A 72,089-nucleotide genomic window follows, 5' to 3' on the forward strand; every position below is an offset into this window, starting at 1 on the left:
GGCGGCTCTACCTACAACTGTAGTCCCTATCAACTTGTAGATATTTTTTGCTATCTTTTGTCCTTTCATTACCGTCAGAGCTCCCTTGCTGACCTTCATCACCCCGCTCACTGATTTATAATTGCAACCAATACCATCCAGTGTGCCTAGTGAGATTAAGTTCTTTCTTAGCTCTGATATATATTTGACATTACATAGAATTCTGATCACACCATCAAACATCTTGATTCTGACGTTCCCTATGCCGATAACTATGCATGACGCATCATTTTTCATCAACACCGAACCAGAATCCACTGTCCTATAGGTATCAAACCATTCCTTGTAATACCCCAGTTCTGAGATTCTGGTTAAGTATGGTTTAAAAAGGTTAGATGGTACTATCCATATCACCAATGTGCACCTTTCTTTTCGGAAGTCCAAACTTAAGAACTCCAAAGTTAAGTGTGCTTGGCTTGGAGAAATCTAAGGATGGGTGACCTCCTAGGAAGTTTTTCATGGTGCGTGCGAGTGAGGATAAAGCACGCTGAAAGGACCTCCATGGTCTATGGAGCTAGTCGTCAACCCGATGGGCAATTCTGGTGGCGTTCTCGGTTCGGTCCGGGTGGGGCCCACCCGGGTCGGGGTGTTACACTCCTTGTTTGAAGTCATGTGATATGAACATGCATAGTCTAAGATCCATGTATCCATTTGCTTCTTTGAACTCGACATAACTGATAGCATATTTCCATCATTGCTCTCTGAATTTTCCTCTTTAACTATGTTTGTCAAATTTGCCAAACTACTTTTATTTTCTGTAACATGTTTCTTTATCTCTGGACAATATCTCTTGATATGACTTTTGTCTCTACACTTGTAGTACGCGATCACCTTTTTTCCTTCTCGACTTAGAACGAGCCTTGTTGTTATTGTCAGATCCATGTCAAGATTTGCTCCTATCACGCTCTTGGTTGTTATTTACCATAAGTCCTTCTTCCTAAGAAACTTCATCGTTTGTTTTGTTCCTTTGGTGAAAACTTAGCAATGAACCTGTGATCTCCTCTAATTTAAGAGTTTCCTTACCCCACATCAAAGTAGTAACCGAATTCTTGTACGTAGGAGATGAATGTAGAGAATTTAACAACATCAGCGCCTTGTCTTCGTCTTCGATCTTCACATCAACCGGCTTCAGATCACTCACAATCTGATTGAATACGTTGATGTGCTAACTCAGATCGGTTCCCTCTGTCATCTTCAGCTCGAATAATTTATGCTTAAGATATATATAGTTTGTTTGTTAATGACTTTGACATGCACCGACTTTCTAGCTTTTCTCAAACTGCCACCGGTGACTCCTCGTCCATGACATGGTACATCATATCATCCGTAAGACAAAGCCTAATTCTTGTCACTGCCTTCGCCTGAAGTTCTTCCTAATTTGATCTCTCTATGCTTTCCGATTTTCTTTCTCCTAGCGCCTTCGCCATGCCTTGTTGTATCAACAAGTACTTGACCCTTCTCTGCCATAATCTGAAGTTCCCGGTTCCGTCAAACTTCACCATATCAAAATTTGTAGAAGTCATCCCTGACATGTTGAAGAAATCTGTCAAAATCTGTAGCTCTGATACCAATTGTTGCACAAAGAAGGAGACAACACCTCTCAACCTCATGGTTCAGAGGTAAGCCTACTCCTAAAAAATAACCGATACTTTATTTGAATTCTCTCTACAAAAGGGAATCATATTCAAGGATTATTGTGATTGTTGTTCTACAATAGGTTTACAATGATCCCTATAAATAGTGCATAAACCCCGAACCCGGTAAAATCATAACAGAATTTTGTTATGAAAAATCACAATACAATTTTGTTATGAAAAATCATAATAGAATTATGTTATATAAAATCGTAATAGAATTTTATTACAAAAAATCTTAACAGATTTTTCTTCCATGACATCTTCACATTGGCCTTTATCCAAATATGAGTCACCCGTCAACACCTGCAAATTCTTAGATATGGCTGGATGGGGCACGACCATACCTAGGGACACGACCTGCTCGTGTTAGGCACTGGAAGCCTTGTTTTTGCTCTGTTCTTCATTTATCTTCGGCCGAAGGGACATGCCTGTGTCATGAGACATGACTAGAACGTGTTCCTTGTATCTCATTTGCGCTCCAAGGCTTTTGTGCTCCAATTTCGGGTCTTATCAAAGAAAAAAAAAAAATACAAAGAGCAGATCTCTGAATGAAAAATGTAAAAACAATAAAAAGCAGACGCAAGTATGCGAAATATGCTAATGAGATGTCACATAAGAAATGTATACTAAACAATACTAAAAATCACGTAAGACATGTACGTACTAGTTTTCTACCTGTCCATAAGGATAAATTCCAGAAGCGCAACACCAAGACATTGGCAACCGACTCTCATAGTCTTCATCGTCCCTGTAAGGCTATTCCAATGGCAAATCGGTACTCTGCTTGTGAAAACAAACTTGTGGGTTTTTTTTGCCCATGCTTGTTTCATTCCACGACCACCCAATCTAAAATTTTTTACTAAATTCAACGTCACCACATATTCCAATAGAGGATCGAATAACGACGCTCTAAAAATCCTCATTACACTTTAACCACTTCACCAACCCCGGGGGTAAGTTGAGAGTATAATCTTGGTCCCACGTCACGTGTACTTAGGGGTGAGCAATAGATTAAAAATTGAACCGACCAAATTGAAATAAAATTAAATAATTAATTCAATCAATTATTATTTAATTAATCTAATTTTTTTTTTATGATATTATAGTTGACGTGAAGATAATTGAGTCCGTTCCATTTATTAGTCGATTGGCTCACAATATATCAATATATTTTGATATTAATTTAGTTTAATCAAATTTAAAATTTTAAAGTCTACGCCGAATCTAGTAAATCAAAATAATCCAGATTTTTTTAAAAATAACTGAATTTCTAATTAATTAAACTCAATTTACTAATTGGATTATTAATTGAGTCGTTATTTCAATTTAATCGATATTTTATTCTATTCTACACGTACTGATATCAAACTTATACTAACTTTGTCAATTAACTGCATGTTTTAACTGATTCATGGCGGCACTGTTGTCAGCAGTATATATTAACTATGAATCAGTCCAAAAGGAATCCAAAGGTTCTTATCAGAGGGGGTGAGTCATTAAATAATTATATACATGCACAGATGCAATCCGAGCAGGATGCTAGCAGCAATGTAAATGTCCCACATGGATTCACCTCAGATGGTAATTGGATGGTGATTTGGACACTTGAGGTCGAGGGGCGAACTGTGGGACTGACAAACATAATTATAATTCACCCCATCCGTCTATCTCATCAGTTATCATGATTTACATTTTTGTGTTGGTTCAAGACGGACTGACGGGAACGCTCGAATTCATCTTTTGCCACTAGCAATGTAAATCGTTTTGCAGTAATTATATCCGGAGAAACTGGAACTTGAATATTTTTCAGAAAGATAAAACAAGAACAAGGCAATCGTACAGAGAGCGTGTAGCACAGAAGCTAAGATTCTGCTCCGGCACATGCCCTAATTAACTCATTTCCATTATCTTCCTCTGTACCTCCTGACCTGAAGCATCATTCATGCATGCTGTCAGATGTAATTTCCCCCCTGTTCATTACCTTTTGTTGCTGCCATTCCTTCCATTATTGAGATCTCTGCATTGAATATCAGGTAAATTTCTCCAAATAATAATAATAATAATAATAATAATCATAAAATCTATGAGCGACAACGTCGATATATTGGCCGCAGGCATTTTAATCACCAGCAGCTCGTTTTCAGAAATGGGTTGTACTGCTCGTCCATTTCTTTGCAGCTGTCAAATTCGTAGAGCCTTCCTTCTCTCACTGTTGGTGCCGCTCCTGTCTATTCCCCTGCAAATTCAAGGGGGTAGGCTGATGAAAGATGACGAAAAGGTGATTAATCTGGTGAATGAAATGTTACTCTTCCTGCATGAATTCTTAGTCTTTCTTCTCATCTAATTACTCAGAAAAGCGAGGAGATGGTGTTGTTGGGAGGAGCATTGATGGGATCGAGGCCACCGAGCTGTGAGATGAGAAGCAACAGATGCAGAAGCCATTGTGAGGCAGTTCAGGTGCCTGCGACTACAGTAGATGATCAGTCGAGCGTGGATAAGAGATCCAATTACAAGCCCATGAAGTGGAAATGCAAGTGCGGGAACAGGATGTTTAATCCATGAAAATGAGGATCTTAATTGTGTGTGTGTTTTTTTCCTTCCAATTTGGATTTCACATAAAATGAATCCTGGCCGGAAGCCTTTTCTATTGTTTATAAATTTTGAGAGGATGAGAAAACTCCTCTCATCCTCCTCTAACCATAAATTGATTCTATGATTTATCTCTTTTCGTATAATTTACGGATGGATACTAAGTGACTCGAGAGGATACTGAGTGACTCGAGTACACGAAATCATGGATCAATGATCAGAATGCTAAGCGATAGGTTGACATGTCACATACTTTAATTTATTTACTCTAGAATTTATAGAGTTTAGCTATTACAATCCATTTACTACCAGTGGCAAAAACAAATTATAGTGAGATAAATTACAGAAGCTCAGTCAGCCTTAACCCAAAATAGTAATTGTATCTGTCGAAAATTAAACCATACCTCAATGATGAATTGATGATAAATTTTGCCAAAGTACTAACTTAACTACATCCATGGAGTACAATCTATTTTAATGGCTAGTAGCCATCCGTGATTTACTTCCTCCGTGTTGACCTAGGGACGGATTGACGGGGGGCGCTGGGACGAGCGAATCGCCTTTTACCACATGGAGTACAATCCATTTACTAGGAATACAGGGAAAGCGGACAAATTTTTAACCGCATCACATGCTAATGGATCCAATTCCGCAACTTCCACCAGCTCCAGCGTAATAATCATTTCAAGGATCATCTGAGCAATCTGATCCCCGGCTTCACCTTAAAGTCCACCTCAAATCCCACTACTCAATCTAAGAATGAATAATTTATTGGATATATATGGTGGTAAAAGATGAATACGCTCATTTCTAGCATCCCCGCCAACCCATCTCAGGGCTAACACGGAGGAGATAAATCACGTTATCACGGACGGCTACTAGTATTTGGAATAGTAATTAGTACATAAGGGAGACATTTACCTCGGCTTTACCAAGATTTGAACCACAGACCTCATGGTGAATAATTTATTGGATATATGTGAATAGAGAGGAGGTGGAAGAGGGAAAAAGCTCCATTGTGAATGAGATTTTAGTTCCACATTAGAAATTTTAAGGTATTTTAGTTGGTTTATATCGATTTACATGTTTTGATGATGTGAACAAATGCAAGGGGAGAGGCTCTCTCTCATGTGTGGGTACATAGGGGGTGTAAATCCAAGGACCGGATTGCATTGAACCAAGTTGACTCGTGTGCGAGTACGACCTGCACGCACTGAATGCTGGATCGGTTGGGGTAAAATTTGCCCAAGTGGAATAACTAATATTTTGCCACGTAAAAAAAGATTAATGCAGCCGAGTGAAACGCTTGAAAAGTTGACGCTCTCCACCTACGTTCCCCTTCTCCTTTGTCGTGCATCTCTTGCTCGGCAGAGTGCTTGTGATAGCAGTTGGGTACCTCTCAGTTCGCTGTGATCATTAGTACTTAGTGGGAATCACGATTTACCGTTGTATCCTAGGAAACAGACGACCTGAGAAAGCCTCGAAGCATGGCCGGAGGTGGGGCGAATCTTCTTCAAGTAAACTGCATATCGCAGGCCTCGGTTCACACATTAGGTCGCTCGCATCGCTTGCCCGACCTCATAGCCTGTTCGGCCACTCTCATCGCTCGCTTGATTTCAGCGCCCGCCCGCCCTCATAGCCCGTTCGGCCGCTCACTCGATTGTAACGCTCGACCGACCTCTCGCTCGGCCTGTCTGCTCGCCCGACCGATCTTTCGCTCGGCTTGTTTACTCGCCTGACTGACCACTAGCTTGGCTTGTCTACTTGCCCGATCGGCCACTCACTCAGTCACTCGGCCTTTTTGCTCGCCCGACCGGCCACTCGCTCAGCACGCTCGCTCGATCAAGCATCTTCACTGTCCGGTCAGCTGCTTTGTCCGGTTAAACTTGTACTACCTTACTACCCAGTCAGCCTCTCTGCTGTGCAACTCGGACATGGGGTTGATCGCTCACCTGCTTGGTCTAACTGCTCGCTGCCCAGTCGGCCAATCTACTGCTTGTCCGCCCGGCCCTTCAGTCCGCTTGGACTTTGCTGCTCGGACTTAGAGCTCGGTCTGCACTCAACAATTAACAAAAACCAGCCTCTGTTGACAGCCTGAGATTATCTGCTCATGTCATCTCTACAGATAAGTTAAATTTAATTTTATGTAATTTAAATTCGACAAAGTCCCAAATATCTTCACCAGATTGTTGTTTTCTTATCCAACAATTTTGAAACAGATTCGATTATGTTGAGATGACCACAGAATAAAATGTTGAGGTACAACAAACTCAACACATGAAGGTCTCCTCCACCTCGATTAGAACTGTAGTGGACTGAAATTCAAGAGGTGGTAGTAGAAGATGCTCTTCTACTTGACCACGTTCAATTTGGCTCGGTTCTTGACCAAGGACTCTCTCAAGCGTGCTGAGAATGCTGATGAGCAGACTATCAGTGCAGTGGAGGCATAGACTCATTCTAAGTTTCTTTGCTGAAATTACATGCTCAACTGCCTTGCCGACTCGTTGTACGCTGTGTATAGCATGAAGAGAACGACTAAGGAGCTGTGGGAGTCACTGGACAAGAAGTACAAGATTGAAGATGCAGGGGCCAAGAAGTTCATCGTGGGTCGATTCCTGGACTACAAGATGGTTGACTCCAAGACAGTGATTAGCCATGTCCAGGAGCTTTAGGTGATCTTACACGAGATTCACTCAGAAGGGATGGTTCTGAGTAAAACTTTCCAGGTGGCTACTATCATTGAAAAGCTGCCTCTAACTGGAAGGACTTCAAGAACTACTTGAAGCATAAGCAGAAGCAGATGAATGTAAAGGAACTCATTGTTAGACTTTGCATCGAGAAGACAACAAGAGTTCAGAGAGAAAGTTGTTCTCTCAGGCTACTATGAAAGCCAACGTGGTCGAGCATGGTCAAAACTCAAAATGGAAGAACCCCAAGTCTTCCAAGATGGGACCCAGAGGAGGTATCAACAAGAAGAAGTTCTTTGGGAAGTGCTTCAACTATGATTGAGTGGGTCACAAATCTACGGAGTGCAGAAAGAAGAAGAAGAAGTAGGAGCCCAACCTGAACGAGAGACCAGAAATGGACGACCTCTGTGCTATGGTCTCCGAGTTGAACTTAGTGGGTTCAAACTCGTGGCAATGGTGGATCGATACTGGAGCCACCAGACATGTGTGCTACAACAAGGAGTTGCTCTACAACTTCAAAGAAGTCATTGGAGATAAGCTGTTCATGGGGAACTTAGCAACCTTGGACATCATGGGCCAACGAAAAGTGGTGCTGAAGATGACCTCGAGCAAGAACCTTACTCTGAACAATATGTTGTATATTCTAGAGATTCGAAAGAATCCAGTGTCTAGATCATTATTAAGTAAGCATGACTTTCATATTATTTTTGAGTCAGACAGAGTTGTACTGTCTAAGAATAGAATATTTGTTGGAAGAGCTATATATCTGATGGGCTGTTTAAGCTCAATGTAATGACCATTAGGCCTAAGATAAATAAAAATGAAAGCTCTTCTACTTATATGCATGAGTCTTCATGTTTGTGGCATGGTAGACTAGAACTGTTAGGTTTTTTGGGCCGCGAAAATCGGTTTTTCGCGTCGCGAAAACCCCGAAACTCCCTAGCCAACGGATCCGTGCAAAGAAAAAACTTTTGAAAAACTATAAGTACGAGTTTACCTAGATCTACACTTAGATCTACAAAGGAAAAAGGTTATACCTTTGAAGCGAAGCCCTTCGCAATCCCGCAAGTCCAAGGTACGTCGGATCACAAGTTTGTCAACGTAGACAATCCTCTAGAAGTATCCACACGAACAAGATGTGTTCTCTAACACACAAGGATGGAGAAGAGAACACCACAAGTGTGCTAGCACTTCTTGGTGCTCTCGGATGAGATTGGGAAAAGAAGATAGAAAAGAGAAAAAGAATGAATCTCAAGAACACTCTTCTTCTTCTTCTTTGTGACAATCACTCTACCTTTCTTCTTTAAACTCAAAACCACTCGCCTTGTTTCTTCCTTGAAACTGACGGCCAAGAGAAGAGGAGAGGGAGAAGAGAATGGCTAGAGGAAAAGAGATCACATGAATGCAATTGAATGAATAATCAAATTTTCATTCACATCACAATTTGAGTGGCCGGCCACTACAAGAGGTGTAATCCCCTTCACATTAATCACAATTAATGTGGAGGCCACTAAAGAGAATAGTTGTAACCTCCATGAGGTGACACATGTGATGATGTGGCACATCATCATTAGTTCTCCTAATGCCAAGTCACAAATGATGTGGCATAAAGTCAAGTCAAACTTGACTCTTCCTCTTCCTCTCAAGTCAAGTCAAACTTGACTTAATCTCTTTCATGGTTGATCTAATCCAACCATTTAATTCAAGCCAATTTAATATAATGAATCTAATTCATTTAATTAAATTGATTTAATGAGTCATAATCTAAATTAGACTCATTGAACACATGAATCAATTTGAGTCCAACTCAATTAGCTCAATTAAGATTACTCTTAATCCAATTTGATTCATCACATGAATCTAATCCTCTTGGTTCATCATATGAACCTAATCTCCATCCAATTGTTCTTTGTGTGTGACCCAATAGGTTCTTGTAACGTTGGCAATGTTCCTAAACTCATTCAGAAGCATAAGTAATGAGCGGTATCTAGCAATACATCATTACTACCCAAGTTACAAGAACGTTGAGATCCAACATCACCTTGTGACTACTAATTGTAACTCCTCACAATATATGACAAGTGTCCTTCTATCCTAGACATCTAGATTGATCAATGTGAGGCATAGACCATGTCATCCTCTGACCAATCTAAATCTTGAACTCCAAGTAGACTCACTCAATCAAATGAGCTCAATATCTCATATTGACTCATTTGGGCATGGCCATGCACTTTGTGGTCTCACTATATCAAGAATATCGATGTCACTCCGTCATATAGGAGGGATAGATCCCATTTACATCACTCACATCCCTCCGCATAATTTGTTACATACCCAGTAATCGCCTTTATAGTCCACCCAGTTACGGGTGACGTTTGATGAAATTAAAGTACATAACTCCTTATGTAGGGATCCATGGTGACTTCAGGTCTAAGGACTAGTAGTCATACTAATAGCCACATGAGAAAGTATATGACACTCATATAACGATCCATGATACTTTCTCATGGCGGGTCATTCAGTATACATTATCCAATGCATACCCATGTGTCAACTTGATATCTTTATATCCATGACTTGTGAGATCAAGTCATCGAGTTGACCTACATGCTAGTCTTATTGCATTAACATTGTCCCTAAATGTTAATACTCGACTAGGAATGATTAAGAGTAGTGTTCCCTATATCATCTCACTATCGATTCAACCAATCGATTGATATAGGTAAGAACCTTCTACTCAAGGACGTTATTATACTTAGTTTATTTGGCACCAATACAAGTAAGTATAATAACCAAAAACCAAATGCCTTTATTTATATAGAATATGATACAACAAGTCCAAAATATAATCATCAAATGATTAGCTCTAGGGCTCTAGATAACAATCTCCCACTAGCACTAGTGCCAATCAGTGTAGGTTCTAAGCCCCAATGACCTAGTGTGACCATCATGCTTCCTCTATGCCAAAGCCTTGGTCAAGGGATCTGCGATGTTAGCCTCTGTAGGTAATCTGCAAATCTTCAAATCTCCTCTCTTGATGATCTCTCGAATGAGATGGAAGCGCCGTAGTATGTGTTTGGTCCGCTGGTGTGAGCGAGGTTCCTTCGCCTGTGCTATAGCTCCATTGTTGTCACAATAGAGCTCAATAGGGTCAGCAATGCTAGGAACCACCCCAAGTTCAGTGATGAACTTGCGAATCCAAACTGCCTCCTTTGCTGCCTCTGATACAACAATATACTTGGCCTCTATCATAGAATCAACTACTGTGTCCTACTTCGAACTCTTCCAGCTCACAACACCACTATTTATGCAAAACACGAACCCTGACTACGATCAATAATCATCCTGGTCAGTCTGGAAGCTAGCATCACTGTAACCCTTTACAGCTAGCTCATCATCGCCTCTATATATCAAGAAATATTCTTTAATCCTTCTTAAGTACTTAAGAATATTCTTGACCGCTATCCAGTGACTTTCACCTGGATCTGACTGGTATCTGCTCATCATGCTCAAAGCATACGAGACATCAGGTCGAGTACATAGCATGGCATACATGATAGATCCTATGGCTGAAGCATAAGGGATCTGATCCATGCGATCTCTCTCCTCTCTAGAAGAGGGACCTTGAGTCTTCGAAAGACTCACACCATGTGACATCGGCAGAAACCCCTTCTTGGAGTTCTGCATGGCAAACCGAAGGAGTACCTTGTCAATATATGTACTCTGACTTAGGCCAAGCAATCTCTTAGATCTATCTCTATAGATCTGTATCCCTAGAATGCGGGATGCCTCACCTAAGTCCTTCATTGAGAAGCAACTCCCTAGCCAGGTCTTGACAGACTGAAGCATAGGGATGTCCTTCCCAATGAGTAGTATGTCATCCACATACAATATGAGGAAGACAACTATGTCCCCTACAACCTTCTTGTAGACACAAGGTTCATTTTCGTTCTTGATGAAACCAAACTATTTGATTGCATCATCGAATCGAAGATTCCAGCTCCGAGAAGCTTGCTTTAGTCCATAAATGGACCTATGCAGCTTATATACTCTGCTAGTATACTTTGGATCTACAAAACCCTCAGGTTGTGTCATGTACACATCCTCGAGTAGGTTTCCATTCAGAAACACGGTTTTGACATCCATCTGCCAGATCTCGTAATCGTGGTAAGCTGCAATAGCAAGTATGATCCGAATGGACTTAAACATCGCTACTGGAGAAAAGGTTTCATCATAGTCAATACCATGAATCTGCTTGAAACCTTTAGCTACCAAGCGACCCTTATAGATAATTCCATCCATGTCAGTCTTTCTCTTAAAGACCCACTTACACCCAATGGGTTTTACCCCTTCAGGTGGATCAACCAAAGTCCATACTTGATTGGTGTACATGGATTCCTTCTCGGATCTCATGGCCTCTAGCCATTTCTCAGAATCTGGTCTCATCACAGCTTCCTGATAGGTGGTAGGCTCATCATCTATGAGCACAACGTCATCATGGTCAGACAAGAGAAATGAGTATCTCTCAGGCTAACGACGTACCCTATCAAACCTGCGAAGAGGTATGTCTACTTGAACTGGTTGTTGTTTCTCAACTCTTTGTGGAACAACATCATCCACAATACTTTGTGGTTTTAGTTCAACTTCCATCGAGGCTTCAGTGCTAGGATCCGCATCTTGAACTTCTTCAAGATCGAATGTACTCCCACTAATCTTTCTAGAAACAAAGTCCCTTTCTAGAAAGACTCCAGTCTTTGCCACAACTATCTTGTGATGACTGGGAATGTAGAAGTATTATCCCTTAGTTTCCTTGGGATATCCTATAAAGTAGCACTTGTCGAATTTGGGTCTTAATTTATCTGAGACTTGACGTCTAACGTAGGCCTCACATCCCCAAATCCTCATGAAAGACATTTGAGCATTTCTCCCAGTTCATATCCTATATGGTGTCTTTATCACGGCCTTGGATGGAACTCGGTTGAGTATAAAAGCTGCCGTGTCTAGAGCATAGCCCCAAAGGAATGTCGGAAGATCTGTGTGACTCATCATAGACCGTACCATATCTAATAAGGTACAATTCCTCCTTTCAGATATACCATTCCACTGTGGTGTTCCAGGAGGAGTGAGTTGGGATAGAATCTCACACTCAGCTAGATAGTCACGAAACTCATGGCTAAGGTATTCTCCACCTCGATCTGATCAAAGTATCTTAATACTCTTGCCAAGCTGGTTCTGTACTTCATTCTTGAATTCTTTGAACTTTTCAAAGGATTCAGACTTATGTGTCATCAAGTACACATAACCATATCTACTGAAGTCATCAGTAAATGTGATGAAGTACCTATAATCGCCTCTAGCAGTGACATTGAAAGGGCCACATACATCACTATGTATGAGTCCTAACAAATCAGTCGCTCTCTCGCTGTGCCCACTAAAGGGAGTCTTGGTCATCTTGCCTCGTAGGCATGACTCGCATATCTCATATGATTCAAAATCAAATGAGTCCAGCAAACCATCCTTATGGAGCTGGGATAAGCGCTTGTCATTTATATGACCTAAGCGACAGTGCCAAAGGTAGGTTTGGTTCATGTCATTTGACTTGAACCTCTTGGTATTTATGTTATAGATAGGGCTCTCAAGGTCTAGAATATAGAGTCCGTTCATCAGAGGTGCACTACAATAGAACATATCGTTTAAATAGACAGAACAACATTTGTTCTTTATTGTAAACGAAAATCCTTTCTTGTCTAAACAAGAAACTGAAATTATGTTCTTAGTCAAGGCAGACATATAACAACAATCATCTAATTCTAGTACAAGCCCAGAGGGTAAAGATAGATAGTAAGTTCCTACAGCAATAGCAGCAACCCGTGCTCCATTGCCTACTCGTAGGTCTACCTCACCCTTCGTCAATGCCCTGCTATTTCTCAGCGCTTATACATTAGTACAAATGTGCGAAGCACATCCGGTATCTAATACCCACGATGAAGAAATAGAGAGGTTGACTTCTATAACATGTATACCTGAAGTAGAAATCTTATTTCTCTTCTTCTTAAGATCTTCCAGGTATTCTTTGGAGTTCCTCTTCCAGTGCCTTACTTGTCCTTGATATAGGTGACAAAGATGTTCAACCATATCGTAAGCGTCCATCAACTCATGTTGCTTCTGAATCTCAGAGTTCATGGTCGCGAGCATAAGACAGGACACATCTAATGCGTCATCTTGATGCTTCTTGTAAGCATCTCGGTCTGCTCGCGTGGCAGTGGCAGGAGGAGCCTCCGGAATGGGTTGCTCCAGAACGTACAGTTTACGTTCTTGGGTGAGAACTATTCTCAGGTTCCTGTACCAGTCCAGGAAATTTGCTCCGTTGAGCTTGTCCTTCTTAAGGACAGAACGCAGAGAGAAGTTGTTCGTGTTTGAAGTCATGGATATTCTACAACAGAAATAAATACAGAAATAAATATCATATTCTTTTAAATCATTTAATTAGGCCTTTAACTAAATGATGCTCCCACTAAATTCTATAATTCATGTGGGACAAGATCCACGTCATACTAACCCTTGAGTTAGCTTTTGGCTAATACGCCCAAGATTTAGTATGATCGGTAGGTAACGATTACCAATTACATCTCTATGCAACTCTTGATTATAGGATCATTATCCGTAGTTATATTAAAACTTAAGTTAGCTTTGGCTAATACGCCCAAGAATTAATATAAATGTGATTTATGTCCTATCTTTCCAACCGTTGGAAGAATGCCTATAGTTGTACTCGATCCAACCGAATTAACTAGTTACTCAATCTAATTGAGTTGTACTCACCCATGTGTTGATAGGCGGGACCAAGATTGTCCCTCCGTACCCTACCAAGATAATATGTGTTGCTCTGCTTTGGCAGATTCAACAACACATGTGATCGAGGTAGTGATAGGTATCACGACACGGTAGGCATTAGAGTTGACGTGATTTAGATCTAATCTAAACGTCGATGTTGTATCATATACTCGATATAAATCTAATCTAATCGATAGGGTGCATCTTGTACACGATGTAGATCTAATCTAATCGTAAGAGTGCATCTTGTGCAGGATTTAAATCTAATCTTAATCGTTAGACACTAATTAATTACTTAATTAAACATGCATCACATACACAAGTAATTAACTAAATTTTGTGATTATGTCATGGCCCTACTACGATCTTCTCAAGCCAATGAGAAGATCGGATGGTCAACCTAAGGTCAACAGCTTCTCAAGCTCCTTCCTTTGACCACCTCGTGTTGCTCGTGCCCTCCTCGTAACTTCATCTCGAGTGGACCTTCCACCGCTTCAAAATTTACATTACAATTTTGAAACTCGAGTTACATTCGAGTCTAAATCTAATTTACAACCAGAATATAAATAGGGAGGCACGACGCGCAGGTCACGTATCAAATACAACACACACAAACACATGACGGCACGCAGGCCGTATTATAAATTACAACACAAATTCAATCATATTGGGTCCTTTTGGGCCATGACTATCACAAAAATAATATATAATTTAAAATTATATATTTTCATAATTTTCTGTAATTTTTCATAATTTTTACAATTTTTATGAGTAAAAATTTCCGGCGGTCCCGTTTAGCGATTTTCGGGCGCAATCGCGGAATGAATCCCCTTGCGGGGCCAGGGGCAGCACCCCTACCCACGATCTAACCATCGCGAGGGTTCCTTTGCGATCTAACAGTGCCTTAGCCCGCTGTCCCAAAAAGTTTTGGGGGCAAAACTTGGCCGTTTTGAGAAAAACTTCTCGGTAGTCGAAGCCTACAAGTGTCGAAACACTTGTGCTTCGCTTCTACGAGAAAAATACCCATAAAAACTATAAAAATCATAAATTTACAGAATATTACAGAATGTTTATTTTTCATAAAAACTAAAATAAACTCGTATTCGTCTTCGCACGTGGCTCTGATACCACTGTTGGGTTTTTCGGGCCGCGAAAACCATTTTTTCGCGTCGCGAAAACCATTTTTTTGCTTCGCGGAAACCCCAAAACTCCCTAGCCAACGGATCCGTGCAAAGAAAAACTTTCGAAAAACTACGAGTATGAGTTTACCTAGATCTACACTTAGATCTACAAAGGAAAAAGGTTATACCTTTGAAGCGAAGCCCTTCGCAATCCCGCAAGTCCAAGGTACGCCGGATCACAAGTTTGTCAACGTAGACAATCCTCTAGAAGTATCCACATGAACAAGATGTGTTCTCTAACACACAAGGATGGAGAAGAGAACACCACAAGTGTGCTAGCACTTCTTGGTGCTCTCGGATGAGATTGGGAAAAGAAGATAGAAAAGAGAAAAAGAATGAATCTCAAGAACACTCTTCTTCTTCTTCTTTGTGACAATCACTTTACCTTTCTTCTTTAAACTCAAAACCACTCACCTTGTTCCTTCCTTGAAACTGACGGCCAAGAGAAGAGGAGAGGGAGAAGAGAATGGCTAGAGGAAAAGAGATCACATGAATGCAATTGAATGAATAATCAAATTTTCATTCACATCACAATTTGAGTGGCCGGCCACTACAAGAGGTGTAATCCCCTTCACATTAATCACAATTAATGTGGAGGCCACTAAAGAGAATAGTTGTAACCTCCATGAGGTGACACATGTGATGATGTGGCACATCATCATTAGTTCTCCTAATGCCAAGTCACAAATGATGTGGCATAAAGTCAAGTCAAACTTGACTCTTCCTCTTCCTCTCAAGTCAAGTCAAACTTGACTTAATCTCTTTCATGGTTGATCTAATCCAACCATTTAATTCAAACCAATTTAATATAATGAATCTAATTCATTTAATTAAATTGATTCAATGAGTCATAATCTAAATTAGACTCATTGAACACATGAATCAATTTGAGTCCAACTCAATTAGCTCAATTAGGATTACTCTTAATCCAATTTGATTCATCACATGAATCTAATCCTCTTGGTTCATCATATGAACCTAATCTTCATCCACTTGTTCTTTGTGTGTGACCCAATAGGTTCTTGTAACGTTGGCAATGTCCCTAAACTCATTTAGAAGCATAAGTAATGAGCGGTATCTAGCAATACATCATTACTACCCAAGTTACAAGAATGTTGAGATCCAACATCACCTTGTGACTACTAATTGTGACTCCTCACAATATATGACAAGTGTCCTTCTATCCTAGACATCTAGATTAATCAATGTGAGGCATAGACCGTGTCATCCTCTGACCAATCTAAATCTTGAACTCCAAGTAGACTCACTCAATCAAATGAGCTCAATATCTCATATTGACCTATTTGGGCATGGCCATGCACTTCGTGGTCTCACTCTATCAAGAATATCGATGTCACTCCCGTCATATAGGAGGGATAGATTCCATCTACATCACTCACATCCCTCCGCATAATTTGTTACATACCAGTAATCGCCTTTATAGTCCACCCAGTTACGGGTGACGGTTGATGAAACTAAAGTACATAACTCCTTATGTAGGGATCTATGGTGACTTCAGGTCTAAGGACTAGTAGTCATACTAATAGCCACATGAGAAAGTATATGACACTCATATAACGATCCATGATACTTTCTCATGACGGGTCATTCAGTATACATTCTCCAATGCATACCCATGTGTCAACTTGATATCTCTATATCCATGACTTGTGAGATCAAGTCATCGAGTTGACCTACATGCTAGTCTTATTGCATTAACATTGTCCCTGAATGTTAATACTCGACTAGGAATGATTAAGAGTAGTGTTCCCTATATCATCTTACTATCGATTCAACCAATCGATTGATATAGGTAAGAACCTTCTACTCAAGGACGTTATTATACTTAGTTTATTTGGCACCAATACAAGTAAGTATAATAACAAAAAACTAAATGCCTTTATTTATATAGAATATGATACAACAAGTCTAAAATATAATCATCAAATGATTGGCTCTAGGGCTCTAGCTAACAAGAATATGTTAACTACGATGTGTTGCGTAGATTAATAAATATGTAAAGCATACCTGCATCCCATGTTGACCTAAAACACAAGTGTGAGATTTGTGTTAAAGTAAAAATGATACGGTCATTTTTTCAACATATTGAAAGAAGCAACGAACCACTCGGGCTAATTCACACCAACATGTGCGATATTAAAGGTACACCAACACGTGGTGGGAATAAATACTTCATCACTTTTGTAGATGATAATATAAAATACTGTTATGTGTATCTTCTCAAAAGTAATGATGAAGGTCGTATAAAGAAATTTACACTCTATAAACATGAGGTTGAAAACCAGCTTAATAGAAAGATTAAGGTGGTTTGAAGTGACTGAGGCCATGAATATGTATCACCGTTCACTGAGTTGTGTGCTGAACATGAGATTAGACACAAAATTATAGCTCCTTATACTTCTCAACAAAATGGAGTTGCTGAGAGAAAGAATTAAACTCTAAAGAAAATGATGAATATTCTTCTATTGAGCTCTGGACTGTCAACGTTCATGTGGGGAGGAGCTGTGTTAACGACTAATTATCTTTTAAATAAAGTGTCTCAAAAGAAAATAGATAAGAGCCCTTATGAGTTGTGGAATGGAAGACAATCATCCTATAAATATTTACGAATGTGGAAGTGTCTTGCCAAAGTGTTGGTGCCTGATCAGAAAATGATTAAGATATGACCAAAGACTGCTGATTGCAAATTTATTGGATATGCACAAAAAATCAGTGCGTATCGATTTTTTGTGTATGAATCACAAATATCAGAGATGCACAAGAACTCGATAATAAAATCAAGAAATGCTTCATTTTTTCGAGCATATGTTTCCATATAAGACATGAGAAGATGCTGTTGGATTGTGAAAATGCTGGGGGGGGGGGGGGGGGAATAGAGTTCGTCAAGAATTCGAAAATCAAATCGAGTATGCAGCGGAAATAACAAAAGTAAGGACAATGCTAACACAACCAATTTTACTTGGTTCGGAGCCTCCGTCGACTCCTACTCCAAGGCCCGCACTCGTTGAGTGCTTTCGTTTGACAATCACTAATAATTCTCAATAAGTACAATAATTTGTAATATAAAATTACCAACAATAATAAAATAAAGACTTAAGTCACTAGCTGTCGGAGAAGCTTCGCAGCGTAGCAAGAGCGTCTTAGAAGCAGCGGGCACGAGGCAGTCATAGCAAAAGTTGTTGTTCTTTGCTCCAGGTGGTGGCCTCCTTATATAGGAAGCTCCGGGCGCTCGGATCCCTTCCAGGCGCTTGGAGCATGACGTCGGCCCATCCAATCAGCGTGCTCCACGTTGCGTCGGGATAGAATTTTGCATTCCGAGCGCTCGTACCACCATTTTGCAGCAACTCAATTTTCTGCAAGAAAATGTTAGTCCGAAGCAAATGTAAATTATACTACCTTGTAAAATAAAGTATTAGCACAATTATAGAGTAGTAATTAGATCCCATCTCATCGAGATCGGAATCTAGTCACGATCACAATTTAGATTCTCGAAATGGTTCTAAGTTGGATCGACGCCTAAGTTCCCTAACTGGGAACGCGTCCTCACCAAGTCACTCCCCTCCAGTGACTTACCTTAACTTACCTGCCAGACATCCGGTCAACCCGTCGACCTATCTGGACTTCGTGCCAGCTATTAGGTCAGCCCGTCGACCTAGCTAGACTTCGTGCCAGACATCCGGTCAGCCCGTCGACTTATTTGGACTTTGTGCCAACTATTAGGTCAACCTGTCAACCTAGCTGGACTTCATGTCAGCTATCCGGTCGGCCCGTTGACCTATCTGGGCTTTGTGCCAGATATCCGATCAGCCCGTCTACCTATCTAGATTTCTCCTGTACACTCGGTCAAAGTGTTAGATCACTACGAAACTAACTTAACCCAGTTTGTCATTCATTAAAACATGAGTTAAACCGTTAGTGCTAGCTGTACCAACAATCTCCTCCTTTTTGATGTAATGACAACCTGGGTTAAGTTAGTAAAAATATGCAAAAATAATTGTTACAAAATAAGTGATTTTGATTTACTTTTAAATTAGTTTGGTGTTTGTTTAGTCTAGTTTTTGCTAACATAAGCCACCTAACTCCCCTCATTTGACATTCATCAAAAAATAACAAGCATAAAGAAGTTTAAGAAAAGTGGCTAAGTAAAGGAAAAACACAAATTTAATGGAAATTTGTCAGGATTACTGAGAAAGTTTAACTTTCAAGAATTCAAATAAAGTTTTGTAATAAAGAAAAAATCATTTTCAAAATTTACAAAATGTACTATCTTTTCAAAGGATATAAAATTTGAAAATGTTATAATTTGAAAATGCTAGAAAGAGTAGATGATTAAAGGTATAAAAAATGAAAATAAATTTTGAAAACATTTAAAATAATTTTCAAACCATTTGAAAAACACTTTCAAAAATTGAATTTTGAAAAAGGAATAATTTCAAAAATGTCTTGTCAAAAATATAAGGCTTTCAAAAATAAGATGATAAAGGTAGATTTTGAAAACAAGGGATACTTTGAAATATAACTTTTAAATATATTTTGAAAACCCTTTTTTTTTTGAAAAGATATAAGAGAACTTTTCAAAAATTGAACGGTAAAACTTTAAGATTTTAAAATCGATTTTTAAAGTTGTATTTAGGACTTATCATTTTAATAATTTTTAAAATAAAATTTTGTAAAATATTTTCAATAATAAGTCTTCCCTTGAAGTCAACACTCCTTCTTAAGCTAAGATTGGGGGTTGGGTATGTTAAGTTTCAAGGCCTTAGCTCATTTTTTATACCTAAGTGTTTTTGGAGAATTTTAGTGTTAGTAACACTTATGTTTATCAAGTGTATTATTTGCATAAGAATTTCTATATACTTGCTTATATAAGTTTGATTAAAATAATATTATTTAAATTAATCCATAATAAGTTAAGAATTGATTTGTTACTAACTCAATAATAAGTAAATCAATTTAATACTTATTTGATTAAAACAATTTAAATTTTGTATTAATTTATTGAGTTAATTGATTTAATCAAAGTCTTGGTTATAATATATTTATTTCACTTTTTTGTTTTTAGATTTAATTTAATATTAATTCAGAGCTAAATTTATTAAAGTTATTAAACCAAGATAAGTAATTTAAATGTTCTTTAATTAAGATAAAGTAGTTAAAATTTTAATTAATGTTTTAATGTAAAATTAAGTTTGATTTAAAATGTTTTAGAGTAAAGTTGATTAGGTAAAAAAAAAATTTTAAAAGAATTTTCAACATAGTTTTAAAAAGGATTTTTAAAATTACTTTTAATAAAAAAGATTTTTTAAACAATTTTTAAAGATTTTTTTAAAAATAACTTTTAAAATATTTATAAAATAATTTTAAAGAATTTTAAAATAACTTTTAAGTTAATTTTTAAAAATAGTTTTTTAAAAAATAAATTTTAAGATAATTTTAAAATAAGTTATTATTTAAAATATATTTTTAATTTAATTTTTTAATTTTTATGTTTTAAAATAAATTTTTATATTTTTATATTTTAAAATAAATTTTAAGATAATTTTAAAATACTTTTTAAAATAAGTTAATTTTTAAAATAAAATTTTAAGTTAATTTTAAAAAAATTTTAAGTTAATTTTTTAAAAAAATTAAGTTAATTTTAAAATAATTTTTAAGTTTAAATAATTTTTAAAATAATTTTTATGTTAAAATAGTTTTTAAAGTTAAAATATTTTTTTAAATAATTTTTAAGTTAAAATAATTTTTAAGTTGAAAGAATTTTTAAAATAATTTTTAGGTGAAAATAATTTTTAAAATAATTTTTAAGATAATTTTTAAGTTAAAATAATTTTTATGTTAAAATAATTTTTAAGTTAAAAGAATTTGAAAATAAAATTTATAAGTCAAAATAGATTTAAAATAATTTTTTATTTAAGATAATTTTTTAAAATAATTTTAAAAATAATTTTTAAGTTTAAATATTTTTTAAAATAATTTTTAAAATAAAATTTTTAAGTTAAAATATGTTTTTAAATAAATATTAAAATAATTTTTAGAATATTCTTTATGTTAAAATAATTTTAAACATAATTTTTAAAATAAATTTTATGTTAAATTAATTTTTAAAATAATTTTAAAAAATATCATCGATCGGGTACAGAGCTCTCTGTATAATGGTAAGTCTAAACACATACGTCATTGACATAATACCATTAGACAACTACTCTCAACGGGAGTTATCGCTATTGACTATGTGAAGTCAAAGGATAGACTAGTGGATCCGCTAACCAAGGGGTTAAACATAGAGTTAGTTGCAAGTTCATCGCGAGGGATGAGTTTGATGCCGATAAGAGATGTTGGTGCAAAGGAAACCTAACCTATGCAGACTGGAGATCTCAAAAACTAGGTTTAAAGGGATAACCTAATTGTACCGACAAAGTTGCTCACTATGGGGAACAACCCAATGAATCAGTGAAGGATGGAGTTTAAGCACACAACTTTTAATGATCCAAGAAGAGTAATGTGGAATACTTTTAAAATATCACCTATGTGAGAAAGAAGTAGGGCTACTTTGAAGAGAATTGGAGACATAATTCTTAGAACTTCTCACAAAATCAGGCGTGCTTATGACCAAGAATGAACACACTTATGAGAATTGAGTTGTATTAGGGGGAGTCTTGGGTGAGATATGTCAGTGCCTACACAGACGACAGAATAGTTCAAGGACATTGCGCCTATTGTCAGTCAGTAAGCAAATATATTTTCACAAGGGAAGTTTCAAAGGGTAAAAACATACCTATCCTATAGTGGACTCAACTGCTGAATATAATCACATATCCTATCTCCATTTATGTGGAGGATTGTTGGATATATGTGAATGGAGAAGAGGTGGAAGATGAAAGAAACTCCATTGTGAATGGGACTTTAGTCCCATATTGGGAGTTTTAAGGCATTTTGGTTGGTTTATATTGATTCACATACTTTGATGATGTGAAGAAATACATGGAGAGAGACTCTCTCTTACGCATGGATGCACAATTGGGGGGGGGGGGTGGGTGTAAATCTAGGACTAGGATTGCATTAAACCAAGTTGAGTCATGTGCGAGCACGATCTGTACACACTGAATGCTGGATCGGTCGGGACAAAATTTGCCCAAGTCGAACAACCAATATTTTACTATGTAAACCTTTTTGCTACTTGTGTAACGGATGCATATTAATACGTCCGAGTGAAACGTTGGTGTTTCACAGCTGGCACATAATGATCATTAAACACATTAAGCTGCCCATTGGTCTGAGCTCCTATATAAGGAGGTTGCGACCACAGGAAAAAGGTTACAAGCTCAAAAAGTTGAAGCTCTCCACCTACGTTCCCCTTCTCCTCTGTCGTGCATCTCTTGCTAGGAAGAGTGCTAGTGATAGCAGTAGGGTGCAAATCTAGGACTAGGATTGCATTGAACCAAGTTGACTCGTGTGCGAGCACGATCTGTACACACTGAATGTCGGACTGGTAGGGGCAAATTTGCCCAAGTCAAACAACCAATATTTTACCACGTAAACCTTTTTACTACTTGTGTAACGGATGCATATTAATACAACCGAGTGAAACGTTGGTGTTTCATAGCTGGCGCATAATGATCATTAAACGCATTAAATTGCCCATTGGTCTGAGCTCCTATATAAGGAGGTTGCGACCACAGGAAAAAGGTTACAAGCTCAAAAAGTTGAAGCTCTTCACCTACGTTCCCCTTCTCCTCTGTCGTGCATCTCTTGCTCGGCAGAGTGCCAGTGATAGCAGTCGGGTACTTCTCAATTCGCTGTGACCATCAGTGCTTAGTGGAAATCACGGTTTATCGTTGTATCTTGGGAAATAGATGATTTGAGAAAACCTCGAAGAACAGCCAGAGGTGGGGCAAATCTGTTTGAAGGAAAATACGTATCGCAGGCCTCAGTTCACACTTTCGGCTTCTCGCATCGCTCGCTCGGTTGCAGCGCCCGCCCGATCTTAGCGCCCGCCCTGCCTCAGTGCCCGCCTAGCCTCATCGCCCACCTAGCCTCATCGCCCGCCCGACCTCATCGCCCGCCCGACCTCATAGCCCATTCGGCAGATTGCATCGCTCGCCCGGTTGTAGCGCCTGCCCAGCCTCAGCGTCCGACCGGCCTCTCGCTTGGCCTATTTGCTCGCCTGACCGACCTCTCGGTCAGCCTGTTTGCTCGCCCGATCGGTCACTCGCTCGACCTGTTTGCTTGCTCGACCGACCACTCACTCGGTCACTCGGCCTTTCTGCTCACTCGACCGGTCACTCGCTCGGCACGCTCGCCCGACAGATCATCCTCACTGCCCAGTCAGCTGCTTTGTTCGGTCAAACTTGCTCGGCCTTACTACCCAGTCGACCTCTCTGTTGTGCGACTCAGATGCGGAGTTGATCACTCACCTGCTGGGTCTAACTGCTCACTTGACTTGTCTAACCAGTCGGCCAATCTACTGCTTGCCTACCCGACCTTTCAGTCTGCTCGAACTTTGCTGTTTGGACTCGGAGCTCGGTTTGCACTCAGCAGTTAGCAGAAACCAGCTCTTGTTGGTAGCCTGAGATTATCTGCTCAGGTCATCTCTACAGATAAGTTGAATTTAATTTTGTGTAATTTAAATTCGTCAAAGTCCCAAATATCTACGGCAGATTATTATTTTTTATCCAATAGATAAAAATATAGCTTGGAATCACAAAAAAAACTGTGATTACCGACATAAACTTCCATCGTAATTCCCTCGATAAATTCGTTTAATGACAGAATTACGACGGAAAAATATTTGTTGGGAGATAATTTGTCGGAAATGATTTTACCGATGGAATCCAAATTCTGTCGGTGTATAGGAACAGAATAAATTTCCATAGTAAAAATTTTCGACGAAATTTTTTTTTATTCCATTGAAAATTACCAAAAGGGTTTACTGGTGGAAACAATGTTTCTGTCGGTAAACACCGACGGAAACATATATTTTGTTAGTAAACATGTTTGGTGAATACCAACGGTAAATATCGACACCGGTGCTATGATACGTGATAGTCAAAGATGAGTTGTTTTCGACTAAAGAGACATCCTCTCAACCCGTAATACGAGGAGATATTGTGTCTCGAACTATTTAAGCTATCAAATTATTAAACAATTTTCCATTTTCTCCAAAACTACTTTTGATATGCTCTTCAAATTCAACCTTGAATTTATTTATTTATTTTTTCTTTTTTAATGCCTTCTTGAGAACTACTTCGTTTGTCTACCTCTTCCGTCACCTCCTGATCTATTAGCAACTGAACCACTAACATCCAAAAGGAAATAAAAAATAAGAGACAGTGACACAATTTCAGTATGATGACATGACATAGATTTAATTAATTACTTTTAAACTACTTTCTTAATTATTTCTTAAATGCTTACTTAAGTATATCACTAATTTGTCAAATATGGATCAAATGATAAAGTAGGATTGATGTTATGTGGACAATCATACTGCACAAAATGCATTTATATTTCTATTTTGTGATTTAATTTAGTAGAAAAATCAATATGCGAGATTAAGCGAGGCTGGTAATTGTAGAAACCACCATATATATCAGCGAGGTTGGAAAACTAATGGTGGCAGGGGCTATCGCCAAGGAAGCGACAATAGGTCGTTGCAATTTGGTCGTGCACCGTCAAAGAGGCCACCAGTCACACGCCGCCAAAGAGGCCACTGGTCGTGCACATTTGAAGCCAACGAGGTAGTAGAAGGTCATTGCGATTTGGTATCACCCTACCAAAGAGGCCACTGGTTGCACGCGTCTGTGACCGACAATAAGGATGCACAACATGATAGTATAAGGAAGAAAAATAAACTAAGGTGTTGGGGGTCGGCGACATCGGCGATCGCCCGCCCACCCCCCTTGTCGGCGATGGAACCCTTAGTATTATGGGGTGCCTGTAATGCCCCGGCCCGGGCGGGCCCCACCCTGACCGAACCGGGAATGCCACCAGAATTGACCATCAGGTTGACGACTAGCTCCACAGACCATAAGAGGTCCTTTTAGCGTACTTTGTCCTCACTCACACGTACCCTGGAAAACTTCCCAGGAGGTCACCCATCCTCAGATTTCTCCAAGCCAAGGACGCTTAACTTTAGATTAAGTTTGGGCTTTTGAAAAGAAAAATGCGCCTTGGTGATATGGATAGTACCATCTAACATTTTAAGTCATACTTAACCAGAATCTCAGAACTGGGGTATTACAATCACCCCCACTTAAAGACACAACGTCCTCGTTGTGTAACCACGAATCACACCACAGACAAATCCCAGAATCTCCCTCGCTAGGTGGTGCCCTGAGTGCTCCTGCCACAGACGCACTTATAGTCGTAAGGTCGCTCTGATACTATCTCTAATGTCCCGACCCGGGCAGGCTCCACCCGGACCGAACTGGGAATAAATCAACAAAGCAACTCCAAAAACGTCCAAATTTATCAAAAAATATGTGACATCAAATGAATGGTCAGTTTACGGTTTGAGAACTTCTTATGTCATCTATCATACAACTTAATACTATATCAGTGAATTCCCATATCAAAGAAAATTGTCAAACTTCATGTCTTGATAATTCTTGTGCAACTAAGAACTGGAGACTCCAAATGGAACTAAACTTCACCATAAAATTGTCCAACTTTTCAGTACATTATGTTGCATTTTGGGAAGCTCAGATATGCAGTTGAAGAACTTGATGAATGACTCTCTCGAAACTAGAAACTCTATCTTATTACATGAGTCATAAAGGTAGAGTATCAATGCAAAATCATTTAACTCAACTAAGTAAAATTTAAAACTGCCCAACGACTCTAATACTAGGAATAATTCAATTGACTGAATTAGAATTTTGAATGGCAACATCCTCAACTAGCCACATCTTCCATGGGGGACACCACTTATATATGACAAATTGCCTTGGCATTTTGAAACCACTTAAATTTGGGCATGTCACCCATTCAAATGACGGTCCTCAAATAGGATATTCTTACTGCCACAACTAAGCTTTCAATGCCCACCTGGAATCCTCATTCACTTTGGAGGAGACGACATCAGCTATCCTCCAATCAGACAAACCTATAGATTTTTTTATGAATTCTCTAAAGGTTTTGGGATGAAGAAAATATTTATATAAACAACTACAACATCAGGCTTTGGGATGGGAAAAGCTCTATAAAAAAACATTTGAAATATCAACCTTGGTATTTGTTAGAAGATTACATCTCTTGTACATGCTAAAGCCATCTCAATGTCAGATTCCTTGATGATTTCTTAACACCCATCGTGTCTTGTTCCTGAATCATATTTCTGCTGATGATTAGGGAACCACTAAAAGCATGCATTGAGGTCATAGGTTTCAGTGAAATGTGGAGATCTCAGGTCACGACCTTACTTTACAGGAGCTTTAGTTCACCTCAGTAGCAGGTGCAGAAACTTTTTCAAGAGCAAATTGTTTAAGTGGTGATACAGGATTCCCTTGGGGTACAGTCTTCCTAGCACTGTTCAATAACACCAACAAATGTGCTTGACCTATGTTGTGGAATTTTTTTGGTACGTAAAGTGGAATCACGGGCATGCAATATGGAAACAAACTATATCTATTCTTTCAGGATGAGAAAGATTAGACCCACAAGCTACACATGCTCTTAGCATATTCTTGTAATTGGCTTAAGCATCAATTCACAAAAACTTTCTGGACAACAAAACTCAACAAAGCAAGAGAAGTCCTCCGGGTCCCTGAACTGCTCAGGAAAATTCTTGGTTAAAACCATTGTCTCTAGAGGGTCCCAAAAGTAAACTACATAGGGGGTCTTACACGAAATTCAAATCATGAAGGATCCTTAATATATATACTTTGTTTGCTTCAAGAGGATAATGAAGATTGACTTCTCTTTATTGTCAGTTAGCAAAGCACTGTTGGCTGCAACTCTACCACTGCAGCCGTTGCTCCTGCCTCTGTTGTGAATGCTCTTACCAAGCACCTAACTCTCCTAGAGAAACAACTTGAAATTAAGATCACCAGAGACATTGAACTTGGCAGAATTTGGACAATCTGATTGAGAGAAGCAACTGCATTTTGGTGTTAAAAAACAACTGCATATTTGCTAGCCTTGCAAGAGATCTTCACCAAATCATTAAGTAGCTAATTGAGTCATTGAGATGTCAGCAATTTGGAGAGACTAATTTTTTCCAAGACATTTATTCTTTCTTTACTTCTCCAGTGCTTCACTTCTCTCTCCTTGATTGTAAATATCACCCTGTACTTTCCATTCTTCAATCCCTTTGCATAGAATTATTTTCCTTTCCCTTTCTCGACATGATTAATAGAAAAGGCATCTGGTGAGTATTAGGTCTCAATTAAAGTAGTGTTTATTGAGAGATTAAAGCATCTTAGATGACCAAGTTAGAACTTTAGCATGTGTTGTTAATCTTTGTCAAACACCATAAATTCAATCAAAATTCTCTTCACGATCAAGGACTCTCTCCTAAATGAATTTTCTGAAAGAAAGTTATAAGTCTAGACTTTACTTTCATTTCCCATAAGTTTTGAATCAAATTGTTTTGATGAAAGAAAAGGGGCATAACAAAATATTAATATTTAATCAAAATAGAAACAAGAATCAACCAAGAGTACTATCATATCAGATTTTATTTCTATTAAAAAATACAACTGCCCTTATAGCTCAGTGGTAGAGCGTCAGTCTTGTAAACCGAAGGTCCGTAGTTCGATCCTGCGTGAGGGCAGGATCATTTTGTAGTTTTTCTATTTGTTCGATCCAGAGGCCAATGGTTTATAGTAGAAACGTTTTATTGTAATATTCCGGTTTTAAGATTTTTTAATTTATTAAAATAAAAAAAAAATTTAATAAATTTTTTTCTAATTTGTTTTTAAATAATATTTATTTTGATTTATTTTTTTAAAAAAGAGAATACACGAACAATGAATAAAGTTTTAATTTATTAAAATAAAATAAAATAATAATTATTTAACAAATTTCTTTCTAATTTATTTTCAAATGGTATTTATTTTAATTTATAATTTTTTAACAAAAATGAATACAGGAACGATTTCACTTAGAGAATAGAGTTTTAATTTATTAAAATAAAATAAAAAATATTTAATAAATTTCTTTCTAATTTTAGTTTAGTATAAGATTTGTTTTTAAATGGTATTTATTTTGATTTATATATTTTTTAAAAAAATTTAGCCCATTTTAAATAAATTCATTTATGATTTATTAAAATTTAAAATAAATTTTAATTTCATTTAAAAAGATTGGTCTTTGAAATTGTTATTTCTACACTGAGCTCTCTGACAAGGTCCAACCTCGTCGCAAGCAAGTTCTGACCTCGCCACCTCATCATAACAAGTTGGGCGAGGGCTTTTCACAGATGGGGTTAGAGCGAGGCCTTTTCACATATCTAGAAAATTTGTATTCCCGAATTTTATTTTAGCGACGCTTAATGTCTTTACATCGCCAAATGACTATACTTTAAGGTAGGAAAAATTCCCACTACTATTATATAGTGATGTTGAGAGCAGAATGTGTTGTCAAAGTGTCACATTTGGCGACGTGTTTTCTGTGTTGTGTCGCCAAATGATCCAAATTAAGGGGGAAAGAATTTGCACTACCTTTTAGTAATGTGAAGTGATGTGCACATCGCCGAAGGCCTTCTTTTGATAATGCGTATTGTTTAACGCGTCGCTTAATGATACAAAATAAATGTGAGAAAATTCCTTCCTAATGTTCTATCTTTAAGCGACGTGAAACACTCCAAGCGTCGTCAAAAGGTCACATTGTGCGACTTTGGCTGTGTTGTGCATCACTAAAAGTCAGAATTCTTGTAGTGTGTTTACGATGGAACATTGTTTCCGTTGATAATTAAAAAAAAATTGACAAGAAATAATTTATATTCTGGATTTGTCCTGTCTATAATTTTCATAACTATATAAAACCATTACAATGACATTTCATATAGTTCATATATACAAACATCACATTTCACAATCCATACATTCAGTCATATTTCATATATCCTAACAATTCATAGATACAAACAAACATCTATAATAGCACAAACGTAAATAAACTAACATCCAAACAAACAAACAAATATCCATACAAACAAACATACTAAATTATAAAAACAAACTAATAGAAAGTATCTAAATATCTATAATATAAATAAATACAATCATCTAAATCAAACACAATCTAAATAAATCACAAACACAATATTAGAAACAAATTAAACTATCCAAATATCTATATCTAAATCCAAATTAAAATCAGATATCTAAATCCAAATTTATAAAATCAGATATCTAAATCCATAACATAAAATCCTATAGAAAGGCAAATACGATAAATTATGATCAGATTGATGTATAATTAAAAATTTTACATATATGTATAACTAAAAAAGATATCTAGATAAAAATGAGTAGATGATGATGATGATCAGTATGTCAATAGGGATTTCTGAAATATATAGTAATACAATATTTATAAATGAGAGATTAGAATATCAAAATAGAATAAATATATTTTACATGATTTATATATAATAAATAAAAAACTAAGTTGTAGTTGAATAAATATTAGAAAAAGCTAATCAACATGGTTTGATGGGTATTGAGTCTCTTGTGACTCAAAATCATGTGGTGTTGGGGGTCCAAGAGGCAATGGTTGCTCACATATAGGCCAAGAGAGCTTCTTGATTCGCGTCTCATTTGACCCTCCTTTGATCATCAATGGCTCTCCTATGCTTATCGGCGATCTTCCTCTACTCCTTAGTGGTCATCCACTAATCTATATAGGCTATCTTCTCATCCATTGAGTTCATTTCAGTGCATAGTTCTTGATTTTCACATTTTAAAGATTACACCTCAGTAGAAGAAGAGGAACTAGCATGACCCTTATTAGTCCTTAAATGATTAAATGCAACTTTGGTATGAGAGCCAAGACTATAGAGGGTGGAGTTTTTTATTCTTCCACCGACAACATCATAATATATCTCATTTATCGTCTCAGTGGATAGAGGTTGTGACTCCCTCCTCTGTTGGCGGCTGTGATGTCTGAGTCACTATATTTGTCATTTGCTCCAGTGTGGAAATAAATAATATGATTAATATCAAATTTGATTATAATTACTAAAGTTAATCAAGATAAAAATGATTAAATATAATAAAGTTAATAATCTTACGTGTATGGCCTGGGATTGAGAATCGACAGATATGCCATCCTTCTTTTTGTGAGTCTTGAGAAAGACCTCTATACAAGTGGGTTATCAGGCTAGATCATGTTCCTGTATACACAAATAATTTGGGATAAAATTATACAAGTTTGGTAATAAATACAAAATTTGCTTATATAACTTTAAATTAAACTCACTAGATCTATGACATGAACAATAGATCTGGATTCTAGCGTATGCAATAACTTTATATATTTTTCTATAATTATAAGTTAAAATTTTAGTATATTAAAGGATAAATATATTATAAAATACCAAATATATTAAATTTACTTACTATAAATTTAGTATAATAAAAAGTCTTTGTTTCTTAGTCTATATGTCTACATGCAGTACAAGAAGCGCATACTCTTTCTTTAGTTCTTCCAAACATATTTATCATAGTGTTGAAAATATTATCGAAGATTTTTTTTCCAACATGCATCATATATAAATTATGTCAAATAAGTAGATACTTTTAATATGACAGCTCCAAAAAAAAATGTTCCTGTTCTTCCAACCATACTTGCACATCCTAACAATGTATTTATTTATCTCTTCAAAACAAGGTTGGGATATTGATAGAAATCCATAACTGTCTATTTGTTCAATGATTTCTTCACCTAAAGAATGAATACGACATTATTTGAAAGGGTGATCAATTGGTAAAAATTTATGGTGATTATCAAATCAAAATACCTTCCCACTGCAAGGTAGTGAAAATGTATGAGACTCTATCATATAGTGTAGTAATGCTAATTTATCAGGTGTGCTTCATCCTGACAATATTAAGTATGCTGTAAAATTACTAATCGTCCATAATAATGCATCATGCAATCTAAAATTAGTTTTACTTGCAACATCATAAGTCACCGACTCTACATTCCATAATTCATTCAACTTGGCAATCAGAGGTTGCAAGAAAACACCTATATTGTCTTTGGAATTGGTTAGACAAGAAATAAGCACAATAATGAACATAAATTCATCTTTCATGCATATCTATGGCGGTAAATTATACGGTGTTAATATAACAGGCCAAGTTGAATATTGCTGTCTCGACTGACCAAATGGCTAAAATCCATCTATGAAAGTCCCAACACATTATGTGGTTCCATTGCAAAGGATAAAAATACAATATCAAGATATTTTCATGCAAGGAAATCATAAGGATGATACATTATACATCCTTCGTGCTAATGCTCATGATACCATATCATGTGGCAAGCTGTAGTGGCAGCGTTGAACTAGCAGTTAATGAAAGTAATACATCACTTTCCAAGTAATGTTTTTCTTCTTCTTTCCTAGTATGCGAGTATGATGTTTATAACAAGGGTGAGTATAAATTCTGCATTCAATTAGTTCGCTATATTCATTTTAAAATATCATACAATTGTTTATATAATAATTAATCTGCTCTATAGAAAAACCTAAACCTCTAACCAATTTTTTTATACTATAGAAGCTATCAATCCTTATGTTATTAGTAGAGACCAACTTTAACATCAATTGATATATGTCATCGTAACATCTTTCTAAAAAATGATGTTTTGCTTTCATATTCAATAACCTTGTAGTATCTAATAATTGGTGTTAGGACAAAAAAAAATTTAGATATCTCCACAATGACATGATATTATTCACTTTGGACCTAAGCACTCATGGTTTTATTTCTGGGCTCTATCTAAAAGACCTCATACCAATGGAGATATCTTTCCCTTATAAATCTATGATCTTTCCCATGTATTTTCAATGTGGAACTTTATTTGTAATCTTGTAACCCAACAATCCCCTATCGGATCGAGACATGCTAGAGGGAAGGGGTGAATAATGCTCATGGTTTTCACGTTCGTTTTAAAACAATCGGAGAGAGTAAAAGCAGCGGAATAAAGAAAGAGACAAAAGAACAAAGCTAACTCGACTAAGATTTACTTGGTTCAGAGCCTGTGATGACTCATACTCCAAGGTCCTCACGTGAGAGTACTTTCATAGGGCAAATACTAAACAATCGAAAAGTTACAATAGATGATTACAATTTAAACACAAGTAACTTCAATAAAAATAATATTGACGACTTGGAGGATTAGATCTTTAGTATAGTCATTGTCGGATCATCTTTCGGGCGCCGAGGAGGCATTTTCTGATCAGCACGAAGAAGCGAAAGTTGTTTGGAATGTTGTCATTAAGCCATTGGTTGAAGCCGTCTTTTATAGCCCATTCCGGGCATCTAGATCCCCTCCTGGGTGCCTGGATTGTGCTAACATGGCATACTCTTGTCGAAACTTGATCCAGCAAAGGCTATCCACTTCTGTGCGCTCGGACCCCTTCCAGGAACCTGGACTGCTGACGTGGGTCAGCTAGTCATCATGCCCTAGCTCAGTAAGTCGATGAAATTTGGTCATCCGGGCACTTGGAGCAACTCCGGGTGCTCGGACTGCCAGGGCGCTCGACCAGGCACCCTTCCAGGGCACCCCTTCGCTGAGCCATCCAGGGCACTCGGACCCCCTTCGGGGGCTCGAACCACCATGTTTCCAGCTTCCACTTTCTGCAAAACAAGGGTGTTGGGTTACTTTGGGAGCTAGGGGGGTGAATAGCTCTTCTCCCTTATTTGCTTGCGTCGAAGAAGATGATATGTAGTGGAAAACCTCACAGCAAGCTTCCAATGCTAACACAAAGATTTATTTGGTATCCACCTCAAGAAGAGGTAACTAATCCAAGGATCTACACAGTGCGCACTCTCCACTATGAATACAAACTTCATCTCGGAACAACCAGAGGTGGAGAAATCTTGTATAAGACTCTCACACGCATACAACTCAAAACAAGAAGTAAATACACGATGAAACAAATGAAAACCTTCTTGATTGATCTCTTGTAGCTTGTAGATGCCTCTAGACCAGTTGAAAAGTGCATTAGCACTTGTCTTCCAAGGCTCTAGGTCCGGCGAACAGTAGCGGAGAATATGAAGTCAAGAGATGTGTCATTTGAACTTCGCTGTCACCTTTATATCTACGTGATCTAGGGCTCTCAATTGATTGGGCCTCCTTCAAATCGATTGCCACGTCAGATCCCAACGATCCCAGCCATCCAAAACCTACATCCTGTGAAATGATCATATCTTAATCGATTGGGTGTAGCCGGATCGATCAGCTGATCGATCTAGAGGTTTTCTGTGATTTCACAGAAATCCCTGGAATTGATTGATCGATCAATTTCGACTTTTCCTCGTGTCACTATGAGAAACTGAACCTCAATCAATCGATTGATCGATTGGTAGTATCCAATCGATCGACTGATTGATTGGGAACCTCTCTGTGCTCGTGAGAATGTCTCACAATTGATCGACCGATCGATTGCACCCCTTTTTCTCGCAACACTCTCCCAATCGATCGACTGATCAATTGGCCTCTGGTTTAATTGATCTCCTGATCAACTTGACCAACCTTAACATGCCTAGCTCAAGCTTAGGGTTCTCAAATCCAACATCCGGTCAACCTTGACCTGTTGAAACTTCGTCACCAAGTGTCAGTCCTCCAAGACCCACTGGGACTTTCCACTTGCCTGACTTCACTTACCAGGACTTCCTTACTACCTAGCTTCACTCACTAGGGCTTTCACATGACTTTACTCATCAGGATTTTCATCTGCCTAGCTTCACTCACTAGGGTCTTCACCTGGCTCCACTCACCAGGATTTCCATCTGCCTAGTTTTAGTCACTAAGACTTTCACTTGGCTTTACTCACCAGGATTTCCATCTGCCTAGTTGTTAGTTAGAGCCCTAGAGCCAATCATCTGATGATTGTATGGACTCATGTATATCATATTCTTGTATATTAATAAAGGCATTTGTTTGGTTATTATACTTATTTGTATTAGTGCCAAATATACTAAGTATAATAGCGTCCTTGAGTAGAAGGTTCATACCTATATCAATCGATTAGTTGAATCGATAGTGAGATGATATAGGGAACACTACTCTAAATCATTCCTAGTTGAGTATTAACATTCAGGGACAATGTTAATACAATAAGACTAGCATGTAGGTCAGCTCGATGACTTGATCTCACAAGTCATGGATATATAGATATCAAGCTGACACATGGGTATGCATTAGAGAATGCATACTGAATGACCCGCCATGAGAAAGTATCATGGATCGTTATATGAGTGTCATATACTTTCTCATGTGGCTATTAGTATGACTATTAGTTCTTAGACCTGAAGTCACCATGGATCCCTATATAAGGAGTTATGTACTTTAGTTTCGTCAAACGTCACCCATAACTGGGTGGACTATAAAGGCGATTACTGGGTATATAACGAATTATGTAGAGGGATGTGAGTGACGTAGATGAGATCTATCCCTCCCATATGATGGGAGCGACATCGGTATTCTTGATAGAGTGAGACCACTAAGTGCATGACCATGCCCAAATGAGTCAACATTAGATGTTGAGCTCATTTGATCTAGTGAGTCTACTTGGAGTTCAAGATTTAGATTGATTAGAGGATGACACGGTCTATGCCTCATATTGATCAATCTAGATGTCTAGGATAGAAGGACAATGTCACATATATTGTGAGGAGTCACAATTAGTAGTCACAAGGTGATGTCGGATCTCGACATTCTTGTAACTTGGGTAGTAATGATGTGTTGCTAGATACCGCTCATTACTTATGCTCCTAAATAGGTTTAGGGCATTGCCAACGTTACAAGAACCTATAGGGTCACACACTAAGGACAATTAGATGGAGATTTGGTTCATATGATGAACCAAGAGGATTAGATTCATTTGATGAATCATATTGGATTAAGAGTAATTCAAATTGGGCTAATTGAGTTGGACTCAAGTTGATTCATGTATTCAATGAGTCTAATTTAGATTATGACTCATTAAATCAACTTAATTTAATGAATTAGATTCATTATATTAAGTTGGCTTGAATCATATGGTTGGATTAGATCAACCATGAGAGAGATTTGATCAAGTTTGACTTGATTTGAGAGGAAGAGAAAAAGTCATGTTTAACTTGACTTTTTGCCACATCACTAGTGAGTTGGCAAGATGTGGACCAATAGGATTGCTCCACATCATCAATGTGTGCCACCTCATGGAGGTTACAAGCCTCCATAGCATTTAATGTGGCCGACCCACATTAAATGAGGAGGTTACACTTATTGCCATGTCATTTAGTGAGGTTGCAAGATGTGGACCAATGGTGTTGATCCACATCATCCTAGAGTGCCACCTCATGGGGGTTACAACTCTTAATGGTCTCCACATTAATTGGAATTAATGTGGAGGTTACACCTCCTAGAGTGGCCGGCCACTTTGTGAATGAATGGGAATTCATTTTTCATTCATGTGGTGAATTCACTCTTCTTCTCCCTTGGGTGCTCTCTCTTCTCCTTCTCCCATACCTTGGCCGAACACTCCATTGGTGCTAGCACACCTTGTGTTTTGGTCATCTCCTTCTACTTGTGTCCGTGTGGATACATATAGAGGTTGTCTACTTTGACAACTAGAGATCCGGCGACATCTTGGACAAGCGGGAACGCGAAGGGCTTCGCTACAAGGGTAATGATCTTAACTTTAGTGTAGATCTAAAGTTTTTACAAACTCATACAAGAAAAAGGTTTTTCGAAAAATTTTGTTTACGAATCTTTGCACGAGATCCATGGCTTTGGGTGACTCTGGGTTTCCGCGACGCGAAAAAGCGATTTTCGCGGCCCGATGAACCCAACACTAGCTTCACCCACTAGGACTTTCCTTCTGTCTAGCTTCACTCACCAGGACTTTCCCACCAAGTGTCTGGTCAATCCTGACCCACTTAGATTTTTATCTTCTGCCAACCTCCCTGGTGGACTTCCCATGGCTTGTTAGAGTGTAAACTAAAAGTCTAGCTTTTGTAAACATTTATTTTTGAAATAAAAGAATCACATTGGTCAAATATCTACATTTTATTTGTTAAGTGTAGTTGTTCAATTAATTTATATTGTAGATAACATGGTGTGTGGTGTCACACACAGAAGATCATGTTATCAGTTCTTTATAAATTATAAACTGTTGCTCACGACTAAGATGGAAAGGAACAAACCATTGGAATAGTTGTAGTATAATTAGGTATTAGTTTATCTTGACTAATGAATTACACTAGTACACTCTAAGTGTATTGAGTAGGACCATTTTAGGTAAGTTCTTTTTATACTGACTTAATAAAAGAACTAGACCTTAGTTATTATGGAAGTGTGTGCTCTTAATCCTAATATAATAACAAGCACATATATTTAGTATTTATTTCTTTAACTTCAAAGGGTGATATTTAGTTCGATAAATCAATAGGCTTGATAAGTTGGGAAATGATATTACTTATAGTGTGTGTTGTTGATTATAGAAGGAATCTGTGTCCTAGTTATCTAGGTTGAGAATGCCCCCAAGAGGAGCTCATAAGGATTGTCATTTTAAATCCTGCAGGTGGACTTAGTGCAACATGATAATGAAGTTGAGTGGTACTACTCTTGGAGCTAGATATTAATTAAGTGAGTTGTCAGTAACTTACTTAATTAGTGGACATTCGTTATCTTAAACACAGGGAGACTAAGACACTCATATATGAAGCATCCCATAATGTAATTTGGGATTAGTGCGGTAGTGCAATAATAACTCTCTAGTGGAATGATTTAATATTGATAAACTTGAGTTGTATGTTCAGGGCGAACACGGGATACTCAAGCTCATAGGAAGGCCAAAACCAATTTCTCCTCTAGGTTCCTGTCGTAGCCTCATTAAAGCCTCAAGTCCATCCAAATAAAAACCCTTCTTGGTGTCCAAGAGAAGGTCAGCCCAAGGCTTGGTGACCAAGCCAAGGGCCGACCACCATCTTCTCTTAAGGGGCCAGCCCCTTGCTTGGTGCCCAAGCAAGAAGGGGCCGACCATATTAATTCAAAAGTGAAGGGGTATTTTGAATTTTTAAAAATCTTCTCTTTGTAGAAAACTATGAGTTTTAAAAGTGAAATTTTAAAATAAAAAACTTTCCTTATTTGAATTAGGTCACATGGTTTAATAGAAGTTTTAAAAGTTTTAAAACTTTCCTTTTTTAACCATCCTCATGGTTTTAGAAAAAAGGAAGAGAAGTTTTAAAATTAAAATTTTATATTTTTGTAACCATGTTAAAAAAGGAAATTTTTAGAAGAGAAGTTTTAAATTTTAAAACTTGATTTTAATTTTTAAAACTTTCCTTTTTTTAACATCCACTTTAAGAAAGAAAGCTTGTAAAATTTTATAAGAGGATTTTTTTTCTTTTATAAAATTTTATAAAAATTATTTTTCCTTCTTGATGATGTGGCTAGCCACCCTTGTTTGATGCCCAAGCAAGGGCCGACCTATCAAGTTAATCAATCCATGTTTGCTGATTAAATCAATCAAGTGGAAAGAAAAGGAAAAACAAAAAGGGAAAAAGAAAAACAAGAAGAAGATTTTAATTTTTGTAAAAAGTCTTTCCTTATTTACCTTGGACAAGTAATATAAAAGAAGGGGAGAGGAGGCCTCATGAGATAACAATTCTTATTCTCTTGTTGGTGATCCTCTTGTGGTCAGCCCTCTCTCCCTCTCTTTTCCCTTTGCTCTGTTTTGCTCCTTGGTGGTGGTGGTGGTCGAAACATAGAGAAGAAGGAGAAGCTCTTTGGGTGGTGTTCATCTTGGAGGTTCGTCGCTCACACGACGTCCAAGGCGAGGCGAGGAATACGGCAGAAGATTTCGAGGTCATTAGCATACAAAGAGAAGGTATAACTAGTAATTTTCTTCCGCATCATGCTAGTTTATTTTCTTTGTATGAATTTCAAACACAAGAGGCATTAGATTTTAGTTTTTCGGATTTATTTCGAAGTTGTGTTTTTTTTGTTTGTTTTTTAAATTTGTGATTCGATTGTTTCTTTTGGTTAAACCTAGAGTTATATAAGGAAATTAAATATTAGCTTTCCTTAAAAGGCTTTGTCTAGGCGGTGGTGGATGCTCCCATACCCAAGAAGGTCATGTGCCTAGCCATGCAGTCCTGGAAGTCAATTTTGGAAATTAATATTTAATTGAATTTATAACATAGGTTGATTTGGATCAATTGTGTTAAGTTCCGCTTACGATCCAAATCTAAACCATTAAGAACAGATAAGTTAAATTTGGAATCAATAATGTTAAGTTCCATTTGCGATTCCTAATTTAACTTCTAAAGAACACAATAGGTTGTTTAGGAAAGGTTCGACACTTGTACAAAATTTTTATATAGTGGAACCGGTACGATCTTCCTAAGACCAACCAACAATTGGTATCAGAGCTAGGGTTTGCCTCTGTGTGTTTTGGTTTTCAAATTAATTATGCACATGTCATACATAATTTAGGTAGGATAATAGTAGGATGTACTAACTTTGTGGTTGCATGCTCCAACTATTATGGCATATAGATATTGTGTGTGATTGGACCCTTGGACATGTCAAGGGCATTATTTTGTGTGTGCATGATTGTATTTAACTAATATAGCAGGAGCTATATTAGCCATAGGTTTTTAGAATTTTATTTTTTGATCTAGATTACATGTACATTCCTTTGTGGAATATAGGATCGATATATGTAAAATTCTATATTTGTCGCGAATCGTATCTTTGCGAGGCGTGGTGCTATTGGTGGACCAGAGGCGCAGCGGAATAAGAAGCAAGATAGATGTGACAACTCGACCTGATGGCGGTGGATAAAGATGGCAGCAGCTAGGGTTGGAGCACACGGAGAATAGTGATGGAAAAGACCATAATAGTTGGAAAATTAATTTTCAAATTTATTACTTTTATTTACTGTGATGTATGTGTGCATGATATGCTAGCATAGGTTAAAATCCTCACCTTAAATAACTTAGTGGGAGAGGGATTTTTAAAATAAATTCCACGGTCTCCATTACTGGTTTGTAAATGATGCAAATAAACTTGCGCGTTGGCTCTGAGTGCCTTCCTTCATATCGGATGAGTTTGTTTGCGGATCACTAGATCAAACTTCCATTTTGGATGACTTTAGGAAATTAATTAAGAGCGTGTGATCTTCCCCATCGGAAGGGGCACAATCTTATTAATGAACTAAGTGTCAAGTAATGGTATACACTTAGGCACGCCTAATAGTATCCTCCCCATCAGAGTCACTGCTATTATTTGTGTGACCGAAGGAAAACCAACTATTAATTTTATTTGTCATAAATTTAGATTGACAAGAATAAAATTAATGGGTAAAATCTCCTCTTACAAATGTTTGATTTTGTATACGTCCACACTATCGTGGCATACAAAATTCATGGTGATTTGAGGTGTTGGTTAATTTAAAATAGTATTATTTGAGGAATCAATATTATTCTAAATTTAGAGTCTTGACCAAAGTTTATTTTTGTGATTCTTAGGATGATTTTCAATCCACTGGCCATTATTCTGAAAGAGAATACACTTACTGGTCCCAACTATATAGATTGGAAAAGAAATCTGGATATTGTCTTAACTGCTAAAAGCTATAAGTTTGTACTGTCAGAGGTATGCCCAGATACACCTAATGGTGATTCTACCCTAGAAGAGATTGAGTATCATAAGAAATGAGTAAAAGTAGATGAGATGGCGCGGTGTTACATTTTGGCTTCAATGTCAAATGTATTGCAACATCAGCATCAAGATTTACCAACTACTTATGATATAATGAACAATCTCAAAGAACTCTTTGGGCACCAGAGTCGGACTGCTAGGCAAGAGGCAATGAGAAAGTTAATGACAACCACCATATCAGAGGGGACACCCGTAAGGGATCATATCCTCAAAATGATGGCTTATCTGAACGAAATACAAGTCCTTGGAGGTGAAATCGATGGGGAAACCCAGGTTGATATAATTCTTCAAACGCTACCTAGAAGTTTTGAGCAGTTCCGCCTGAACTATAACATGAATAAAAGGGAGTATACGTTGGCGGAACTTCTGACAGAACTACAGGCAGCATAAGGTATATTTCATCACAGTTCTCAGATTCACTATGCTGAAAATGGTTCTATTTCTAAGTCGAAAGGCAAGAAGAAGAAGAAATAGGTCTTTTTAGCAAAGAAGGTGAATAAACCTCAGGGTATAGGACAAAAAGCTAGAATGAAGAAGCCGAAGGGCAAGTGCTTCATCTGCAAGCAGTCAGGATATTGGAAGGTGGACTGTCCTCATAGGAATCAGAACAATAAAGGTATATCTCATTCTCTAGTAGTTGAAACATGTTTAGCGGTGTTATCTACCAGCACCTGGTGTGTAGATACGGGTGCCACTGATCATGTCTGCAACTCTTTGCAGGGGTTCCAGGAAACCCGACGACTAATTGAAGGAGAGATAACCATCTACATAGGCAATGCTACTAAGGTGGCGGCTGTTGCAGTGGGAGACGTCTACTTACCTTTTGATAGGAATAGAAGTTTGGTTTTAAGAAATTGTCTTTATGTACCCAGTTTTAGAAAGAATTTAATTTTAGTTTTTAAATTGTATTTGGATGGATATTCTATTTCTTTCAGTAACAATGCAGTTATAAAGAGAAATAGAGTTATTATCTGTTCTGGTGCATTGGTTGGCAATTTATATACATTAAATCCAATTTCTCCCATAAAACAACAAATGAAAATTAATAACACATCTTCTAACTCTAATAAGAGAAAAGAACATTCGGAAATGAACCAAACATATCTTTGGCATCTAAGGCTTGGTCATATTAATTTAAGTAGGATTCAAAGGCTTATAGCCGATGGACTCTTGGGTACATTAGAGTTGGAAAACTTTCCAACCTGTGAATCTTGCTTGGAAGGTAAAATGATCAAGAGACCTTTTAAGGGCAAGGGGTATAGAGCCAAAGATGTGTTAGAACTGTTTCATTCTAATTTGTGTGGTCGTATGTCTATCCAGGCAAGAGGTGGTTTCGAATACTTTGTCTCTTTTATAGACGATTATTCGAGATACGAATATATTTACTTGATGCGCCGCAAGTCTGAGTGATTTGATAAGTTCAAAGAGTACAAGGCTGATGTGGAGAAACGTCTTGGTAAAAGTATCAAAACACTACGGTCTGATCGTGGTGCCGAATACCTCTTGGGAGAGTTTAGGAATTACTTATCAGAGGTAGGGATTCAATCCCAGTTGTCTGCATCTGGTACACCCCAACAGAATGGTGTGGCAGAACGAAGGAATATGACTCTTATGGAGATGGTTAGATCAATGATGAGAATTACCAAGTTCGTTTTGGGGATACGCTTTGGAAACAGCAGCGCACATTCTGAACTTAGTACCTTCTAAATCAGTACCTTCTACTCCCACAGAATTATGGAATGGACAAAAGCCCAGTCTAAGACATATTCAGATTTGGGGTAGCCGAACACATGTGTTGAAAGCAAATGCTGATAAGTTAGAATCTCGTACAGAAGTTCTCGTGTTTGTGGGTTATCCTAGAGGAACGGAAGATGGTTTATTTTATAGTCCTAAAGACCAGAAGGTCATTGTTAGCACCAATGCCCAGTTTTTAGAAGAAGACTATATAATGGACGACAAGCCCAAAAGTAAAATTGTTCTAGAAGAAATAAGAGAGGACACATCTACTTCAATACCAACAGTACAAGATGAAGTACCACAAGAGAGTGGAACATGTGTCACACATAATACACAACCACAGACAGTGCCTCGTTGTAGTGGGAGGGTTGTGAGGCAACCTGAGAGATTCATGTTTTTGGGAGAGTCTTCGGACTTGATCCCAGGTAAACATGAACCTGATCCCCGAACATATGACGAAGCACTCCAAGATATAGATGTAGTATCTTGGCAAAAGGCAATGAATTTGAAAATAGAGTCTATGTATTCTAATAAGGTCTGGGAGCTTGTAGAACCACCAGATGGTGTAAAAGACGTTGGATGCAAGTGGATCTACAAAAGGAAAAGAGGGACAGACGGGAAGGTAGAAACCTTTAAGGCAAGGCTTGTTGCGAAAGGATACACTCAGAAAGAGGGAATCAACTATGATATATAACGGCAGTTGGTCGGTCAAGACCAGTTGGCACTTTCCCAAAGCTCCTTTTTTGACCTCATCTCCGCAACAAGCACCGATCCAAAGAAGGGGACAGGAGACCTTTTCGCCGGTAGCTATGTTAAAGTCTATCTGGATGCTCTTATCCATTGCTGCTCATATGGATTATGAGATTTGGTAAATGGATGTCAAGACAGCTTTCCTTAACGGAAGTCTTGAAGAAAATATCCATATGAAGCAACCAGAGGGGTTTATTGAAAAGGGCAAAAAGCATCTAGTGTGTAAGCTCAATCGGTCCATTTATGGACTGAAGCAAGATTCAAGATCTTGGAACATCCGGTGTAATGAAGTAATCCTGTCATATGGATTTATTCAGTGTCCGGATGAGTCTTGTGTATACAAGAAGTGTAATGGAACTGTGGTGGTATTTCTTGTACTATACGTAGATGATATTTTGTTAATTGGCAACAATGTCAAAGTGTTATCAGACGTAAGGGTATGGTTTTCCAAACAATTCGATATGAAGGACTTAGGAGAATGTGCACACATCCTTGGGATTAAAGTCATAAGGGATCACAAGAAAAGGATGTTGTGCCTATCTCAAGCTTCATATATAGATACAATCCTTGCTCGTTTTAGCATGCAGAACTCCAAGAAAGGTTTCTTACCTTTTAGGCATGGAGTAGCTTTATCTAAAGAGATGTCTCCAAAGACATCAAAGGAGATAGAGGACATGAAGGCTGTTCCTTATGCTTCGGCTATGGGAAGCCTAATGTATGCAATGCTGTGTATGAGACTTGATATCTGTTTTACCGTGGGCATGATTAGTAGATATCAGAGTAACCCTGGACAAGGACATTGGACTGCTGTAAAGCATATATTGAAGTACCTGAGAAGGACTAGAGATTATATGCTAGTTTACCAAGCAGACGATTTGCTCCCTGTGGGTTACACAGATTCAGATTTCCAATCAGATAGGGACAACAGTAAGTCTACATTAGGCTATATGTTTACTTTAGGAGGTTGAGTCATTGCATGGAGGAGTGTTAAGCAGAAATGCGTTTCAGACTCAACCATGGAAGCTGAGTATGTGACAGCCTCTGAGGCAGCCAAAGAAGCTGTATGGCTCAGGAACTTCCTAATGGACTTAGATGTGATTCCTGGTTTGCCCAAAATCATCACAATTTATTGTGATAATAGTGGTGCAGTTGCAAACTCGAAGGAACCACGAGCCCATAAGGCGAGTAAACATATAGAGCACAAATACCACCTGATATGAGACATTGTCAAGCGAGGAGAAGTTGTCGTCGCCAAGATTGCATCAGCAGATAACCTGGTAGATCCTTTCACTAAGGCCCTTCCGGTGAAAGCTTTTGATCGACATGTGGAGGGCATGAGAATCAGATGTATGACAGCAGATATGACAGCTTAGTCTTTTAGTATAAGTGGGAGATTGTTAGAGTGTATACTAAAAGCTTAACTTTTGTAAACATTTATTTTTGAAATAAAAGAATCACATTGGTCAAATATCTACATTTTATTTGTTAACTGTAGTTGTTCAATTAATTTATATTGTAGATAACATGGTGTGTGGTGTCACACACAGAAGATCATGTTATCAATTCTTTATAAATTATAAATAGTTGCTCATGACTAAGATGGAAAGGAACAAACCATTGGAATAGTCGTAGTGTAATTAGGTATTAGTTTATCTTGACTAATGAATTGCACTAGTACACTCTAAGTGTATTGAGTAGCACCATTTTAGGTAAGTTCTTTTTATACTGACTTAATAAAAGAACTAGACCTTAGTTATTATGGAAGTGTGTGCTCTTAATCCTAATATAATAACAAACACATATATTTAGTATTTATTTCTTTAACTTATCAAAGGGTGAGATTTAGTTCGATAAATCAATAGGCTCGATAAGTTGGGAAATGATATTACTTATAGTTTGTGTTGTTGATTATAAAAGGAATCTGTATCCTAGTTATCTAGGTTGAGAATGCCCCCAAGAGGAGCTCATAAGGATTGTCATGTTAAATCCTGCAGGTGGACTTAGTCCAACATGATAATGAAGTTGAGTGGTACTACTTTTGGAGCTAGATATTAATTAAGTGAGTTGTCAGTAACTTACTTAATTAGTGGACATTCGTTATCTTAAATACAAGGAGACTAACCCACTCATATATGAAGGAGCCCATAATGTAATTTGGGATTGGTGCGGTAGTGCAATAATAACTCTCTAGTGGAATGAGTTATTATCGATGAACTTGAGTTGTGTGTTCGGGGCGAACATGGGATACTCAAGCTCATCAGAAGGCCAAAACTAATTTTTCCTCTAGGTCTCTGTCATAGCCTCATTAAAGCCTCAAGTCCTTCCAAATAAAAGCCCTTTTTGGTGTCCAAGAGAAGGCCAACCCAAGGCTTGGTGACCAAGACAAGGGCTGACCACCATCTTCTCTTAAGGGTTCGACCCCTTGCTTGGTGCCCAAGTAATAAGGGGTCGGCCATATTAATTCAAAAGTGAAGTGGTGTTCTGAATTTTTAAAAATCTTCTTTTTATAGAAAACTATAAGTTTTAAAAGATAAATTTTAAAATGAAAAACTTTCCTTATTTGAATTAGGTCACATGGTTTAATAGAGAGTTTTAAAAGTTTTAAAACTTTCCTTTTTATCCATCCTCATGGTTTTAGAAAAAAGGAAGAGAAGTTTTAAAATTAAAATTTTCTATTTTTTGTAATTATGTTAAAAAATGAAATTTTTAGAAGGGAAGTTTTAAATTTTAAAACATGGTTTTAATTTTTAAAACTTTCCTTTTTTAAAACCACTTTAAGAAAGCGAGCTTGTAAAATTTTATAAGAGGATTTTTTTTCTTTTATAAAATTTCATAAAAATTATTTTTCCTTCTTGATGATATGGCCGACCACCCTTGCTTGGTGCCCAAGCAAGGGCCGACCAATCAAGTTGATCAATCCATCTTTGTTGATTAAATCAATCAAGAGGAAAGAAAAGGAAAAATAAAAAGGGAAAAGGAAAAACAAGAGGAAGATTTTAATTTTTGTAAAAAGTCTTTCCTTATTTGTCTTGGGCAAGTAATATAAAAGAAGGAGAGAGGAGGCCTCATGAGATAACAATTCTTATTCTCTTGTTGGTGATCCTCTTGTGGCCGACCCTTTCTCTCTGTCTTTTCCCTTTGCTCTCTTTTGCTCCTTGGTGGTGGTGGTGGCTGAAACATAGAGAAGAAGGAGAAGCTCTTTGGGTGGTGTTCATCTTGGAGGTTCATCGTCCACACGACGTCCAAGGCGAGGCGAGGAATACGACAGAAGATCTCGAGGTCATTAGCATACAAAGAGAAGATATAACTAGTAATTTTCTTCCGCATCATGCTAGTTATTTTTCTTTGTATGAATTTCAAACACAAGAGGCATTAGATTCTAGTTTTTCAAATTTGTTTCGAAGTTGTGTTTTTTTTGTTTATTTTTCAAATTTGTGATTCGATTGTTCCTTTTGGTTAAACCTACAGTTATATAAGGAAATTAAATATTAGCTTTGAGGCTTTCTTGGGTCGTCTATTTCCCAGGATACAATGGCTAACTATGATTCCCACCAAGCATTGTTACTGCCGACCGAGTTGCAGGGTTTCTATTGAGCAAGTTGCTGCTGATCGAGTTGCAGGGACCGAGGCCTGCGATGAACGTAGTTTCCTTGAAACAAATTCACCCCACCTCCGGTGTGCTTCAAGGCTTTCTTGGGTTGTCTGTTTCCCAAGATACAATGGCTAATCATGATTCCCACCAAGCACTGTTGGTCATGGTGAACTGAGAGGTACCCAACTGCTATCACGGGCACTCCACCGAGCAGGAGTTGCACGACAAAGTCGGAGGGGGAACGTAGGTGGAGAGCTTCAGCTTTTCGCGTGTGTAACCCTTTTGCCTGTAGTCCTAGCCTCCTTTTATAGGAGCTCAAATGAACGACAAAATTAACTATGAAATGCCAGCGTTTCTCTCGATCGTTTTGATTCTGCATTAATCTTCCTTTAATGCATTTGTTACACAAGCAACAAAAAGGTTTATGTGGTAAAATGTTGGTTGTTCCACATGGGCAAATTTTACCCTGACCGGTCCGGCATTCAACGTGCGCAGGTCACGCTCGCACACGAGTCAACTTGGTTCAGTGTAATCCGAGCCTTGGATTTGCACCCTCCTACGCACCCATCCGTGAGAGAGAGCCTCTCTCAATGTATTTGTTCTGTAATGACCCGCCTTCTACTAACTAAGCTGTGAGGCCGATCGTCCCATTATGCTGTGCTAACTATAACATGACCATCATTAAATCTAAGTGTGGAAGCTGTACTAATTGAAAATTTACTAAACTACCATCATTTCTTGGTTCTACAGGTGCTAAGGGGTGTAATCTAAACTATCCAGGACATATATTACATCCCCCAATGGTAAAGGAACTTAACTAAGAGTTTCTCGCTGATGTCAGTCCTCCCAATCGATCCACAGATCGATTGAAATTTCCGGATCGATCCATTGATTGATCCAGGTGGCTACTATATGCGGAAGTCAGGTTGGATCGATCCAGTGATCGATCCAGCACGCTACTGTGCTCGGCCAATATTCTGGATCGATCGGCTGATCGATCCAGACTGACCAATCGATCCAGTGATCGATCCCAGAGCCTACTGTTCGCGACAGAATTTGCTGGATCGATCGGTACAAACTCCCCAATCGATCGGCTGATCGATTGAGAAGCCTCCAATCGATCGACCGATCGATTAGGGTTTCTGATTTCATACCAGAACCCTGATTTCAGCACTGTTTCGTGCCAAATTCATACACGTGAGTTCTAACATGGCTATAAACATACTAACAACATTTAACTGACATTCCAAGCATGATTACTAACACCCTAAACAGGTCTTTCATGACTCATGCATCAAAATAACTAAAAATGCGGAAACAACGTTTATATTAAACTAAAGTTTTAGTTTGCTAGTTTCTCCAAGATCTCTACTCCAGGTTCCTTCCACACACATCTTCATCATTGCATTGACCTCCAGCCTCCGCTAGTCCATCTTCCCCTTACCTTTATCTGCAGTATAAGGAAAATAGTATCTGTAAGCTTGAGAGCTTAGTAAGAAATCATCTACCTCACAAAAACATGCACACGATGCTATTTATGCTTTGAAAACATGCTATTTGAAAAGAATATACTGAATATACTAAGCATGGCATGGCATACAATGTATAGAAGCAAAACTGATCATGGCAATAAAGCTATTAACAAACTATCATGTTGTATTAACAGAAAGCTACACTGATATAAAACTGAGCTAAGCTAATACTAATCTGATTGCTAAAGCTGAACTGAATTCACATAACTATTTTGTGATGTTTGAAAACTATATTCATAATAGATTAAAATACATAATCATGTTGCTGTTTGAGCCCGGCAACTGTACCTGCTGTGCGCGCATCCCTAACTAAACCCGGGGTTGCAAATTTTGAATCTAGTAGGGTTACTAGGTTAGCTGAACCTAGAGACGACTATGGGAGCCCAACCCGATGGATATCTAATCCAGTACAATACCACTAAGAAAATAAAATACTGAACATAAGTTAATAACTCTTGTCTTGCTTTTACTAGGTTGTCTAAACCTAGAACTAGGTTATCTAAACCTAGAGGCGACTGTGGGAGCCCACCCATTGGATGTCTAGTCCTGTAAATGTTGAAGCAAGACTAATTAAGCTGTAAAAATGCTTCTATTGCATTTATCTAGGCTATTAAAATGCCTAAGATGGCATTTAACTAAGCTAAGCATTTAATCAAACGCTTGGTGTGCACTAATTCACACCCTATTGCTAAAAATCTGCATACGACTAAAACAATGCATACAATCATACGAAAGCTACTTATACTGCAGGTGAGGGGTTTCTTACCTCGTACGCTAATTTTCTTACAACTCTATTCGCTAGAATTCCGGTGGAGACGATCCTTTCGACAATCTCCTCGCTCCAACGCGTTCTTCTCGCGGAGGGGAACGTTCTTGTGCTGGAATCGCTGCCGGAAGGTGCTCTTAGGGCCCTAGGGAGAGAACCCTAGGGTTGGCGCCGAGAGGAAGAAGGAGAAGGAGAGGGGCGGCGTGTAAGGTGAGGTCTCGGTGGAGAATTCCCGAACCAAAGAAAATAAACCAAACCCACTCAAGTTTTCTATTTATTGTAAGTGGGTATTTCGGCCTAACTCTAATATAACTATTATTGATTCCCTCTTCTTTCAGCACACCCCTGCTGGGGCTCCTGGCTAGCCGGATTCACTTAAGTCTTGGCTCGGCTAGAGGTCATGGGTTCAATTCCCGCGAAGGCCGTTTTACGCTTATATTTATTTTTGCTACTTCCGCTACTCTAAAAATTCCAGAAAAATATCTAAAAATTCCAAAAAAAATCATAGAATATTTCTAAAATAGTTTTGAGAATTTTCAGGCGCTACATGTTTATATCATCAAAGTATGTGAATCAATATAAACCAACCAATATGCCAACAAACTCCCAATGTGGGACTAAAGTCCCATTCACAATGGAGCTTCTATCTTCTTCCACCTCTTCTCCATTCACTCATATTCAACAATCCCCCATATGAATGGAGATAGGATATATGATAGCATTCAGCAGTTGAGTCTAGTATAGGGCAGGTAGGTTTTACCCTTTGAACTTTCCCTTGTGAAGATCTGTTTGCTTACTGGCTGACAGTAGACGTGATGCCCTTGAACTGTTCTGTTGTCTGTGTAAGTATTGACATATCTCACTCAAGACTCTCCCTGATACACTCAGTTCTCATGAGTGTATTCATTCTTGGCCATGAACATGCATGGTTCTGTGATAAACTCTAAGAATTGTGCCTCCAATTCTCTTCGAGGCGACCTCACTTCTTTCTCACATAAGTGATCTTTTAAGAGTATTCCACATTACTCTTCTTGGATCATTAAAAGTCGTGTGCTTAACCTTCATCCTTCACTAATTCATTGGGTCATTCCCCACAGTGACCAATTTTTTGTCGGTACAGTTAGGTTGTCCCTTTGGACCTAGTTCTTGGGATCTCCAGTCTGCATAGGTTGGTTTTCCTTTGTACTAACATTTCTCATCGGCATCAAGCCCATCCCCCATGATAAGCATGCAACTAACTCTCTGTTTAACCCCTTGGTTAGCGGTTCTGCTAGGTTATCCTTTAACTTCACATAGTCAATAGTGATAACTCCAGTTGAGAGTAGTTGTCTAATGATATTATGTCTACGATGTATATGTCTAGACTTACCATTGTATAGATGGCTCTATGCCCGGCCAATTGCTGATTGACTATCATAATGTATATAAATTGCCGGAACAGGTTTTGACTATCTTGGAATATCTTCTAAGAATTATCGTAGCCATTCAGCCTCTTCACCATATTTGTCAAGCGCTATAAACTCAGATTCCATCGTGGATCTGGTTATTACGATTTGTGATGTGTGTAGATTGTATACACTTGTTTAGCATGTTTTGACGCACATTCACATATTTTGCACATGCTTTGTCTATGTATTTTTATACTTCCAGCTTTCCTTTTAGCATATTTACTCTTTTTGTTCGGAGATATGCTTTTGTGCATTTTCTGTACACAAGACTCGAAATTGGTGAAGGTTTCATGTTTAAGGCCAAATCCGCAAGTGAAGAAAAGGAGGAAGGCACCATTCTTGTACCTCACACGACCTTGCCATGGGGGGTTACCTAGGCCGTGTGGAGTTCCTTGGCCGTGTGGATGCAGCAGAGATGAAAGTTGCCACGACCGTGTGAACCTCACACGACTGTGTAAAGATTTGAAGCCAGATGGAGCCTTGGCCGTGTACACCACACGACCATGTGAGATTTCCAGAGACCAGGAAGGCCCTGCCCGTGTACACCACACGTTGTGCCAGATTTCCAGAGGCGGAGCCAGTGCAGGCCGTGTAGATCTACACGGCCGTGCAAGGGGAGCATTGGCAGAAGCAAGCCACGGCCGTGTATCACACATGGCCGTGTAAGGTTGGTAGAGAAGGGAATGGCTCTGGCCGTGTGAACCTCACACGACTGTGCCTCGGGGTCGTGTGGCGCCCGAACCTCACCTCTATATAAAGGTTTCTTCAAGATTTGAAGGGGGATCTTCTCCCTTTTGGGGGAAATTCAAGATTTGGGCGTTCCTCCACCTTCTTGGAGGGATTTTCGACAATTCTAAGGGCAGATCTTCAACGTTTCGACTCCGGGGAGCAAGGATTGGATCCAAAGATGGTTCTTCATCGTAGATAAGCTTTTCTTCCCTTTCTTTCTTGGATTTGGGGATCAAGATGTTTATCTTTTCTTCTTCTTTTTGATTCTTTCCTTGTTCCATGGACTAGATCTCTTGTTCTAGGATGGAGGGAGTATTTGTAATGGAGATTTGATGTAAACTCTTGTGGATTTGCCAACATTTCTATTTCTATGATTTTACCCTGTTTGTATCTATTCTTTCTTGTGTGGATTGTTGTGATTAGGGCTTAATTACCATGCTTGATTGAATATTTGAATATCTTGTGGATCTTGTAGAGGTAATTCCTCATTCAATTTTCTGAGGGACATTCGTGACAGGAACATGCCCGTGTAAGGATGTTTGAGGGATAATCTTGAAGGGGAAATTAGGTATTTCAAGAGGGTAGGATAGATTGTATGCATTAATCTTTATATCTAATGAGGTTGAGAAGTAGTGATTTCTATGTTGATTTTCCGAGGGACGCACGTGATAGGCAAGCCTGTGTAAGGATAACATAGGGTTCATTCCTAATTGATCCTATTTAGATATATTTCAGTCCTACGCCGATTGTCTATTGCAAGAGGGAATCGGCAACCTTCTACAAATGATGGACAATTGAGAAATAAGATTTGGTGGATCATTACATTGAATAACATTACAAAGAAACCAAAACTTTTAGAACATACCTTTATCATTGCCCTTATTCTTGTTTCTTATTCTTTTATTTCTTTGTTTACCTTTTATGGTTACACTTAGACTTTGTAAATCAATTGATTGGTTATTTAGCTAACTCGCTTTGAGACATCTTTAGTGCTTATTCTAGTCCCTGTGGATTCGATATCTTTTATTATTACTTACGACATATCCGTACACTTGCGGAGGTCAACAGTTTGCTTAGAAGATTTCCAAGAAATGGTTGCACCTCCAAGAGTGAATACATATCCACTCATAGATTTGGAGTCTTTTATGTCAGATATCCAACTCGCATTATTGTATCCTTCGATCATAGCGGGATATCTGGTAAAATGCAGTCCATATTCACGAGTATACCTCAAGTACCTTAATACTCTTATTATCCCCTTCCAGTGCACAACACCGTGATTACTTGTGTATCTACTCAGTTTACTTACTACGTAAGCTAAGTCTGGTCGTGTACAACTTATCAAGTACATCAGACTTCCAATCACTCAAGAGTACTCTAACTGAGAGATACCTTCATCTCGATTTTTAGATAGATGTTGACTCATATCTATCAGCGTTCATGCCAATGTAGTATCACCATTGGTGAATTTCTCAAGAATTTTGTCCACGTAATGGGACTGACTAAGAACAAGTTCTTCTGTTATTCTAAGAATTTTGATTTCTAGAATCACATCAGCTAGGCCCATGTCTTTCATATCAAATCTTGAGTTCAACATCCCTTTTGTGGATTTGATTATCTTATCATTACACCCAATGATAAGTATGTCATCTATATAGAGGCACAAGATGACATAGTTACTCTCTGTGACTTTCATACAGATACATTTATCACATTCATTAATCTTGAATCCACATTCCTTCATGGCATTATCAAATTTCTCATGTCACTGCTTTGGTACTTATTTAAGCCATATAATGACTTCACCAATCTACAGACCTTGTTTTTCTGTCCTGGCATAGAAAACCCCTCAGGTTAGTTCATGTAGATTTCCTCTTCTAAATTCTTATTTAGAAAGGCTGTCTTTACATCAATTTGATGTATTTCAAAATTCCATAGAGCGACAATAGCCAACGATACTCTAATGGAAGTTATTCTCGACACCGGAGAATATGTATCAAAGTAATCGAGAACTTCTCATTGTCAGTATCCTTTGATTACTAATCTGGCCTTATACTTGTCAATTGTGCCATCTGACTTCATTTTCTTCTTGAAGATCTACTTGCAACCTAGTGGATCCACAAGTTCCCAATTGTGATTTTGCAAGATAGATTCTATCTTAGATGTAATTACCACTTTCCAGTGAGGTCCATCAGACGAGCTTACTGCTTCTGAGTAACTCTGGTGCTCACTTTCCAACATAAAAGTGATAAAATCTGATCCGTAGGATTTTTCTACCCGAGCTCTTTTACTCCGTCTAAACTCAACCTCAACTAGTTCATCATCTTCTTCTTCGCCTTGTGGTTCATATGCCTATTTTGAGGATCTAGCATCCTCTTGAGTCTTATACAGAAACACATGCTCGAAAAATGAGGCATTTCTCAATTCAATTATTGAGTTCTTGTGTATCTCTGGTATGTGTGACTCGTACACACAAAATCGATATGCACTACTGTTATGTGCATATCCAATAAATATGCAATCAACAGTCTTTGGTCCTATCTTAATCTTTTTCAAATCAGGCACCAAAACTTTGGCAACACACCCCACATTTGTAAATATTTGTAGGGCAGTTGTCTTCCATTCCACAACTCATAAGGACTCTTATCTATTTTCTTTCGAGGTACCTTATTTGAAAGGTAGTTAGTTGTTAACACAGGTTCCCCCACATAAACTTTGGCAGTCCAGAGCTCAATAGAAGAGCATTCATCATCTCCTTTTGAGTTTAATTTTTCCACTCAGCAACTCCATTTTGTTGAGGAGTATAAGGAGTTGTTGTTTCACGTATGATCCCATGTTCAACACACAACTCAGTGAATGGTGATACATATTCACCGCCACGGTCACTTTGAACCACCTTAATCTTTCTATTAAGTTGGTTTTCAACCTCATTCTTATAGAGAGCAAATTTTTCTATAGCTTCATCCTTACTTTTGAGAAGATACACATAACAGTATTTTGTGTTATCATCTACAAAAGTGATGAAGTATTTATTCCCACTACGTGTTGGTGTACTTTAAGATCGCTCACATCGGTGTGGATTAGCCCGAGTGGTTCATTGCTTCTCTCAACATGTTGAAAAGATGACCTTGTCATTTTTGCTTTAACACAAATCTCACACTTGTGTTTCGGGTCAAGGTGGAATGTAGGTATGCTTTGCATATTTATTAATCTACGCAACACATCGTAGTTAACATGTCCTAGTCTACAATGCCACAAACATGAAGACTCAAGCATATAAGTGGAAGAGCTTTCATTTTTATTTATCTTGGGCCTAATGGTCATTACATTGAGCTTGAACAACCCATCAGATACATAGCCCATTCCTACAAACATTTCATTCTTGGACAATACAACTCTGTCTGACTCAAAAATAATGCGAAAGCCATGCATGCTTAACAATGATCTAGACACTAGATTCTTTCAAATCTCCAGAACATAGAGCACATTATTTAGAGTAAGGTCCTTGCCCGAGGTCATCTTCAGCACCACCTTTCCTTGGCCTATGATGTTCGAGGTTGCTGAGTTTCCCATGAACAGTTTGTCTCCAGTGACTTCTTCAAAGTTATGGAGCAACTCCTTGTTGCAGCACACATGTCTGGTGGCTCCAGTATTGATTCACCATTGTCGTGGGTTTGAACCGACCAAGTTCAGTTTTGAGACTGCTACGCAAAGGTCGTCTATTTTTGGTCTCTCATTAAGGTTGGCCTCTTACTTCTTCTTCGACTTTCTACACTCCGAAGATTTGTGACATACTTTGGCACAGTTGAAGCACTTACCAGAAAACTTCTTCTTGCTAATGCCTCCTCTGGGTCCCATCTTGGAAGACTTGGGGTTCTTCCATTTCGAGCTTTGACTGTGCTCGACCACATTGGCTTTCACAGTAGCCTGAGAGAACAGTTTCCTCTCTGAACTCTTATTGTCTTCTTCAATGCGAAGTCTAATAATGAGTTCCTCCACATTCATCTCCTTCAGCTTGTGCTTTAGATAGTTCTTGAAGTCCTTCCAACCGGGAGACAGCTTCTCAATGATAGCAGCCACCTGGAAGGTTTCACTTAGAACCATCCCTTCTGAGTGGATCTCGTACAAGATCACCTGAAGCTCCTGGACTTGGTTGATCACCATCTTGGAGTCAACCATCTTGTAATCCAGGAATCAACCCATGATAAACTTCTTGGCCCCTGCATCCTCCGTCTTGTACTTCTTGTCCAGGGACTCCCACAACTCCTTAGACATTCTCTTCATGCTATACATAGCGTACAACGAGTTGGCAAGGTAGTTGAGGTTGTAGTTTCGGCAAAGAAACTCAGAATGAGTCCATGCCTCCATTGCATTGATGGTTTGTGCATCAGCATCCTTAGCACACTTGGGAGGGTCCTTGGTCAAGAACCAAGCCAGATTGAGCATGGTAAGGTAGAAGAGCATCTTTTGCTGCCACCTCTTGAAGTTCAGTTCACTGAACTTCTCTGGTTTTTCCCCATGACTGATTGTCACAATTTCAATTGTTAGTATTAGCCCTAATACCAATTATGAGATGATTATAAATGACTCATTTTTGTATCATATATTTTACTATTAATAAAAGGTAAAGTTGGTTATTATAGTTATTTCAGTTCAGTGCCGATTGAATAAGTATAATAATGTCCTTGGGTAGTAGGTTCTTATCTACAACATATCAATTGGTTGAATTGATAGTGAGATATTGTAAATATACATAGAACACTACTCTTAACTATTCCTAGTCAAGCATTAATATACAAGGACAATATTAATGCGTTGTGACTAGCATGTAGGTCAGCGGATGACTTAATCTCACAAGTCATGGATATGAGATATCAGGTTGACATATGGGTATATATTAGAGAATATATACTGAATGACCCGCCATGAGAATGTTTCATGGATCGTTATATGAGTGTCATAAATATTCTCATGTGACTATTGGTATGAATAGTTCTCATGTGACTATTGGTATGAATAGTTCTCATGTGACTATTGGTATGAATAGTCCTTAGACCTGAAGTCACTAAGGTTCCTTACATAAGGAGTTGTATACTTTGATATCGGCAAACATCATCTGTAACAAGGTGGACAATAAAGTTGATAACTGGATATACAATGAATTATGCGGAGGGATGTGAGTGATGTAGATGGGATCTATCTCTTCCATATGACGGAAGCAATATTTGTGGGTCCCTTGATTAGTAGGACATAAGAAAGCATGGTTATGCGCAAATGAGTCAATATGAGATATTGAGCTTATTTTATTGAGTGTGTATACTTAGAGATCAAGAAACACAAAGGTTGATAAGAGGATGACACGGTCTATGCCTCATTGATCAATTTAGATATCAAGGATAGAGGGACCAAGTCATACAAAATAATAGCCACAGAAAAGTTAAGTCAGATCTCGACATTCTCGTCACTTGGGTAGCAATGACGCATTGCTAGATGCCACTCATTGCTTATGCATCTAAATGTTGATTTGGGTACATTGCCAACGTTACGAGAACCTATTGGGTCACACACAAAGAACAAGTTGATTTGGATATGAGTTTATATGATGAATCATTAGATTAAGTCTAATCTGAATTGGACTTATTGAGTTAGACTCAAATGGATCCAATTGTTGGATTGAGTCCAATTCAAAATAGACTCATTGAGTCAATTCGAATAAATGAAATGGTGATTCATTGAATTCAAAATTGCATGAGAATCAATGAGTTAGACTCATTGGGTGAACTCGAGTTCACTAAGGATTTAAATGGTCAAAATTGAACCATTGGATTGGATAGTTAATTTTGAGCCATTAGATTGGAAGATGAAAGGGCAAAACCCTTTGGTATTCATGAGATGGATATATCTATCATTTTGGATGATATTTTTCAGTAGATGAGAAGGTGAAAAACCTTTGGTCTTCTTCTTATTCCTCCTTCCCTCTCTTGGCTGAAATCACCATTGTGGTTGCTAGCACAACCTTAAGTGATTTCCATCTCCATCTTGTGAGTTTGTGAGACAAACGAAGGAAAGGCTTGTTCATGTGGATACCGTAGAGGCGCGAACATATGATTGTGCTGAGATCCGAGCCGTCGTGAGATCGTGTGCATGCATCAAGGGTATAATCCTATCATGTAACTTAGTATAGATTATTTTTAACAATGTTTCTTCCCTTCGCATGGATCTGCTGGATAGAGGATCAGGTTAATTTACACTGCGCTTTTCGCATGTTTAGCGCCTAAATCCGAACACCAATCGAGGCGGAGGGGGCCTGCACGTGTTGAGTCTGTTGCACCTCAACATTCCGTTCTGTGGCCATCTCAATAGGATCGAATCTGTTTCAAGATTGTTGGACGAAACAATCTGTTGCCAGAGATTTTTGAGGGTGTAGCTGAATTTAAATATACAAATTTAAATTCAACTTATCTGTTGAAATGACCTGAGCTGATAATCTTAGGCTGTCAATAGGGGCTGATGTCTGCCAAGCTTTCGGTGGTCCGAGTCGCCGAGTCGATGCGGTGCGTAGCAGAATCGGGAGTCGATCGCCGAGTTGAAAAGAGAGTGTCGACTGTCGAGTGCTGACTGCTAAGGCTTAAAGCCGACTGAGCAAAGCTTAAGGCCGACCGAGTGTGAAGGTCGACCGAGTGAAGAGGCCGACCGAGCAAAACTTAAGGCCGATCGAGTGAGGAGGCCGACCGAATGAAGCTTAAATCTGATCGAGTGAGGAGGTTGACCGAGTGAAGAGTCCAAAAGCTTAAGGCTGACCAAGTGAAGAGACCGACCGAGCGAAGCTTAAGGCCGACTGAGTGAAGAGGTCGACCGAGTTGCAGGGCTTCTGCTGAGCGATTTGTTGCCGACTAAGTTGTAGGGCTTCTACCAAGCAAGTTGTTGCCGACTGAGTTGCAGGGCTTCTGCCGAGCGAGTTGCTACCAACCGAGTTGTTGGACATCTTCCGAGCAAGTTGCTGCCGACCGAGTTGCAGGGACCGAGGCCTGCGATGAATGCAATTTTCTTGAAACAGATTCACCCTACCTCCGGCTGTGCTTCGAGACTTTCTTGGGTTGTCTATTTCCCAGGATACAATGGCTAACCGTGATTCCCACCAAACACTATTGGTCACAGCGAGTTGAGAGGTACCTGATTTCTATCACGGGCTCTCTGCCGAGTAGGAGTTGCATGACAGAGTCGGAGGGGGAACGTAGGTGGAGAGCTTTAGCTTTTCACGTGTGTAACCCTTTTGCCTATAGTCACAACCTCCTTTTATAGGAGTTCAAATAAATGACAAAATTAATGATCGATTAATGATCATTACACTTTGAGCTACAAAACGCCAACGTTTCTCTTGGCCATTTTGATTCTGCATTAATCTTCCTTTAATGCATCCGTTACACAAGCAGCAAAAAGGTTTACGTGGCAAATGTTGGTTTTTCCATTTGGGAAAATTTTGCCCCGACCGATCCGTCATTCGACGCGCGCAGGTCGTGCTCGCACACTGTTAGAGTGTATACTAAAAGCCTAGCTTTTGTAAATATTTATTTGTTAAAATAAAAGAATCACATTGGTCAATATATGCATTTATTAAATGTAATTGTTCAATTAATTTATATAGTAGACAACATGGAGTGTGGTGTCACACTCAGAAGATCATGTTGTCGGTTCTCTATAAATTATAAACAGTTGCTCGCGACTAAGATAGAAAGGAACAAACTATCAGTATAGTCGTAGTGTAATTAAGTATTAGTTTATCTTGACTAATAAATTACACTAATACACTTTAAGTGTATTGAGTATGATCATTTAGGTATGTTCTTTTGTACTGACTTAGTAAAAGAACTAAACCTTAGTTATTATGAAAGTATGTGCTCTTAATCCTAATATAATAACAAGCACATATATTTAATATTTATTTCTTTGATTTATCAAAGGGTGAGGTTTAGCTCGATAAATCAATATGCCCTATAAGTTGGGAAATGATATTACTTATAGTGTGTGTTGTTGATTATAGAAGGAATCTGTGTCCTAATTATCTAGGTTGAGAATGTCCCCAAGAGGAGCTCATAAGGATTGTCATGTTAAACCCTGCAGGTGGACCTAGTCCGACAAGACAATAAAGTTGAGTGTTACTACTCTTGGAGCTAGATATTAATTAAGTAAGTTGTCAGTAACTTACTTAATTAGTGGGCATTCGTAATCTTAAACACAGGGAGACTAACACACTCATGATAAGAAGGAGCCCATAATGTAATTTGGGATTGGTGCGGTAGTGGAATGAGTTATTATCGATGAACTTGAGTTGTGTGTTCGGGGCAAACACAGGAGTCTCAAGCTCATCGGAAGGCCAAAACCAATTTCTCCTCTAGGTCCCTGTCGTAGCCTCATTATAGCCTCAAGTCCATCCAAATGTAAGGCTCTTCTTGGTGTCCAAGACGGGGGTCCGACCATTGTTTGGTGACTAAGCAATGGCCGGCCACATCCTCTTGAAGGGGCCGGCCCTATAGCTTGGTGACCAAGCTTGTAGGGGCCGACCATAATAATTCAAAGAGGGAGGGTTGTTTTGAATTTTTAAAATCTTCTCTTTGTAGAAAACTATAAGTTTTAAAAGAGAAATTTTAATTTTTAAAACTTTCCTTATTTGAATTAGGCCACATGTTTAAATAGAGAGTTTAAAAGATTTTAAAACTTTCCTTTTTTAACCATCCTAATGGTTTAAGAAAAAAAGAAAAAGAAGTTTTAAAATTTAAATTTTCTATCACCATGTTAAAAAAAGGAAATTTTATAAGAGAGTTTTTAAATTTTAAAACATGGTTTTAATTTTTAGAAACTTTCCTTTTTTAACTCATAATTTAGGAAAGAGAGCTTGTAAATTTTATAAGAGGATTTCTTCTTGTAAAATTTTTTAAAAATATTATTTTTCCTTTCCTTTTAATTGTGGCCGGCCACCTTGCTTGGTGCCCAAGCAAGGGTCAGCCAATAGGATTAAACCAAATTCAATCCTAAACCAAATAGGATTGATCTCAACCATTGATTGATGATTGATTCAATCAAGAGGAAAGAAAAGGAAAAATAAAAAGGGAAAAGGAAAAACTCTTGGATGATTTTATTTTTTTTAAAAGGTTTTTCCTTATTTGCCTTGGGCAAGTAATATAAAAGAAGGGGTGAGGGGGCTTCATGAGACACAACTCTTATTCTTTTGCTTGGGTGATCTCTTAGTGTGGCCGGCCCTCTCCCTTCTTCCTCTCCCTTTGCTCTCTTCTCCTTGGTGGTGGTGGTGGCCGGATTTTAGAAGAAGGAGGAAGCTTTTGGGTGGTGTTCATCTTGGAGGATCGTCGCCCACACGACGTCCAAGGCGAGGCGAGGAATACGGCAGAATATCTCGAGGTCATTAGTTTACAAAGAGAAGGTATAACTAGTATTTTTCTTCCGCATCATACTAGTTATTTTTCTTTGTATGAATTCTAAATACAAGAGGCAATTAGATCTAGTTTATCGAATTTATTTTTCGATTTTGTGTTTTCTTCTTTTTCGAATTTGTGATTCGATTGCTCCTTTTGGTTAACCTAGAGTTATTTAAGGAAATAAATATTAGCTTTCCTTAAAAGGCTTTGCCTAGGCGGTGGTGGTTGCTCCCATATCCAAGAAGGCCATGTGCCTCACCATGCAGTCCTGGAAGCCAATTTTGGAAATTAATATTTATGGAATTAATAACCTAGGTAGATTTGAATCAATAGTATTAAGTTCTGCTTGCGATTCAAATCTAAACCGTTAAGAACGGATAAGTTAAATTTGGAATCAATGATGTTAAGTTTTGTCTGCGATTCCTTATTTAACTTCTAAAGAACACAATAGGTTATTTAAGGAAAGGTTCGACACTTGTACAAAAATTTTTGTACAGTGGAATCGGTACGTTTTCCTAGGTTTAACCAACAATTGGTATCAGAGCTAGGGTTTGCCTCTGTGTATTTTTAGAATTCAAATAGGTTATGCACATGTCATACATAATTTAGGCAGGAAAATAGTAGGATGTGCTAACTCTTTGGTTGAGGCTCCAACTATTATGGCTTATTAATATTGTGTGTGATTGGACCCTTGGACATGCCAAGGGCATTATTTGTGTGTATGATTGTATGTATAAAATACAGCAGGAGCTGTATTATTTTTAGAATTTTATTTTTGTTCGATCTAGAATACATGTACATTCCCTCGTGGAATATAGGATCGACATATGTAAAATTCTATTTTTGTCGCGGATCGGATTCTTGCGAGGCGAGGTACTTTTGGAGCACCAGAGGCGCAGCGGAATAAGAAGCAAGAAGGATGCGACAACTCGACCCGATAGCGGTGGCTAAAGATGGCAGCAGCACACGGAAGACAGTGATGGAAAAGGTCATAATAGTTGGAAAATTAATTTCCAAATTTATTGCTTTTATTTACTGTGATGTTTATATGCATGTGATGAATGCTAGCATAGGTTAAAATCCTCATTTCTAAATAACTAAGTAGGAGAGGGATTTTAATAAATCCCATGGTCTCCATTACTGGTTTGTAAGTGATGCAACAAGCTTGCGTGTTGGCTTTGAGTGCCTCCCTCCACAACGGATGGGTTTGTTGCGGATCACTAGATCAAACTTCCTTTTATGGATGGTTAAAGGAAATTATTTAGGAGCGTGTGATCTTCTTCAATTGAAGGGGCACAATCCTATTTAATAGACTTAGTATCAAGTAATGGTATACACTTAGACGCATTCAATAGTATCCTCCCCAACGGAGTCACTGCTATTGTCTTGTGTGACCAAAGTGAAACCAACTATTAATTTTATTTGTCATAAAGTTAGGATGACAAGAAAATAAAATTAATGGGTCACACCCTCCTCTTACAAATAATGAATTTGTATACGTCCACACTAACGTGGCATGCAATATTCACGGTGATTTGAGGTGTTGGTTAATTTAAAATAGTATTGTTTGAGGAATCAATATTATTCTAAATTTAGAGTCTTGACCAAAGTTTACTTTTGTGATTCTTAGGATGACTTTCAACCCACTAGCCATTATACTAAAAGAGAACAAACTTACTGGTCCCAACTATATTTATTGGAAAAGAAACCTGGACATAGTTGTTACTGCTGAAAGCTATAAGTTTGTACTGACTGAGGCTTGCCCTGATGCACCTGACGGTGACTCTACCCCTGAGGAGATTGAGTATCATAAGAAATGGGTAAAAGCTGATGAGATGACGCGGTGTTACATTTTGACATCAATGTCAAATGTATTGCAACATCAGCATCAAAATTTACCAACAGCTTATGATAAAATGAACAATCTCAAAGAACTCTTTGGGCACTAGAGTCGGACTGCTAGGCAAGAGGCAATGAAGAAGTTAATGACAGCCACCATGTCTGAGGGGACACCCGTAAGGGATCATATCCTCAAAATGATGGCTTATCTGAATGAAATACAAGTCCTTGGAGGAGATATCGATGGGGAAACCCAGGTCGATATAATTCTCCAAACGCTACCCAGAAGTTTTGAGTAGTTCCGCCTGAACTATAACATGAACAAAAGAGAGTATACATTGGCGGAACTTCTGACAGAACTACAGGCAACAGAAGGAATATTTCGTCATAGTTCTTAGATTCATTATGCTGAAAATGGTTATACTTCTAAGTCGAAAGGCAAGAAGAAGAAGAAAAAGATTTTTTCAGCAAAGAAGGTGAATAAACCTCAGAGTAAAGGACAGAAAGCTGGAATGAAGAAGCCGAAGGGAAAGTGCTTCATCTGCAAGCAGTCTGGACATTGGAAAGCGAACTGTCCTCGTAGGAACCAGAACAATAAGGGTATATCTCATACTCTAGTAGTTGAAACATGTTTAGCGGTGTTATCTACCAGCACCTGGTGTGTAGATACCGGAGCCACTGATCATGTCTGCAATTCTATGCAGGGGTTCCAGGAAACCCGGTGACTATTTGATGGAGAGATAACTGTCTACATGGGCAATGCTACTACGGTGGCGGCTGTTGCAGTGGGAGATGTCTACTTATCTTTTGATAGGAATAGAAATTTGATTTTAAGAAATTGTCTTTATATACCCAGTTTTAGAAAGAATTTAATTTCAGTTTCTAAACTGTATTTGGATGGATATTTAGTCTCTTTTAGTAACAATGTCGTTATAAAGAGAAATAAGGTGATTATCTGTTCTGATGCATTATTTGGCAATTTATACACTTTAAATCTAATTTCTCCCACAAAGCAAAATATGAAAATTAATAACACATCTTCTAACTCTAATAAGAGAAAAGAACCTTCGGAAATGAACCAAACATATCTTTGGCATCTAAGACTTGGACATATTAACCTAAGTAGGATTCAAAGGCTTGTAGCCGATGGACTCTTGGGTTCATTAGAGTTGGAAAACTTTCCAACATGTGAATCATGCTTGGAAGGTAAAATGACCAAGAGACCTTTTAAGGCCAAGGGGTATAGAGCCAAAGATGCGTTAGAACTTGTTCATTCTGATTTATGTGGTCCTATGTCTATCCAGGCAAGAGGAGGTTATGAATACTTCGTCTCCTTTATAGACGATTATTCAAGATACAGATACATTTACCTGATGCGCCGCAAGTATGAATGCTTTGACAAGTTCAAAGAATATAGGGCTGATGTGGAGAAACGTCTTGGTAAAAGTATCAAGACACTATGGTCTGACCATGGTGGCGAATACCTCTTTGGAGAGTTTAGGAATTACTTATCAGAAGTCGGGATTCAATCCCAATTGTCTGCACCTGGTACACCCCAGCAGAATGGTGTGGCAGAACGAAGGAATAAGACTCTTATGGAAATGGTTAGATCAATGATGAGTTATTCAGAATTACCGAATTCGTTTTGGGGATATGCTTTAGAAACAGCAGTGTACATTCTGAATATGGTACCTTCTAAAAGAGTTCCTTCTACTCCCATGGAATTATGGAATGGGCGTAAGCCTAGTTTGAATCATATCCGAATATGGGGTAGTCCAGCACATGTGCTGAAGGGAGATACTGACAAGTTGGAATCACGTACAGAAGTTTGTCTGTTTGTTGGATATCCTAAGGGAACGAAAGGTGGTTTGTTTTATAATCCTAAAAATCAGAAGATCATTGTTAGCACCAATGCTCATTTTTTAGAAGAAGATTATGTAATGGACCATAAGCCCATGAGTGAAATAGTTCTAGAAGAAATTAGAGAGGACACGTCTACTTCAATACCAACAGTACAAGATGAAGTACCACAAGAGACTGCAACACGTGTTGCACATAATACACAACCACAGACGGTGCCTCGTTGTAGTGGGAGGGTTGTAAGGCAACCTGAGAGATTCATGTTTTTGGGAGAGTCTTCGGACTTGATCCCGGGTAAACATGAACCTGATCCCTGGACATTTGATGAAGCACTCCAAGATATAGATGCAGTATCTTGGCAAAAGGCAATGAATTCTGAAATTAGAGTCTATGTACTCTAATAAGGTCTAGGAGCTTGTAGAACCACCTGATGGTGTAAAAGCCGTTGGATGCAAGTGGATCTACAAAAGAAAAAGAGGGACAGATGGGAAGGTAGAAACCTTCAAAGCAAGGCTTGTTGCGAAAGGGTATACTCCGAAAGAGGGAATCGACTATGAGGAGACTTTTTCGCCGGTAGCCATGCTTAAATCTATCTAGATACTCTTATCCATTGCTACTCATATGGATTATGAGATTTGGCAAATGGATGTCAAGACAGCTTTCCTTAACGGAAGTCTTGAAGAAAACATCCATATGAAGCAACCAGAAGGGTTCATTGAAAAAGGCAAAGAGCATCTAGTGTGCAAACTTAATCGGTCCATTTACGGATTGAAGCAAGCTTCAAGATCTTGGAACATCCGGTTTAACGAAGTAATCCAGTCATATGGATTTATTCAGTGTCCGGATGAGTCTTATGTATACAAGAAGTGTAACGGAAACGTGGTGGTATTTCTTGTACTATACGTAGATGATATTTTGTTAATTGACAACAATGTCAAGGTATTATCGGACGTAAGGGTATGGTTGTCCAAAAAATTTGATATGAAGGACTTAGGAGAATGTGCACACATTCTTGGGATCAAAGTTATAAGGGATCGCAAGAAAAGAATGTTGTGCCTATCCCAAGCTTTATATATAGACACAATCCTAGCTCGTTTTAGCATGCAAAACTCCAAGAAAAGTTTCTTACCTTTTAGACATGGAGTAGCCTTATCTAAAGAGATGTCCCCAAAGACATCAAAGGAAATTGAGGACATGAAGGCAGTTCCTTATGCTTCGGCTGTAGGAAGCCTTATGTATGCAATGCTGTGTACGAGACTTGATATCTGTTTTGCTGTGGGCATGGTTAGCAGATATCAAAGTAACCCTGGACAAGGGCATTGGACTGCGGTAAAGCATATATTAAAGTACCTGAGAAGGACTAGAGCTTATATGATAGTTTACCAAGCAGACGATTTGCTCCCTGTGAGTTACACGGATTCGGACTTCCAATCAGATAGGGACAATAGTAAGTCAACATCAGGCTATGTGTTTACTCTAGGAGGTGGAGACATTGCATGGAGGAGTGTTAAGCAGAAATGCGTCTCGGACTCAACCATGGAAGCTGAGTATGTTGCAGCCTCTGAGGCAGCAAAAGAAGCTGTATGGCTCAAGAACTTTCTAATAGACTTAGATGTGATTCCTGGTTTGCCCAAGATCATCACAATTTATTGTGATAATAGCGGTGCAGTTGCAAACGCGAAGGAACCACGAGCCCATAAAGCAAGTAAATATATAGAGCGCAAGTACCACCTGATACGAGACATCGTAAAGCAAGGAGAAGTTGTCGTTGCCAAGATTGCATCAGAAGATAACCTGGCAGATCCTTTCACAAAGGCCCTTCCGGCGAAAGCTTTTGATCGGCATGTGGAGGGGATGGGAATCAGATGTAAGGCAACAGATACGGCAGCTTAGACTTTTAGTATAAGTGGGAGATTGTTAAAGTGTATACTAAAAGCCTAGTTTTTGTAAACATTTATTTGTTAAAATAAAAGAATCACATTGGTCAATATCTGCATTTATTAAATGTAATTATTCAATTAATTTATATAGTAGACAACATGGAGTGTGGTGTCACACTCAAAAGATCATGTTGTCGGTTCTCTATAAATTATAAACAGTTGTTCGCGACTAAGATAGAAAGGAACAAACTATCAGTATAGTCGTAGTGTAATTAAGTATTAGTTTATCTTGACTAATAAATTACACTAATACACTTTAAGTGTATTGAGTAGGATCATTTAGGTATGTTTTTTTGTACTGACTTAGTAAAATAACTAAACCTTAGTTATTATGGAAGTGTGTGCTCTTAATCCTAATATAATAACAAGCACATATATTTAATATTTATTTCTTTGGTTTATCAAAGGGTGAGGTTTAGCTCGATAAATCAATATGCCCGATAAGTTGGGAAATGATATTACTTATAGTGTGTGTTGTTGATTATAGAAGGAATTTGTGTCCTAGTTATCTAGGTTGAGAATGTACCCAAGAGGAGCTCATAAGAATTGCCATATTAAACCCTGCAGGTGGACCTAGTCCGACATGACAATAAAGTTGAGTGGTACTACTCTTGGAGCTAGATATTAATTAAATGAGTTGTCAGTAACTTAATTAGTGGACATTCATAATCTTAAACACAGGGAGACTAACACACTCATGATAAGAAGGAGCCCATAATGTAATTTGGGATTGGTGTGGTAGTGCGGTAATAACTCTCTAGTGGAATGAGTTATTATTGATGAACTTGAGTTGTGTGTTCGGGGCGAACACGGGATACTCAAACTCATCGGAAGGCCAAAACCAATTTCTCCTCTAGGTCCCTGTCGTAACCTCATTATAGCCTCAAGTCCATCCAAATGTAAGGCTCTTCTTGGTGTCCAAGAAGGGGGCCGGACCATTGCTTGGTGACCAAGCAATGGCCGGCCACATCCTGTTGAAGGGGCTGGCCCTATAGCTTGGTGACCAAGCTTGTAGGGGCCGACTATAATAATTCAAAAAGGGAGGGTTGTTTTGAATTTTTAAAATCTTCTCTTTGTAGAAAACTATAAGTTTTAAAAGAGAGATTTTAATTTTTAAAACTTTCCTTATTTGAATTAGGCTACATGTTTAAATAGAGAGTTTAAAAGAATTTAAAACTTTCTTTTTTTAACCATCCTAATGGTTTAAGAAAAAAAAGGAAAAGAAGTTTTAAAATTTAAATTTTCTATCACCATGTTAAAAAAAGGAAATTTTATAAGAGAGTTTTTAAATTTTAAAACATGGTTTTAATTTTTAGAAACTTTCCTTTTTTAACTCATAATTTAGGAAAGAGAGCTTGTAAATTTTATAAGAGGATTTCTTCTTGTAAAATTTTTAAAAAAAATTATTTTTCCTTTCCTTTTAATTGTGGCCGGCCACCTTGCTTGGTGCCCAAGCAAGGGCCGACCAATAGGATTAAACCAAATTCAATCCTAAACCAAATAGGATTGATCTCAACCATTGATTGATGATTGATTCAATCAAGAGGAAAGAAAAGGAAAAATAAAAAGGGAAAAGGAAAAACTCTTGGATGATTTTATTTTTTGTAAAAGGTTTTTCCTTATTTGCCTTGGGCAAGTAATATAAAAGAAGGGGTGAGGGGGCTTCATGAGACACAACTCTTATTCTTTTGCTTGGGTGATCTCTTAGTGTGGCCGGCCCTCTCCCTTCTTCCTCTCCCTTTGCTCTCTTCTCCTTGGTGGTGGTGGTGGCCGGATTTTAGAAGAAGAAGGAGGAAGCTTTTGGGTGGTGTTCATCTTGGAGGATCGTCGCCCACACGACGTCCAAGGCGAGGTGAGGAATACGGCAGAAGATCTCGAGGTCATTAGCTTACAAAGAGAAGGTATAACTAGTATTTTTCTTTCGCATCATACTAGTTATTTTTCTTTGTATGAATTCTAAATACAAGAGACAATTAGATCTAGTTTATCGAATTTATTTTTCGATTTTGTGTTTTCTTCTTTTTCGAATTTGTGATTCGATTGCTCCTTTTGGTTAACCTAGAGTTATTTAAGGAAATAAATATTAGCTTTCCTTAAAAGGCTTTGCCTAGGCGGTGGTGGTTGCTCCCATATCCAAGAAGGCCATGTGCCTCGCTATGCAGTCCTGGAAGCCAATTTTGGAAATTAATATTTATGGAATTAATAACCTAGGTAGATTTGAATCAATAGTGTTAAGTTCCGCTTGCGATTCAAATCTAAACCATTAAGAACATATAAGTTAAATTTGGAATCAATGATGTTAAGTTCCATCTGCGATTCCTTATTTAACTTCTAAAGAACACAATAGGTTATTTAAGGAAAGGTTCGACACTTGTATAAAAATTTTTGTACAGTGGAACCGGTATGTTTTCCTAGGTTTAACCAACACACACGAGTCAACTTGGTTCAGTGCTATCCAGGCACTGGATTTGCACCCCGCGTGCGCACCCACGTATGAGAGAGAGCCTCTCCCCATGCATTTGTTCACATCATCAAAGCATGTGAATCAATATAAACCTACCAATATGACAATAAACTCCTAATGTGGGGCTAAAGTCCCATGCACAATGGAGTTTCTATCTTCTTCCACCTCTTCTCCATTCACTCATATTCAACATAATCCTGGGGGTGGCCTATCCGGGCCCATGAAAATTTTTCATCGACCACCTGGGTAAATCGGAGAAATGCTTATGGATGCCCATCCTAATAGCCAGCATTCTCAAGTACATTGCCCATTAGGGAGAAAATCCTCCATAATTTGCCACAGCTGATTTTTGAACTTCAAATGCCTAGTCTATCACTGGAGGGTCTAACCATGATATCCTATCTTCAGGGGCTATTTGCTTCTGGATCTAGATCAAACCGATTCAACTGATTTTCCTAACTTGTTGAATCAATTTTCTTCTAGATCATTATCAATCGACCAATTTTCCCAACCAATCAAAACAATTCGAGATTTCAACTCAAATAGGAGCTCTCTTGAGTATCAGTTGACTAATACTTTCTAATGACCAAATTCATCTAAACTTCTCTACCACCCTTACATCTGACCCAACAATCAGTTCCTGCTTCCATTGCTCACTTAGAATCTGGTCCTCAAACTTCTTGGACTTCCCTTTCCTTACATCTGACCTTACGACCTGCAAGGATTTTCTCTTGTCTAGCATCTTATTGACTTCAACTTATCAAGACTTCCTTTGCTCAGCATCCAGTCTATTGTGACCTGTCAATACTTTCATTATCACCAAGTGTTTGGTCTCCCATGACCCACCTAGACTTTCTTTCTCATGCCAAATGTCCAATTTTCCATGATCCACTTGGGCTTTTCTTCTCATGACAACTCCCTGTTGAACTTTGAATCACTAAGTGTCCATTAAATCTTGACCTATTTGGACTTTTTATCTCGATTAACTAACATATTGATCAAACATCGAAGCTCAACTTGAGTTAACTCAAACTTGGTCAACCTTGACCATGGGTTGATTGTAGCAGCAATCTCCCTCTTTTTGATATTTAACAATATGTTTGAGTTAAGATGAATCATTTCTCTAAAAATTCATCCCTCTTTTCTATTTTAAACTTCCAATCATTACAAAAGATTTCCTACTTTCTATTATCTCTAATTCTTAACCTTGAGCATGAAGGGTTGAAAGATGCGATAGAGGGGTGGCGGGTGAATATCGCATGTTAAAAACTTTTCTTTTGCATGTAAAACAAATTAGAATAAGCAGTGGAAATCAAAATGAAAACAATATAGATGACACAAGTTGGTTACATGAAGACCTGCGATCCTTGATCGTACCATTGGGCAATCCACTAAAACTCTTCTTTCCGAAATCTTCGAAAAGAAACAGTACGTGAAATATGGAGAATGTAAGATAGTAACAAACTACTATCTTTTAGAAATTAAAACAATACAAGAATAAACAAAGATTATACTGACACTAGATAGAAGATGAAGCTCGATCGGTACTTTTGGATGGAGCAGCTTGCCTATGAAAGTGAAGCGCAGAGTAGCAGAACGAACAGGAGCTTTTCACAACATTGACTTCAAAAATCAATTACTCGCCTCGGACCTCGAGCTTTCTTATATAAGTCTTGATCGACCAACTGATAAATCATTTGGTCGACTGATCAGTTCGGTTGACTGAACCTCCTATCGATCGATTGAACCCTGTGCTTTCCTTCTGTGCTGAGATATGTTTTTCATGCATTTATAAGCTTTAATGGTTTGTTTAACCGATCACCATGTTCAATCGACTGATTAGTCTTGTTTCCCTATTCGTCGAGATCCTCTATTAATGAGCTTTAATTGCATTTAATGTTCGGTCGACCATTCCCTGGGTTCGGTCGATCGATGAGGTTATCTTCCAAATTTACTTCTGATCAATTTGATCTATGCCACATCAACTACATTTGGTCAACCGATCTCCTAGTCGATCAGGCTTTGGTTGGACCTTCGCTCTACTCTGGTCTGATCTCTGGTTTTGTCGACCGATCTCTGGGTTAGGTTGATCGATCATGCTAGTTCTTGCAAAATAGAGTTAAACACAATATATCCCTATAAAACAACGGTTAGCACAGTATAGTATGATGCATGAGTAGTGATTGACAATAACACTATCTTGATCTCAACTTGAAAACCTTCCTAGTTTCTTTAGTTGGATCAGCGACCTAGGGTTTGTTCCTTCCCAGAATATGACCTCACTGTTGCTCCTCTCTAGTTTGCTTACCTCAACCGACTTGCCAAATATATATCCTCCAGACATGTTTGGACTTCACCACTTAGCATTGGATCAGCTCACCAGGACTTTCCATCAATCTACGATCCTCCAGACTTATCGAGCTTCCCTACCAAGTGTTGGGTCCTCTCTGTTGGTACCTCGTAGTAGTTTTGATGTGATTAACCAAGTCAGGTTAAGTCCTGTTGGTGTTTAACCCTATGTTTAAGTGTGTAGGAGCTTAGGAGCACAGGAAGTCGAGCAGAAGACGTGGCTAGCAAGAAGGACGGCATGGGAGAGAGCCGACGGTCTTGGTGCATCCGAGGGACAAGGTGCTATGGAAGAGTACAATGATGGACGTGAAGGACGCGCACAGCGGTCTGAGGGACAAAAAGCTGGAGCGGAAGCCTGCTCGAGGAGAAGGCCGAAAAATGGGTTCGGGTGGGCCTTATTCCAGTTGACCACGTTCACCCAAGCGATCGAAGTAGCAGAAGAGAGAAAGGAGGATGAAAACACTGCTGGAGCCGCCTTCAAGGGAATTGAAGGCGCCTCCGTGCCTCATTGTGGAAGGCACCTTCCATGGATGGAAGGTGCCTTCGATGCATAGTACGAAGGCACCTTCCAGCCTTATAGAATGTGCCTTCGACAGGCATAAATGAATGTTGGCAAGGATAAAACTTTATCTTCGCTTGTCTAGCTGGAGGTGCCTTCCAACCACAGATAACTTTTACCCGGGGCTATAAAATGACCCCTGGACCTAGGAAATATATACAACACTTGTGATTGATCCATCTTGAGTTTTGAGCTGTAATTGAGTGCATCAACTGTTGTAAGAAGCTTCTCTGCCTGAAGAAGAGTTTACTGAGCTTTTTATCTTCCTTAGATTAACAACCTCTCTTGTTGTAACCAAGCAATTCGTTGTGCCTCTTCCTTTTAGTTTATTTACTTTATTTATGCAAGTGTTCGATTTAACTACGTTATAAAGTTCAAGGAAGGTTCGTCTTATTTTTATATTTAGATTTAAGTAGACTTTTGAAAACTTATCTAAAGATACATTCTGAAGATAGATTTTGAAAAGAAGTTTGAAAATTTTGAAAGTCAAATAAAAATTTGAAAGTAAGTTTGAACATTTGTTAAAATTAAATTTTTTAAAATTTGTTAAGATAAATAATTTTTAAAAATTTTAAAAATAATTTTGAAAATTTGTTAAGTTAAAAGTTGTAAAAGTAATTTTAAAAATTTGATAAAGAGAAATTTGAAAATGATTTTGAAGAAATTTTGTAAAGGTGGAAAATAATATTGAAAATATGTTAAATAAAAAATTGAATATAATTTTGAAAAAAAATTCAAAGATAAAGGTTAGAAATAATTTTGAAAATATGTTAAAGAAAAAAATTTGAAAAAAATTTTGAAAAAATTTGTAAAGATAAAGGTTAGATAATTTTTTAAAAAATTAAGTTTTAATTTCCTTAGTCTTGAAAATTTTCAAAAATGATATTGAAGCTCCCCCTCAAATTAAAAAGTACCTAAAAGTCCAAGTATGATTTTAAAAACTAAAAAAATGTCCTTATGATGAAATGTCCAACTTTCATACTTAGCTAACTATCACAAGATAATATCTATTAATTCAGGTTAGTCAATTTGAGTGTTTGATACTAACCAGTTTGTTACTAGCCAGATAACTCAAATTGATCAATGTGTTTTGTTTAAAGCCTAGATTTATAGCGATGCACTGACATAAGTTGTTTAAAAAAATACACAAGCAAGCTATCCTACTGTGTTTGTGAGATGCTAGCTGCTAAAACTATAGGAACATGCAATTCTATAGG

At 38.1% G+C, this 72,089-nt stretch overlaps 1 protein-coding gene and 1 non-coding gene across 3 annotated transcripts; both read left to right on the forward strand.

Annotated features, from left to right (window-relative positions):
* The first annotated feature begins 3,601 nt into the window (after positions 1-3,601).
* On the forward strand, positions 3,602-4,349 carry LOC122000018 (EPIDERMAL PATTERNING FACTOR-like protein 2). 2 transcript variants are annotated; one of them, XR_006116889.1, is made up of 3 exons: positions 3,602-3,709; positions 3,791-3,954; positions 4,029-4,167. XR_006116889.1 is itself a non-coding variant. In XM_042554599.1 (2 exons), the coding sequence occupies exons 1-2, from the start codon at positions 3,823-3,825 to the stop codon at positions 4,236-4,238; spliced, it is 342 nt and encodes a 113-aa protein (XP_042410533.1). In that variant the 5' UTR covers positions 3,789-3,822; the 3' UTR covers positions 4,239-4,349. The 2 variants fall into 2 exon arrangements, 1 of the variants encoding a protein (XP_042410533.1); XM_042554599.1 differs by lacking the exon at positions 3,602-3,709 and having other exon boundaries at positions 3,789-3,954; positions 4,029-4,349.
* A 23,339-nt stretch (positions 4,350-27,688) lies between these two features.
* TRNAT-UGU lies at positions 27,689-27,760 on the forward strand. Its single transcript has one exon. It is a non-coding gene; the product is annotated as a tRNA-Thr (tRNA).
* Positions 27,761-72,089: the final 44,329 nt, after the last annotated feature.

The sequence above is a fragment of the Zingiber officinale genome, chromosome 7A, assembly GCF_018446385.1.
Source record: "Zingiber officinale cultivar Zhangliang chromosome 7A, Zo_v1.1, whole genome shotgun sequence".
NCBI lineage: Eukaryota > Viridiplantae > Streptophyta > Magnoliopsida > Zingiberales > Zingiberaceae > Zingiber > Zingiber officinale.

Excerpts from the sequence above, each read along its gene's own strand:
- LOC122000018 (XM_042554599.1), top strand. The coding sequence starts at position 3,823 with ATGGGTTGTACTGCTCGTCCATTTCTTTGCAGCTGTCAAATTCGTAGA. Across the intron at positions 3,955-4,028 it reads TGATGAAAGATGACGAAAAG|AAAAGCGAGGAGATGGTGTT; the intron begins GTGATTAATCTG and ends CTAATTACTCAG.